The sequence below is a fragment of the Homo sapiens genome, chromosome 6 (assembly GCF_000001405.40).
Source record: "Homo sapiens chromosome 6, GRCh38.p14 Primary Assembly".
Classification (NCBI taxonomy): Eukaryota; Metazoa; Chordata; class Mammalia; order Primates; family Hominidae; genus Homo; species Homo sapiens.
The window spans coordinates 103980789-104052877 of record NC_000006.12 but is presented as its reverse complement, the minus strand read 5'-3'; the positions used below and the strand labels follow the sequence as shown (position 1 = coordinate 104052877).

General features: G+C 35.4%; 2 pseudogenes; both read left to right on the top strand.

Annotated features, from left to right (window-relative positions):
- On the top strand, positions 26019-27951 carry NPM1P10 (nucleophosmin 1 pseudogene 10; annotated as a pseudogene).
- R3HDM2P2 (R3H domain containing 2 pseudogene 2) lies at positions 33171-35448 on the top strand (annotated as a pseudogene).
- The last annotated feature ends 36641 nt before the right edge of the window (positions 35449-72089 follow it).

Below are 72089 nucleotides of genomic sequence, written 5' to 3'. Positions count from 1 at the left end.
AGAGATTTTGGTGCCTACTCTCAAATTTGGGACGAAATATTTCATATGATTGCTTTTTAAATTGAACTTTTCATCTGTTTATTTGTTTAAACATACTTTAGAGGAAATTATGTTAATGAATCTTTTTGGATTTGATAGTCATATTCTCTTTCATTACGTGATTTCAAGTTCCTCAGTACTTTCAGTACTTTTTTGCATGTAACTCAGCTTTTAATCATACTTGAAGTGATTACCAGATTAGGGGAAAGTAAGAGGAAGGGTCACAGTTTGGAATAAGACTCTTATATATATGTAAAGGAAAAAAAGTCACAAATGTAAACAATGATGATGATAATAATCATAATTATAATTTATTGAATATTTACCATGTCCATAATTAAGTGATTATTTATTAATTCATCTAATCTTTCTAGCAACCCTTTGAAAAAGTGTTATCTCTATTTTACATATGAGACAAGTAATGCTTAACTAGTCTAAGGATACAGAGTTAATAAATGCATAGTACAAGATTCAAACTCAAGCAGTCTAACTCCAGAGGCTTCCAGGACCCTTAACCATGCAATACACTGCCTTTCACCAAGGAGAACAAAGTGTTTTCAATATTAGAATGAATGTACTACATCAACTACATAACACTGTTATTAAGTCCAGCAAGTAATGAGGCTCTTGGGCAATTATTTAAGTACAACTATTAATAAGCTCATACTGAGAATGTCTAGCTCGTCCTCCACAAGTCTAAAGGAGCTTCTGATCAAACAGTAAAACATGACATAAATCCCACAGCCTGCAATGTGACTAAGATATACTGCTCCAACAATACATTTTGTTCCAGGGAACTTAAAAAAAATCACATTTCTTTAGCAAATCCTTTTAGTTAGGTAAAATGGTATCTAACTAAGCATTATAGATCTCTATGGGACCCAAGGGTCACATTAGTAATCCAATTAAAACCATTTCCCTCTGTCCACTGGAGAAATCAGCATTGTTCTTCACAACAGAATCCTGTCTTAACAAAGGGCTCTGGTGCTCTCTTATTTTATTTAAATAGCCTCATGGGGCCCTATACTATAGTGATATTTATAGTGCTTAGAGGTTTCAGTTTGTAAAATATTGCACTTATCTGGAAATAGAGGAGAGTGGGGACAGGTAGGGGAGGATGACAGGTATAGATGAGGGCAATAGTAAACATTTAGTCAGAAAATAAGTTCCAGAATATGGTATTGCTATTTTCTCTTATTCTTTCTTTTTTTTTTAACTAGAAGATTGGGATCTACAAATAAAACTATGAAAAATGTGAAATATGAGTTTTGCTCTTATTAAATTTTGAGTCTAGTTTTCTATAACTCATAAAGAGACTGAAGTGGGTGCAATGGAGATCAACAATTATAATTTCAAGTAACACCCTTGAAGAAGTGCTCAGGGAGTGAGAAATTATTTAGTGTGAAACAGAGAAGATTGGGGCATAATTTAAACATTGTTCAAAGATATGAAGAAAAATTATTCATCTCCTTTCCATTGAGAACCTAACAGCAGGAAATGGGCTTTTGCTGCTATCTGAGGAATTCATGTTATTATAGAAAATAGTTTCCTCTGGCAAAAGTTTTTAGGTATTTTTTCAGGGTTACATTGTTGAAAGTGGTTTGCAGATCTCTTTGTCTGAAGGTCTTTAAACACAGAATGTTTCCTCATCAGTTCGTTGTTGTTTATATGTAATTCTACAAAACATGTAGGGATAAAAATGATGGCATTTCCTGAATTCTTATTGCCTTAGAAATAGTCAGGATCATTTTTTTCTATAAACTATTATGAGAATAAATATAGTAAAATATATCATATTTTTAATACTTCATCTTTTGATGCAAATATTTTTTTGCAGACATTTGTGTACACAAAAATGTATATTTTAATATGCACATATAAAACTAAAATGATAAAATCATATAAATAAATACTACTTTAGGAAAACCTTGTAAAATGTTGTGCACTATAACTTGACCTTGCAAACAGAGGAACTCACCCACAAATATAATGAAGGCACTTCCTTGTCAAAATAAACTAAGTAAACATTGATTTATGCTGTTCTGAAATGTTACGCTCAGGGATACTGCCTGCTTACCCCCTCTCCTCTCTCTGCACATGCACTCTGATTTGGGAATCACTGCTCAGGGGCATCCTTAGCAAAAGGCTCTGAGTGTTCTCTGAGCTAGTCTAGGTGTAGTCTGTGACTAGAGTTCTCTGCATTCAGGCTGCTGGACTAAAAACATGACTCACAAATGAGGTGTCTCTGACAGCTTTTAAAAGCTATCATTTGGTTGTGTTGAGAATTTTTTCTTTTATTCCATAGATGAGGATAATACGTTTTAAAATTTGTATACTTCCTTTTTGGTACCATACACCACCCAGGATCAACCACTTTATTTTCCAATTTTAAGGACACTGAGATCTCATTAATTAGAACAGCTAATATAAATTTAAAGTTTATAATAATTTGGAAAAGGGGCTGATTGGAAATTATTTGTACTTAGCAAATCTTTCCCGCAAATTGTTCTAAATTGCAGCTTGAGCTAAATTGCAGGAGGAATGCTTAAAATACTTAAGTGAATGGGTGATTTTGAAGCACTTTTAGAAACGCCCACATACTTACAATATACATGCTAACTTGAAAGCATTTCTATTTTTTTAGACTGAGTTCCTTAGCACCTCTACAAAGAGTTTCTTAGGCTAGTTTGGAATATCTTAGTAAAAACTAATATATTTATATTCATTTTTAAAATTATGCCATTATTTTACTTTCACTCCGCTCTGATTGATTTTTTTCCCTGTTTGGTCAACATTTGTAAAGTTTTTTATTTTTAGTTTTTGTATTTCAATAGGTTTTTGGGGAACAGGTTGTGTTTGGCTACATGAATACATTATTTAGTGGTGAGTTCTGAGATTTTGGTGCACCCATCACCTGAGCAATGTTCACCGTACCCAATGTGTAGTCTCTTATTCCTCCCCACCCCCTACCCTTTCCCCTGAGTCCCCAGAGTCCAATATATCATGGCAAGGTTTTATCATATTTTTGTGTTGCCATAAAATGATTGTCAAGTAGATTGTTAAATTTGACCAGTCTTCAAAGTGTTACAGAGGGAACGCTTTCATATACATTATTTCTTGAAAAATCAACCCCACTTAAATTCTACTCAAGAGACTTTTATTGATATATCTTTCTCTGATCACCTGTATTGAGGACCTACTGTATGTCAGACATTGTGCTTAGTTATAAGAAGTAAAGTATTTAAGACAGACATACTTTCTGACCCCATTGAGCTTAACAGAGGATATAGCTAAGAGAAATGAGATAAAGTTAATCAAAACTGTCATAGAAGTAATAGGTGTGCAGATTCAAAGAAAGACTACTAAGAGGAAGGGATGTCCACAGAAAAACATTAGTGTAATTTAAATAATCTGTGACAAATGAAATGAAGAGTCTACTAGGCAGGAGGTAATAGTCTATGTAGAAGTCCAGGGCCTTTGGACAATTGAAGGTAGATGTGTTTGTCTAGATTGTTGCATGGGAGGGGAAAGTGAATCATGTCAGCCTTTTAAAGAATATCATATTCATCCTGTGGGTAATTGGGGGTCCTTCAAGCATTTTAGAAAGGGTAAGCATGTTCAGATTTATTTATTTTTTAAGATTGTTATATTTGGTATGTGGGAAATGATTGGAGGGAATAAAACCAGATTCAAAACATGAAAATGGAGACTTGTTGAAATCATACAGGCAGTACTTGTATATCTAAATAATGACCTAGAGTAGTATCAGTATGTTGGCAAGAAATAGAAAGGGAAGGAATGAGATGTATTAATTTACAGAGTGTTGGATGGTAAGAGAGAACAGTAAGATAATTTCAGTTTTGAACATATTCGATTGCATGTATGAAAGGGATATTCAGTACACAGTTGAAAATGTGTATATGAATCTCTAGAGAAAAAAATGTACTGGTAACCCAAAACATGGAGTTATCAGCCTGGCAATGATCACTAAAGCTGGAGAGTAGAATATATTCACAGAGAAAGAAGAGCAATAGCCTAGTATAGACCCATAAGAGATGTTTAAGTATGAGGGAGAAGGGACTGCTATGTTTTACACTTTAACATCCCTTGTATTAGTTGTTCCTTAACCCATGGTATCACACCTGTGGCTTGAGAAGTAAATCATTTATAAGAAAGTCTAAACTCTGAATGTAAATGGTTTTTTTTCTTTTTTTCAAGAAATTTGATTATGAAGGAGTTGGAGGGGTTATGAAGTTAAAGAGTATTTTTTTTAACGGGAGAGACTAGAACCACTTTTAATATTGATAAGAAAGTGGGATTATCCTCTCAGTAGTAAGGAGGAAAGATGGCTTTCATCTCAGTAGGAGGGATATAGGAAAGAATAGGACAGATGCTAGTAATATCTCCTTCCTTAAATTCCCTCTCCTGTGGCATATTTAGCATAACATAATTTAGCTTTTCTAAGGCATTCTCTTGTATTACTTTATTATACATGTTAGTCTTGTCTATTAATTGCTTCTAAGTGCCTTGAAAGCAGGAGATCACAGTTTGCACCATTTCCTGCAGTGAGGCTAGAGATGTTGCTCAGCATCATCCCCAAATGAGTCCTACAAAGCAGAAGACAAGATGTTTGTTTTTCTTTCTTATAGAAACTGTTCTAACAGATCATGAAAATGCAATGTGAACCGAAGTCCCTGTCTTTTATTTTTTTAAATACAGGTTTCATGGCTACTCTGAGGAAAAATCAGAAACGCTCTCTAATCTGTGATTCAAATAATCCTGCTCCTTTGTCTTTATATCTATATCTTTACTTATATGTATATCAGTATCTCTATATACCTATGTGTCTATAAAGCTCCAGAGAAAAAAATAAACTGATGATCCAAATCATGGTGTTATCAGCCTGGCAGTGGTCACTCAAGCTGGGAAGTAGAATATATTCACTGAGGATACATAGATACATAGAATCGATAGGTACAAAAATACAAAGAAATATGTAGATATATAGATTAGAAAGAGATTGGTCCACCTTTCCTAAATAAATAAAAGCAAAATTTATTTCATCAGAATTTTATAATTTCTGACTAGCATGAGGGGAGAAAAAAGGTCCCTATGTTCTTCTTCTTCATTGGTGCTTTCCAGTCTAGCCCACAAACACCCAATTGAACAGTTGTGGGACCCCTCCAATGCAAGCAAGGCCAGCCTGGGACTCAGGACATTTCTTATTAAGGGCAATTCTCACCTTAAGGGAGATGAATAAAGCAGGCTGGATATTATTTGGACAATACACTGAATAGTGAACAAAGGATTTGTGAAGCCCCTTGACCCTTGTCTGGCAGTGGTATCCTGATATTCTAATTTTGATACAGTTAAAAGAATCTGAGAACAGTCATGACCAAAGCAAGGAGACAGCCATAAGTTTGGCAGATACTGTTTTAGTGATGCTAATGCAGTGATGAACTTACAAATACTACATCATTTGTGGATTGGTTTCTAAAGTGTTTTAAGATGTGAGACATGTTTTCTGCTAATAGTTAAAAAATGTAGCATTTATAATTGTACATCCAGAGCTAGAAAACACACCAGGTCCCACTGTTGAGATATGCCAGGGTTTTTTATTTGTTTTTGACTTAAGGAACCAATGCAGACAAACGATAAACAGTAACAACGTTCAAAACCTTTTACAACAGAGCGTTTCAATTATTTTTGCTCCCCGCTGTCATTCTATGTAAGCGTCGTGGGCAACAGTATTCTGCATTTCACTTACATCTCTGTGCTTTTGTTTTCTGCCTACTTTTCCAAAAATTTTATCTTTAAGTAAATGCTCCTGAAACGGAGTCCACAGTATTCACTTGCCATTGTCTTCCTTACTGAGCTGCTGCTCCCTCTCTTTCTCCTGACCACCAAAGGAACAAGTAGTTAACATTCACTGTTTCTCTGCTTCAGGTTCCCTCTTCCATAAATAATTGATTGATACCTGAGTTTTCTTTATGACATTTATGAAAGAGAAGAGAGAGGAAAAGAAAGGTAGCTTGAAAAAAAATGTATTTTATTTAGGTGAAACAGATTTGGCTTCCCAAATCCCTTTTTCTACATTGAATTTTAGCTATTGGAAAATATTGTGCTGTGCACATGAATCAGCCTGCACACAGATACATGCTGCTCTGTATGTGGAATCTGGCTCCAAGGTGCTATTTGACAGCTTGTATTTGCTTACTAACCATCCCGCAGCAGGGAGATGTTTGGGCTTGGAATAAAAGTTGTTTATAGACGTGAAAGTTTTCCATTGGCACTGACTGTGTAAACATTTAGAATTGTGCAAGGTCTGGTTACAGGAGACATTATTCAGAAAATTTTTCACCAGAGCATAACTATTTATCTCATTCATCAACAAAGCTATTTTTCTTCTTCCTATTTTCTTCCACACCTAAATGGAGCGAAATTTGGAGTGAGCCCGAATCATAGAAGTATCCTCGTCTATTTGTAGAACTGTATTTCACTCTTCCCATATAATATGTTTTCTTTTTCCTTAAAATCTTCAAAGAGATTGATTGTACAAGTCTTATTATCCCATTCTTATGACTAGCACTTGATTTGTTTGTAGACATTGAGTGACAAATGCAGTGCTTAATTTAACAGAGAAATCTAACGATATATTTTCTTATAAAACTATCCCCTTTTTGTCTGGTTCTTAGTGGAAATTGAACAATTGCTCGAGCCAGCCCTAAAATATGATTTTAAAAACTAATATGTTTGGGGAGAATTGAGTAATGAAGTGTCATATTTTGCTCTTGGTGTTTAAAGCTGCTGTCATACATTGTGATGGTCTGTCCTGGTAAACGAGGCTCCCAGCATTCTTGCAGAACATACCTTCTTACTAAAGCCCTTGCAGTAAATTCACTCTGTATTAATTACCTCCTCTCCTAGTGGCAGACATACTATTTCCTGAATGCTTTCATCAGCGTCTCTGGGTAATTCATTGCCCAGAAAATGCCTCTTACCTGTCTATTATAGACCTCATCACGTGTATTAAGAAGATTACAAATATTATATTTTCTATTATTACTAAAATCTTATTTTAAAAAAATTCTGTGAGGACACATAAGATAATTTATATTTATCATGGTGACTCAATCTTCTAGTGACTCCTTTAAATACTACAACACATAGTATTTTTTAAAGTATCTTATTTCACTTTTAGACTTTTACCTATTTATTTTCAATATCACTTTCTCTTTTTCCCTTGCAAAACTGAGTTTCATTCTTGTTAAAATAAAAGGCTTTGGGAATTGTGTCCTTGTGCCCTGATAAGGTACATAGAATTTCAATTTCAGTCCTTTTGTTTAGGTGTTGAAAATCTACTCAGAGAATGCATAAAACCCGAAATATTCCCATCATCTTTAAGGCACCAGGAAAAAAGGGAAGTGAGCATTGTTGTTTGATTTCTAATTGGATAAATTCAGCTGTTCTATGTTTCAAATTCATCTTTTTGTTGAGTTGCCAGGTATATATCCAGGTTAAGCGACAGGAGATCCCTGGAGCTGCTGTTCTCTCCAACTTCTATCGTGTCCCGCACATTTTCCTGCACACTTCAGTTTGGCTCCAACTACTACTCCTTCACTAAACAGCTCTCCATTCTCTCCATTTGGCTAAACACATTTGTCAAATTTCAGATCTCATCTTGCTTGATTCTTAGCAGCTGTCTCCATTGCCTATGACTACTTTGAAATACAATGTTCCTTGAGTTCTCCTCATCCCTCTCTGATGAGTCCTTCTAAGGGTCCTTAACAGCTTCTTACTGAATTTTAAATCTTGGCTTTTTTTCAAGGTCCTGCCCTAAGCTTTTGCTCTCCTTTTCTATACTTTATCCTTTGGAAATCTGAGCTAGGGCTAATAGCTTTATTTGTCATTTATGGTTGATAATTCTCAAATTGACACCCCTATCCCAGAGCTTCTTAAAATAATCTGCAGCACATACATCCAACTGAATGTATTATACGCACTGAAGGTTCAACATGTCCGGAACTGAGCACATGATTCTCTCTGCCTATCCAGCCCCTACCAAAAAGATTATTCTTCTCCATCATAGTGAATGAACCCCAATTCAACCAGAAACCCAAGTCATTCTTAACTCTTTTCTCTTTATCTCCTTTCTTAGCTAATCATCCATCACTATCTCCATTCTACCTCCAAAATAAATCAAATTCAATCTACCTCTCCTTATTTCCAAAGTCATTACTTTTTCCTGAGCCACCATTATTTCTCACTTGAAATAGTGCCATAGCTTTATAAATGATCTCTAATTTTATTGTTGATCCTCTTTAATTTGTTCTTTATACTGCTGTTAGAGAATTTCCTTTATAAAAGACACATCTATGTAATCATGTTGCTCCTAGGCCTTAAAAGTTGCTCAGTGTCTACGCGGTTGGGAACTTGGCCTACAAGGGCCTGTAAATTCTGACTCTTACCTATGTTTCCAGCTTTGCCTGCCACTACTCTTTATCACATCATTCCTCCAACAATACTGCCCATGCTTTAATTCCTCCAATATGGTATGCTTCTCACTCCAGGGCCTTCTTATATGCTGTTTTCTCTGTCTATATGATTTTTCCGTTCTTGTTTTTTTAATTAATTATTCTTTCAGAGCTCAATTATTTCCTGCTCATAGATGCTTCCCTAATAATACAGATTAAATCAGGTGCCTTGTTAAATACTCTGATTAGATCTTGTTATGCAGTGAATGTCTGTATTCTGCTAAATTTATATGTTGAAGCTTAAACCCCTAGAGTAGCTATATTTGGAGATGGAACCTCTAAGGAAGTACTTAAGGTTAAATGAGGTCATAAGGTTGGAGCCCTAATTAAAAAAGATTAATATCCTATTAAGAAGAGATACCAGAGAACTTGTTCTCCTTCTTTTTCCTTGTACATTCACCAAGGAAAGGTCATATGAAGTAATGGTGAGAAGGCAGATATCTGCAAGCTAGGAAGAGCGCTCCCACCAGAAGTCTACTCTGCCAGACCCCGATGTTAGACATCTAGCCTCCAGACCTTGACGTTAGACATCTAGCCTCCAGAACTATAAGAAAAAAGTATCTAGTGTATGGTGTTTTGTTATGGCAGCCCAAGATGACTAATACAGGACTTGTACTTTCTCTATGTAGCACTCATCATGACTCTAAATAACTAACTTTTTTTCTTATTTTTATAATTTCAACTTTTATTTTAGATACAGGTGGCACATGTGCAGGTTCATTACCCGGGTATATTGCATGATGCCGAGATTTGGTGTATGATTGATCCCATCACCTAGGTAGTGAGCATAGTATCCAGTAGTTTGTTTTTTAACCATTGCTCCCCTCTCTCCTTCCCTCCTCTAATAGTCCCCAGTATCTAATGTTGCCAACTTGTCACTGAGTATCCAAAGTTTAGCCCCCACTTATAAGTGAGAACTTGTTGTATTTGTTTTTCTCTTTTTGCATTAATTCACTTAAGATAATGGCCTCCAACTGCATCCATGTTGCTACAGTGGACATGAGTTCATTCTTTTTTATGGCTGCATAGTATTCCATGGTGTATGTGTACCACAGTTTCTTTATCCAATGCACCATTGATGGGTGCCTAGGTTGATTCCATGTCTTTCTTTGGTGAATAGTGCTGCAGTGAATATACAAGGGTATGCGTCTTTTTTGGTAGAATAATTTATTTTATTTTGGAAGTGTGCCAAGTAATGGGATTGCTGGGTCAAATGGTAGTTCTGTTTTAAGTTCTTTGAGACATTCCAAATTGCTTTACACAGTGGCTGAATAAATTTACATTCCCACCAACCCTTCCCTTTTCTCTGCAGCCTCACCAGCATCTATTATTGTTTTGCTTTTTAATAGCCATACTGACTTGTGTGAGATGGTATCTCAGTGTGGTTATGATTTGTATTTTTCTGATATTTAGTGATGTTTGGCATTTTTTCATATGTTTGTTGGTCTCGTGATGTCTTTATTTGAGAAATGTCATATATGTCCTTTGCCCCTTTTTAAAGAGGTTTTTTTTTGCTTGTTGGATTAAGTTCTTTATATACTCTGGATATGAGGCCTTTGTTGAATGCATGGTTTGTTAATATTTTCTCCCATCCTACAGGTTATCTGTCTACTCTGTTTCTATTGTTGTGCACAAGCTCTTTTGTTGAATTAGGTCTGACTTGTCAAATTTTGTTTTTGTTGCAATTGCTTTTGAGCACTTAATGATAAATTCTTTCTCAAGGCCAATGTCCAGAATGGTGTTTCTTATGTTTTCTTCCAGGAGTTTTGCAGTTTGAGGTCTTACATTTAAATTTTTAATCTATCTTGAGTTAATCTTTGTATATGTTGAAAGAAAGAGGTCCAGTTTTATTATTCTGCATGGGGCTAGCTAGCTGTCCCAGCACTATTTATTGAATATGAAGTCCTTTTCTCATTGCTCATTTTTAATGAGTTTCTCAAAGACCAGTTGGCTGTAACTGTGCAGCTTTATTTCTGGGTCCTCTATTCTGTTCCATTGGCTTATGTATTTATTTTTGTACTAGTACCATGATGTTTTTTTAATGTAGCCTTATAGTGTAGTTTGAAGGTGGGTAAAATGATGCCTTCATTTTGTTCCTTTTGGGTGGGATTGCTTTGGCCATTTGGGCCTTTTTTGGTTCCACATGAATTTGAGAATAGTTTTTTTCTAATTCTGTGAAAAAAGACATTGGCAGTTTGACAGAAATAGCATTGAATCTGTAGATTGCTTTGGGCAGTATGGCCATTTGAACTATATTGATTCTTCCAATACATAAGCATGGAATGTTTTTCCATTTGTTTGTATCATCTATGATTTCTTTCAGCAGTGTTTTGTGGTGCTCTGTATGGGGATCTTTTGCCTTCTGGGTTAGATGTATTCCTAGGTATTTTATTGTTTCTGTGGCTATTGTAGATGGGATCAAGTTCTTGATTTGGCTCTCAGCTTGAATGTTATTGGTGTATAGAAATGCTACTGATTTTTGCACATTGATTTTTGTATCCCAAAATTTTACTGAAGTTGTTTATCAGTTCCAGGAGCCCTTTGGGAGAATCTTTAGGTTTCTTTAGATATAGAATTCTGTTTTCCACCAAAATAGATAATTTGACTTCTTCTTTTTCTATTTGGGTGCCTTTTATTTATTTCATCTGCCTGATTGCTCTGGCTAGAATTCCTAGTACCGTGTTGAACAGTTGTGGTGAGAGTGAGGATTCTTATCTTATTCCAGTTCTCAGGGAGAATGCTTCCAGCTTTTGACCACTCAGTATGATGTTGGCCGGGGGTTTGTCATAGATAGCTCTTATTTTGAGATATATTCTTGATATGGTTTGGCTCTGTGTTCCCACTCAAATCCCATCTTAAATTGTAATCCCCGTGTGTTGAGGTAGAGACCTGGTGGGAGGTGATTGGAATATGGGGGTGGTTTTTAATGGTTTAGCACCATCCTCCTACTGCTATCTCATGACAGAGTTCTCATGAGATCTAATGGTTTAAAGGTGTAGCACTTTTTGCCTTGCTCTCTCTCTCCTGCTACCATGTAAGACATGCCTTTGTTCCCCTTTGCCTTTTGCCATGATTGTAAGTTTTCTGAGGCCTCCTCAGCCATGTAGAACTATGAGTCACTTAGACCTCTTTTGTTTATAAATTACCCAGTCTCAGGTAGTTCTTTGTGGTAGTGTGAGAATGAACTAATACAGTTCCTTCAATGCCTAGTTTGTTGAGAGTTTTTATTATGAAGGGATATTGGGCTTTATTAAACACTTTTTCTGCATCTATTGATATAATCATACAGTTTTCATTTTTGATTCTGTTTATGTGGTGAATCTTATTTATTGATTTGCATTTGTTGCACCAACCTTTTATCTCAGGAATGAGGCCTAATTGACAGTGTTGTACTAAGTTTTTGATGTGCTGCTGGATTTGGTTTGCTTTTTTTTTTTTTGAAGATTTTTGGGTCTATGTTCATCAGGCACAATGACCTGTGGTTTTCTTTTCTTTCTTTTTTTTTTTTTTTTTTTTTGCTCTTTTGCCAGGTTTGAGTATCAGGGTGATGCTGGCTTCACAGATTAGTTAGGCAGGAGTCTCTCCTCCTTGATTTTTTAGAATACTTTAAGTATAATTGGTACTAGCTCTATTTTGTATAACTGGTAGAATTTGGCTGTGAATCCATCTGGTCTGGGGCTTTTTTTTTTTGTGGTTGGTAGATTTTTTTTTTTTAATTGCTGATTCAATTTTGGAACTCAATATTAGTCTGTTCAGGATTTCAATATCTTCCTGATTCAATCTTGGGGGATTGTGTGTTTCTAGGAATTGGGATTGGTTGTAATGTCACCTTTATTGTTTTTGACTGTGCTTATTTGGATCTTCTCTCTCTTTGTTTCTTTCTCTCATTGTATCAACAGAGTCTTGCATTGTCGCTCAGGCTGGAGTAAAACTGTGAGATTTTGGCTCACTGCAACCTCCACCTCCTGGGTTCAAGCGATTCTCCTGCCTCAGCCTCCTGAGTAGCTGGGATTATAGGTGCTTGCCACCACGCCTGGCTAATTTTTTTGTATTTTTAGCAGAGATGAGGTTTCACTATGTTGGCCAGGCTGGTCTCGAACTCCTGACCTTGTGATCCACTCACCTCAGCCTCCTAGGTGCTAGGATAACAGGCGTGAGCCACCATGCCTGTCCTTCTCTCTTTCTATGTTAAGGTAGCTGGTGGTCTATTGAGCGTATTTGTCTTATCAAGAAACCAGCTTTTGGTTTCATTGATCGTTTGTATGAATTTTGGGTCTCAATTTTGTCCTGACACTAATTATTTAATCAGTCCTTTAATGGCTGCATCTTCTTGATGGAAGATAGCCTGCATGAGGGCTAGAATTGGGTTCATCTTGTTCAGCACTTGGCCTCCAGTGGCTGTGTCATGGGTCTTCAATAAGAAAGTATAGTTTTTGAGTGAATGTTCAGGAAGAAAGGACATTCCGATGATTAACTCCTGGGAAATGATTAGTTAGAAAAACAGAACTTCCAAATCATAAGCAGAAATAAGGCACAGAAAGGATTGTAAAATAGCAGACAGTAGGGCAATAAAATAAGTCCATTGCAGGAGGACAGCCTGGAAATTCAAAAGCATTTCTATCCATTGTTAAAATAAATACATAAATACAGTTCAAAATTCAGCATAATTTCATCGTATTTCAACACCTTTTATCCATGCATTTATCCCCATAATTCTCCTACAAAACCTGTTATTTGGAAATAAATAGAAAACTATTGGCAGTGCCCAAATACAGCAACTTAAAATTAAAGCAACTTGAACATATTGCTTATTTACTTTATCCACCTGAAATAATCTCCTCCCTCCTCCCTTTTATCTAGTAGACAAACTCAACTTTTAAGTCAGAGGCTCCCAACTTTGAGACTTCTGGATGAGTTCCAGAGAGTATGTGTGAACCCTCTAAAATTTTATACTCCTTTTGTATGAATGCATGAATACGTGTTTTTGTAAGAAAGGGGTACGGGAAGCTTGGAAGATGGCTTCAGTGATTTGGGAATCCAAAAAATAAACTGGGAAGAGGTAATTTGACTACTGGTAAATGACGATTGCAACCACCAAGGGGAAAGAATGGGGAACCCCCTTTTTCCCTAATGTGTCATGCTCAGAGAACAGTGCCTAGGAATGTTGTCTGGAATGGAAATTGTCACCTTCTGCCTTCTGCTCCCGTTTTCTATTCTATATTTATTGCCTCACCTCTTTTTCCCTTTACTTCCCTTTAGGTTTAAATTAGCCATTCGCTGCCTTGCGGTCTTCAGGGTAGTAAAAGTTCAGTATTAATCAAGTAATTAAAATTTGAACTCTGAAACTAAAAGCTGAATGACAGTTGTACTGCTAACCAGAAATTTCTAGTCAGTGGTAAAATATTGAATGATTCAAGTGGAAAGATATATAACAAAACTATTATTAGAGCTATTAGGCTTAAAATATAGTTATTTGACATGAAAGATTATTCAAATGCATGCATAGCTGAAAAATTTACAATGATTTGACTTCTCTGGCTAAAATAGTTGCTCAAATTTATAAGATTTTTTTAATTTTCCATATTTTGCTGACTTAATAATTTTAGGTTATATAAAGTTGAACTAACATATATTAGTGTAAAATATGGTTAATGCATGTACAGATTTAAAATGAGTTAGCTGAACCAAATATATCTTGTCTAATATCCATTTGAAATACATAATCACTTAGGGTAATGTATGCCTAGAAACAGAAATATATTAGGCCTAGAGTAAAACCAAGCCACTCATATTATCTAAACAAAGACTTTTATTTCCTGTAGTACCTACCAGGTATCATTTACCTGTTTCCTTATTAAGAGAACGATAACATTAATGGTGTTAGGAGAGCACTTAACTAAAATAATACATTTTTCCTTTTTCCTGTAGGCAGTGGTGGCTAATTAGACATAAGTAGGAGTTATTGGGCAGACTTTTGAGAGTACTCTAAAAGGTGGCTAAGCCATCTGAGACAATGCCCCCATTTTACTTTCATTTTTCTCTTCCTATTCAAAACATTAAAGTAATGACTGAACCATCAGCATCTTGTAACATGGAGGCAGTGTTGAGGATGGAACTACACAGTAGTGATAGATATGCAGATAAAGGTGACAAATCTTGGGCGCAATCGTGACAACAAGTAGTAGTCTTCAGTAGCCTTGTTGTCACCATTTTACTGCCTACCTTCAGGTTTTTCCAAGGGCAAAAAATAAACTCCTATCTAATTTAAGCTATTAGTCTGGCTGGCAGCCAAATCAACTTCTAAGTAATACCTTCTCCAGTTAAGAATGTGGCTGAATTATTAAAAAAAAATTAACATTGGTAGCTAAAGTAATGGTGACTGCACAAATTTGAAAGTCTCCACTCATCTTACTAAAAACCCTACAAATCAACCGGAAAAAAAGTTCATACAATTCCATGCCTCCATCATTACTAGAAAACAGAATTTTTTTAACCATAAATGTAAACATCAATTTCCAAACAAGCTCTCTCTTGAGATCTTGCTGGATGCCTTTGCATAGAAAAAAAAAAAAAAAAGAAAAAGTAAAGAAAGACAAAGCTAAAATCATCTCCATTAAGAAAAGTCCACCCCCAAAGTGAAAATTTGAAGCATTAAATCCCATAGCTTAAAATAATATTAGAAAGGGACTTAAAACATGGAACTTGAGGAGGTGTTAAGAGACTGGATGAAGGCAGAGGTGGCATTAAGAGACTGAATGAGAAAAAGGAAAAGAAAAAGGGGAGAAAATTTAGGATTCTGAAAAACAAAAGAATCCAAAGTTTTCCCCTAGCAATCTCCCCCAAAAGCTATTTATTAAGGAAACTGCATTTAACTGCACTCATGTAAGAGGGGACCCAAAACTAGAATTCCTTCCATCAACCCCCAAATTTTAACCCCATTCATGTAATGCATAGACACAAGCAACATTTATCTATTCAAAGCCACTATCAAAAGGAAACAGAAAATTACAACTTTTTACCTGATGAAAAAATCTTCTCTAAAATCAAATATGAAAAAAAGGAGAAATCTCTGCCCTAACACTCTGAACTAAATCAAGTATATCAAAACCACATTTGGGGATATGTTAAAAAACAAAAACAAAACAAAAACAAACATGGAAAAATCATTAGTCTGAAATAAAAAGCCTAAGAATAGAAGTGGACAAAAAAAAAAAAAGAAAAGAAAAGAAAGAAAATGAGAGTTGTTAGAATTCGAGAAAGACATAGATAACAAGGCAAGAAGCTTTTGAGAAATGACAAACTTACAAAATGCTCAAAGTGAATACAGATTGAAATAAATATTTAGTAAGAGGTATTGAAAAAAAGCCAGAAAATAACCAACAGAATGGAAATGGGAGTTAGCCACAAAATGTAAAAGGAACCAGAGAGAAAGTAACTGAAATAGAAGACTAGCAAAAAATAGAGTCTTTGAAAAGGATAAACAAAGCAATGTATCCTAATTAACATTTAACACTATAAGAATACTTTCCAGGAAAAAACACTTGTATCTTTATATTGAAAGGGTCTTATGGCTATCTGGAAAAATTAGAAATTGATCTTGGACTATAAACTCTATTAGTTCCATCAGTCTATTTATCCATCCCTGTATACATACCACAAACTCATATTTACTACTTTGATATAATATATATGGAAATCTGGTATTATGAGTACTTCAACTGTGTAGTTTTTCATTGTCTTTATTCCATTTGTATTTCCATAGAAGTTTTTAAATCAGCCTTTCATTTTCCCTAGTAAATTGTCCTCATTTCATTAGAATCTCATTGAATCTATATATTAATTTGGTAAGAACAAATACATTTACAATAATTGTGTCTTCCATGAATATGGTATGTCCTTATAATTTCTCTTAATAGTGCTTTATAGTTTTCAAATACTAAAAAACAGTATTTATTTTAGTTTGTATGATTTAAAAATAAATATATAAAATAATTTAAATACATTTCTTTTTAAAATTACTTGGTTGATAGACTCTGAGTACATATTGATAAATATGGTAGTGCACTCATTTAAAAAATTGTTTTTTTACTTTATCCCTTTCATCTCTCTATTGTAGTGCACTCATAATCTATTTCTCCCTTGAGTACAAAATCTAAGAATTCTAAACATTAGCATCAAGAATGTAACTTTTTTTTGCCATTTTTGATGCCAAAACACAAAACTATTTCAACCTAAATTTTAATATGCAATTAATATGTATTTTGATATCTAATACAAAACATGATAAAATATCCAATGTTTATCAGCAAATACATACTTTGTTATATAACTAGTGTTTCTTTGAATCATTTGTACCAAAAAATTGCCAAATTTTGTCTTCTTATATGCTCATATTATAAATATTTTAAGAAGCATAATAGTTTAATAAATTTGGTAGTGTAATGGAAATTTATTGTCTCTCAGTCCTGGAGCCTGAAAGTATGAAATCAAGGTATCAACAGGGTTGGTTTATTCTGAGGGCTGTAAAGGACAATCTGTTCCATGCTTATCTCCTAGCCTCTGAAGGTTTCCTGGTAATCTCTGTCATTACTTGGCTTATAGACACATCACTCCAGTCTCTGCCTTCATGTTCATGTGTCATGCTCTCTGTGTGTCTATTTCCAAGTTCTCCCTTTTTATAAGAACACCATTCATATTTACTCCAGTATAAACTAATTTGTTTTGTTTTTCTTTTTTACAGTTTTATTGAGGTATAATTGACAACTAAAAATTGTATATATTTGAGGTTTGCAATGTGATATTTTGATATATGTCTACATTGTGAAATGATTACTATAGTCAAGATAATTAATATAAACATCACCTCACACAGTTACCTCCTTCTTTTGATGGTAAGAATATTTAAGATTTACGCTCTTAGAAAATTTCAAGTATATAATACATTACTATTAAGTATAGTTACCATGCTATATATTAAGTCTCCAGAGCTTATTCATCTTATAACTGCAAGTGTATACATTTGACCAAACCCCATTTTATCTCCCCACTTCCCCTTCCTTCTCCTCTCCTGGTAACCGCCCTTCTACTATGTTTCTATGAGTTCAACTTTTTTAGATTTTAGATATATAAGTGAGATCACGAAGTATTCACTTTTCTCTGTCTGGCTTATTTCACTTAGCAACATATCCTCCAGGACCATCCATTTCTTCACAAATGGTAGTATTTCTTTCTTGTTTATGCTGAGTAATATTCCATTGCATATTCATATCACATTTTCTTTATTTATCTGTTGATAGACACTTAGGTTCATTTCATATCTTGGCTATTGTGAATAACGCTGCTAGTTACATCTTAAATGACTAAGGTCACATCCGGAGACACTGGGGACTAAGGATTCAATATGTGAACTTTGAAGCGGACACCATTAAACACATAAAAACAATTACTTCAGTATTGTAAATACTTGAAACATGCAAGTTTTAAATATTAACTCAAATCCCTACTTTATCATAAGACATACAAAAATTAAGAATAAAACTATAAAATTTCCAGGGAGAAACCAGGAAATTTACACAACTCAATTAATGTTAAGAAATACTGCCTTGTTTGAAAGTGAAGTATCCTTTTTGCATTTGACTGAAAAGCTTATGGTCCCTCAAGGTAGAATATAAACTTACCTACTTTACTACATATCCTATTTTGTTTTACAATGATCCTGAGTAGGTCTATTTTCCTTATTATACTACAAATTTTGTAAGTTAATTATGTAAAATTTTGTTTTCAATTTAATACCAATGTGCTGTAGATAGTAGGAGTTTAATAATTATTTTTTCAAAGAATGAATGAAAAATGGTGATGATACTGAAAAAGAACTGATTATACAGAAATAATTATATAGAAATATACAAGGGAATGCTATCATTGTGTTTTTTAATACAGCATATATTTCATTTGAGTAAACATTCTTTGCATGGTGTCTTTTATTTCAAATGGTTGCACAAAGTTTGTTAAGTAGATATGTCAGAACTGCTGCACCTTCCACTATATTATACTCCAGGGCGAAACGTGGCATCTGCTACAGAATGCACAACACAACACCAGAATGATTCTATTACCCAGGAGCAACATCAAGTCTGACTGAAAGCATAGTGGCTCAGATTTAGTACAGTCAAAAACTATAATTACCCAAAGATAAATTTGACCAGAAAAGTAGAATTTTGCTATTATTTTGCTAAGAAATCCGTTGACTCTTTTGGGACAACAGTAAAATAACCCTTAGGCATTTAAGTAGATTACGATCAAAGTTACATGCCACTTAATTACACAGAAAAATATTTTTGTAGCTGTAGATTTTATGAAAATATTGACGTTGTGGATTTAATTTTTCAAATATACTGGAATATTCTCCAGTCTTTTAAATTGCAGTGAAAGAGAATTGGTAATAAATGCAATATAAATGCAATAAATGCAATAATAATAAATGCAATAATACAAATGCTGTAGATCCCACAGCCACAATAGGAATCAGCCAAGCATGATCATACTTTTGGTTTTTCAAATTTGAAGGTCACGGCTTTTAGTTTTTTAAGTTTAGGATAATTTTGCACTATATACCATAATAGAGAAAGGTTTCAATATCAAAATACAATATATTTTTCCCAATTTTTATTACAATTGTTGAACAGGAAGATGTACCTACTTATTTTGTAGATTCCAGTACTTTAGTGTGTTTTCCATATTTCAGTTTAAGGTAGCAGAATGAGCACAGTTTTAGTCACCTTGACTTTCCTATAAATGTCATATCAGACATATTCCAGAGCTTACAGGCAGAAGCTCTTTGCTCATTGAGGGAGTTCACAGGTAGATTCTCACCCAGAGATTTAATTATATTTCCATTCAAAACTTTTAGCAAGCACTTAGGATTTATCATCAATTAACAAAACTGCATAGAAGCCAATTTGTCTTTTACAGATATCTTTCCTAGCTTGTTTTTTCTTTTCCATGTTGTTTATACAAGTATAGATTTTTTAAATTATTTTATGATTAAATCATTAATTTTTTTTCTTAAACAAAAGCCCTTCCTTGTTCAAGGATTAAACAAATACATATTTTCATAAGTTAAATGGTATTATACATATAGTGAAGACTTTAAAGTATTTAACTATACCGTACATACAATTCTTTTGTTTCCCAAAGATTATAATCTTCACTTATTAATTTTATAAAAGTGAGCTAGTATCACTAAGAAGAAATAGTGTAAATCTGGGGATTGGGGGAATATAACAAATTCCTGGGCTGCTGGATTGCAATTCCTTGGTAAGAGAGCAATTGAAAAGACATAGTGCTGAGCTTCATCATTGATTATTCCAGGGTTTCAGTTAATATGTCAACATGTTTCCCAAGATTCCACATAATGAGTGTTAAAAAGAATATTTGTGAGAGTGTTGACTTCTTGGATAATTGACACAAAATCTCAATGGAACTGGATTCCAAAGCTTTTGTGCCTACTGCATTAAGGCCAATTCTTTCACCTCTCTTAAAAGGCCCTCTGAGCACCAGCCCTTATACACCTGCATAATTTCCCTTATACTCTCAGAAACTTCTATTCAAAACAGATCACTAAGTGCCCCCCACAAAAACTTTACATTTTTTCTCTTTCATTCCATTGGTCATATTGTTCCTTTGCCTGGTATTATTTCTAACCAGCATGCTAGCTCCTTTGCTAGCCTATCTACCTCTTTCCAACTCCACCTATCAAGAATGAAATCTTGTTCAAGGTGGAGTTCAGAATGTTACCGCCTTCACAAACCTTTTCTTGATTCTAGCAACAAAATATGGTCTTTGCCTCCCCTACACAAGTGTTTATAGCTGTCTTACGCAGCTACATTTTCACCTTAATTATAATTCTGTTTGTGTGTGTGCGTGTTTTCCTTTTCAGCATCTTAAGGATAGAGAAAATATTTGTTTTACACACATTTGGAATTCCAGTTTAAAGTGTTTGGATTAGATTCCATTTACATTAAATTCTGGAAAGCATGAATTAATCTACAGTGATGAAAAATAGATGAGTAGTTTCCTGGGGATGGGGATGGTTGAAAGAGAGGAGGTGTGGGCAGAGAGATTGTTACAAAGGATATGAGGGAAATTTTAGAAAGATGAATATGTTCACTCTCTTATGTTTGGTGATGGCCTCATGGAAGTATACATAGGTCAAAACTTACTATTTAAATATGTGTTATTGTTTGCCAGTTATACTTCAATAAAACTGTTTACAAACCGGTGTTGGTGCGTTAAAGAAAATAGAGTGCTTTGCGAAAGAATATCAGGGCAGTGGGTGGAGACTCTTTTTGGAAATAGCAATGAAGTTTACACCTAACGAATGAGAAGGAACTAAGTTCATGGAATGCCAGAAACAGATTTATCCAGACAGAGGGAACAGCTACAAAATAGTAAAGAACTTGGAGTAGTCCTGAAACTAAGAGGAACAAAGAAAGTCAGAAGTGAGACAAGGGATGGGATTAGAATGGTGTCAGGGGCACCTCAAGATCAAGAGTTTGGATTTTATTTGAAATAAAAAAGGAAATTATTAAAGGCTCTAAAGCAGCACTGTGTGTTTACCTAATCAGATTCATGTATTCAAAAGATTACTCTCTCTGTTATTTGAATAATGAATCCATGCGTCTGTGTGTTGGGTGAGGATAAGGGTGTGAAACTAGAGATGGGGATTAAAGTAGAAGCTGGAAGATTAAGTATCCTGGCAAAATGAGAGTGATGAAAGTGGATTGGGTGTGATAGAAGTGCAGATGGAAAAGTGTGAACAGATTCTGGATGTAATTTAAAGATACCAGTCATGACACTTGTAAATGGTTTTAGTAAGTTTGATATCAAACAAAAAAGAATTAAGCATTATGATTAAGTTTATGGCTCTAAGCAACTAGTGAAAGGTTGCTGAGATGGAAAAGACTACAGGAAGAAATGGTTTCAAGTGGGAAAATCAGAATTCTGATTTGAATGTTATGTTTCAAATGGCTGTGAAATGTTCAGGTGGAGATATTGAAACGTCTGGGAATTTGAAAGAAGGCCTAGGTTAAAAATAAATCATAGTTAGATTACAACACACACACACACACACACACACACACACACACACACAAAACACTGGTTTAAATAGTTTGAAGAATTCTCCCCCTTTACCTTACTGAGAATATATGCCAGATAAGTGCAGGCCCATTGAGCTGGTTCCAATGGTTCTTCAATAGCCTCCGTCTCTACTGTCCTCTCATAGTGGCAAGTTTCTCATCTTGCTAGACTTTACCGTAACGAGTCAGCTTGTCTTTGTTATAACATAGATCTGAAATACAAGCCAGATATTTTACTTGGTTATCAAAGAAACAGCAACCTCTGTCAGTGCTGGAGTAATAAAAGGTGGTAGGTTGTTCTCTAAGAAGGTGACTTTTCAAAAGATTCTCAAAGTAATTCTGATCAGCAATAATTTGAGTCTTACTCTTCAACTTTCAAAAAAAAGCTGAAAAGCATATACATGGATTATTACTATATTGATGGTATTTAAGGCCAGGAGAATGAATGGGATCACCTGGGAGAGAGAGAAGAGAATCCTTCAACTGAGGAAGTCATAGGAAATTCCAGCATTCAGAAATCTGGCACAGGGAGAGGGCTTAGCAACAATGACTGATTAGAAGTATACGAAGGGGTAGGAGAAAAATTAAGAATGCATAGTGTCAAAAAACCCAGGAGGAAGGATTTCTGAGAGTCGATCAACTACATTAAATGTTGTTGAAGTTTGATTAAGATGCAATATAGGCTATATATCCAGTGCCCAGTACACAGCCTGGAACTCAGGAGGCATTCAATGTTTTGTTGCTTGATTGCTATAACATCTCATCATATACTCTCTTAGAAAATATGATGAACCTTGTTTTATTATTGTAGGAATTCTTATGTTGTCTGCCCAGCAAAAAGAAACAAAATCATATAGATATCTACAAAAGACTCTATCTGAAACTACTGTGCAGAAAATCACACAGGCTTGGGAAATTTGATTGCAGCATGAATACCAGTCCAAAATAATGCAATCGTTATAATGATCTGCTGAATTTTTATTAGGTTTTGACTAGTCCCTTTACTCTGAGATTTAGAAAGAGCTTTGAAGATACGCATTAAAAAAAGCAGGGCTGGAATTGAGGCAGAAGGGAAATTTTCAGTTCTCCAATCAGTTAGATGAGTGGTGAGGACTGACCTATTTGTTACCTAATTTCAGGGTGGCTGCAAGGACAAGGCAGGTATTCCTCTATGCTCTAGAAATGTTATTTCAAAAAAATTGAAATTCCTGTCACTAAGATCTATTTGTAGAAATATTTCATTTTAAATAATCTGGTAGGATTTTAATGTATTTTAGTTATATTGGAAAAGGAAAAGCAACAGAAATATAGCTTTAGTTATTAAAAACAAAACCAAACAACAAAAAAAATACACACACACAGTAACAGAAAACAAAGCCCAAACTCCCCTTTCGTGGCTAGGATAATTTATCTTTCTATAAGGTAATTCCTTAAGGGTATCTTCCTTGAGTTTTTTTTCTCTTGATTTATGACTTCTTTTCTATTAAACCTTTTTCAAGCATGGCCAATCTGACTGTTGAATGATTGACAGAGTTTAAACCTTTGCTAAGACATCAAGCTCAAAAGGTTCTAAAATTGTGATAGATCACAGAAAGAAGTTGTTACGAAGGAATTTAAAAATATAAGCCAATAAGCCATAGCTAAGTAAAATGTAGGTTCTATCCAGTTATAATTTTCTGGGTTCAAGGCAACATTTCTTCATTCTAACTTCAGAAACCTGGGCTTTAGTCTTCTAATATAAACGACAGTATTCCTAATTTGTATGAAAATGGAAGACATTGAATATTTAATGATATGCTTCATATAGATTGAAAACTAGATTTTAATTTTGTATATTCTTAATTATATTTTAGCTTTATGAAGTTATTCACTATTTTGATTAAGCATTTCCTACATTATGTATAGAGAAAGTGGTTGGCATAGAAGTGAGGGGATTAATTTTGGAAACGGCAATGTTAGATTAGTGAGGCAACTATTTAGTCATTAAACTACATTTAGTCAAACTGCATTAAACTATTTAGTCAGAACTACATTTCCAATGATTTCAATCTGATTATTAAACTATTAATAAGTATTACAAAAGAAAATATGATAACAATACTAGTATCGAAGAATACATTAATATATATTATACATGTCGTATGTACACATAAATATTTACTAAAGATAAATACATTGGCCAATGTGGAAAATTTGTTGTTTTTAAAGTAACAATATATAGATAATGCAATTCTATGAAATATTTTTTATATCATTTTTATGGAATGTGTGTTATGAATCATTCAAACATAGTTCAGTTTTCATTATTCTTTAGAGATGTTGAATTACCAAGAAAATTTGAAAATTCAAAAATAGCTTTTGGAATTCTAAATGTAAGTGTTCCTGACAAATACACACAAGCCTTGTTATCTATACCATATCAACGTTAAATCATTTAAATAGGAGTTTAAGTAAGAGAAGGAATATCTAAAATTATTTAGAACATTGAAAGCTTTCAGAATAAATTAGTTTTTGTTCCCTATTTTACCTGGGCATACCATAAAGACATTAAAAAATGTACATGGAGAAAAAGCTTTTCCAAGTATAAGGTCAACATCTAGTTTTAGGAGAAGGTGGCAGGAATTCAGTAAGTAGGAAAGAGGGTATCAATGCAGATATAATTGTCATAATTCACAAGGATTTAGGTGTAAAACATCTTGGATCTTCACCCATAAACCCAGGGGACGGTAGAAATGTTTTAAGCTCAGTTTAGACCACTAAGTTTAGTGGTGGTCCCCAAGGACAGTGACTAGAAAGCCCAATTAAAATGTCTGAGGAGACCTAGTGCACTTAGGCCCATTTAGGCTGTTGGCTTAAGCAAGGGGGAATAGTGTGTGGGCAGCAGAATGCCCTGGGCAATTGTTTTATTCTGATACTAAGTTTGGTTTATGCAGAGGTTGATATCCGGATTGAAGTGAAACACCAAGCAGTGGTTAGAGATGCCACTATAAGGTTAACTCCTTAGGATATGGGATTGAAAAGGTTTGGGGTGATTTTCCTGGTCCCAATGAAAGTAGGTGGGGTTAGGGAAATGGGACAAGAGTATAATTTTATTAAGTTAGTACAGGTAAAACGAGGGGAGTAGATGAGATATCACTCATTTTACAGGTGTGTTCAGCTTGACTAGACCCACTCAGGACTGGAAGTAGCAAAGGAATTCCAGATTCTGGCTGCTGATGATTTGGGGCCTCAAATATGCTAGACTGGATTAAAATAGCTTACACTTTGAACATCTGTTTTAGCAGCCAGCTAAGAGTGGGAAATGCAAGGACCATTTAACTATTAAGTACATCATATGTATGGATTGCAAAGGGATCTAAACCCACAAGAAGGAATGAAATGGCTCTACTTTCAAAGGATACAAATGTGAAATTTAGTGAACAATGATTCATGTTCCAATTAGCAGACCCAAATCTTCTTTGAAAGAGATAGCATGGTGTTTCCCAGTTTAGAATAGGCAAGGCTGAGGAAAGTTATATTCACTATCTCCTTGCGCTGTGGATTTACAACTAGTTACCACACAAAGTAGAGAAATGGCAGTCCAGTGACTCAGGGTCAGGTTCTCTGACACAATGGTCAGAAGTATTCTCCACTGGGTTTCCACTTAGGTCCTTCATTTTGCAAGGGAGGAAACTGAGGCTGCTTCTGACTCATGCAGTAAATCAGAAATGCCATCAAGGTTATATTCCTGTCCAGTAGACTTTCCGCTGCATGATATTTTTAGAATTAATTACTATATACATGTCTTTTCTATATCACATGCACACCATCATCAAGATTACTTCTTCTGTTTCAGGGACATTCAGATAATGGCTCACTCTTTATTTTTAAAAAGGTTCCCTGCTTGAAGCTTTTACTGTGGATTGGACAATTTATAATATATGAGAAAGTAATGTGAAGTTAGGAAAGTAAATTTCAGGCATTGACAGACAATCCCTGTTAAAAGTATTTTTTTTCCTATATTTTGTGGTGTCTAATAGCACACCCTAATCACACCTAACCGTCTGCTTTAAAAGTTTCACTAAAGCCTACTTTGTAGCAAGTTGCACTAATGGCAAATCTCGTTGTTAGAACAAGTAATATGAAGGCATCGTAGGAGGTGATAATCCTTCCTTTTTATAGTTGATAAAGTTCCTGGGCACACACCCTTGCTTTCATATACTTACAACTTCCTAAGAAATTAGTCTTTGAATGAATATACTTTGTTTTTCCTTAACCAGAGGATTGTTTTTTCTGAAAGTTAAAAGAAACAATTTAAAGTATCTAACCCTGGTGTGATTCCATCCTATGTGGCTATTCTCTGGGGCAGTGGTCATTTACCTTCCCCTGCCTTATCTCCCACCTAAATGCATGCTACCAGTTCATGGAAGATTCAATGGACATGTACATGATCCCCTGAGCACCCAGAACTGTCTTTTTGGTGGTGAACTAAAGACTGACAGACTATCACTTTAACATGAATAATGATGAAAATGAACACCAGTTATCTCTAAGAATGGTCAGTTTACATCTTGGCTAACACAGTGAAACCCCGTCTCTACTTAAAATGCAAAAAATTAGCCGGGCGCGGTGGCAGGTGCCTGTAGTCCCAGCACTTTGGCAGGCCAAGGCGGGTGGATCATGAGGTCAGGAGATTGAGACCATCCTGGCTAACATGGTGAACCCAGTCTCCACTAAAAATACAAAAAAAAATAGCCGGGCGTGGTGGCGGGCGCCTGCAGTCCCAGCTACTCAGGAGGCTGAGGCAAGAGAATGGCGTGAACCCGGGAGGCGGAGCTTGCAGTGAGCCCAGATCATGCCACTGCGCTGCAGCCTGGGCGACAGAGCGAGGGAGACTCCGTCTCAAAAAAAAAAAAAAAAAAAGAATGGTCAGTTTAGGGACCGGTACAAGGAATGAATTTAATGTTATTGAAACAGGGATAATGAATTATGAAGGCAGCTCAATTAAAGCAACACTGGCAATGTTAAAAAAAAATGTCTGTACAGCCAACTGTTTCCCTGAGAGATTTTAAATAGTACTATCCATGGTCTTAGAATTGCAGTGTAGTTCAGACCTTGTGCATATTAGTAGACAGCACTTTTAGGCTGTGGAGGAAGATGCGGAGTCAGAAGATGAAGAGGAGGCGGATGTGAAACTATAAAGTATATCTGAAAAGTGATCTGCCCCTGGGAGTGGTAGCAAGTTTCCACAGAGAAAAGTACAACATACTGCTGATGAAGAAGAAGATGATGACAATAATTTTGATGATAAGGAAACTGAAGAAAACTCCAGTGAAGAAATCTATGTAAGGTACTCCAGCCAAAAATGCACAAAAATCAAACCAGAATGAAAAAGACATAAAATCATTAAAACCAAGATCAAAAGGTAAAGAATCCTTCCAAAAAAAAAGAGGAAAATATTCTTACAATACCAAAAAGACCTAGTCCTATAGAAGACCTTAAAGCAAAAATGTTAGCAATAATAGAAAAAGTAGTTCTCTTCCCAAAATGAAAACCATATTCATAAATTGTATAAAGAATTGCTTCTGTATGACTGATCAGGAGGCTATTCAAGATCTCTGAATAAGGAAATCTCTTTAAGAAAATAGTTTAGGCTGGGCGCGGTGGCTCACGCCTGTAATCCCAGCACTTTGAGAGGCTGAGGCAGGCGGATCACGAAGTCAGGAGATCGAGACCATCGTGGCTAACATGGTGAAACCCCATCTCTACTAAAAATACAAAAAAATTAGCCGGGTGTGGTGGCGGGCACCTGTAGTCCCAGCTACTCGGGAGGCTGAGGCAGGAGAATGACATGAACCTGGGAGGTAGAGCTTGCAGTGAGCCAAGATCGCGCCACTTGCACTCCAGCCTGGGCGACAGAGTGAGACTCCGTCTCAAAAAAAAAAAAAAAAAAGAAAAAGAAAAGAAAAGAAAGAAAATAGTTTAAAGTTTGTTAAAATCTTCCATCTTATTTTATTTTTGTAACAGTTGATATTTGGCTTTCCTTTTTATAATACAGAGTGGGAACTTTCCCTGCCATGTTGGATAAATATTGCCCATGTTGCATTGCCAAAAATATATTGTCCAAAGTGCCTGTTTAGTTGTTAAGGATGGAACTCTACCCTTTTCTTGGTTTTAAGTATGAATGAAATTAGGGAGGACATAGTCGAAGCAGTGGTCACACTTGGAAATGATGGGAAAACAAAAATATACATATGAAACTCAGTGTATGATTTTTAAAAATAAAATATTTGAATGGCAAGGAAAATTATTTACGAGCATAAAATATATATAGATATATTTTAATATCCAAACTTGAGATGTTTATGAAAATCTGTATTTCAATTTGGGAAACAAAAAGGATAAGAATGAAATTTTAAAACGAATTCAGGATGAATAAAAAACAAAACAAAACACACACACACATGGAAACCAAAGGTTAGTGGCCATTACTAGAGATAGTTAGCATAAAACATCTTTTTTATCAAAATTGCTGGATTTTCCTTTTCCTTACTCTTTACCTACAGTCACCATTTTCAATGTTTTTGAAAGTCCTTTAAGGACCCCTTTAAGGACTCAGAAAGTAAAAGTGCCATTTTTATTTGGCATTTTAATTTTAGAACAATTATTTCAAATTAAAAACAATATGTACACATAAGAAATTCAAATGGAAGAAAATGGGCATACAATGCTAATTTTCTCTAAACTATTCTGCAGAGGCAAAGGTCATTAAGAGTTTTTTGTTTAATCTTCCAGGAATTATGGCAACATAAGGCTTTATATATAAAAATTTCTTTGAATAAAACAAGTGTAGATCATAATTCTGATGCAAATATATATATAATTTATATATATACATATACATGGCTACTGTATATACATCTACATATATATGTACATATCAACACTTTAAAAAATGTTTTATTGTTTTATTTGAAACCACTTGTAAAAGTTATCATCTCCTAAGGAAATTAACCCCAACTATAATTTTTAATTATATTGATTTATTCAAAATTTTACTAGGATGATGTGGCAAAGATCTATTTTTTCCTAATATCTATTTTCTCTCCTCTAAACTAATTGCATCCTGATAACTTAGGTGGATTAAAAGACAACCAGAGTAAAGACTTCATTTCCCAGTTTACGAGATGTTTATGTATGGCCTTGTCACTAAGCCCAACCCTTGGCATATTAAAAGAATTGATGCTTAATGACGCCTGGGTCATTTCCTTAATGATTAGCAGCACAGATAGGGTAGGGAGCAATTTTTGAGGCCATGTTGGGGGTGCAGTGTGGTAGGCAGAAGTCTGGGGATGATGGAGTAGTAAGATAGAAGGATCTCGACACTGTGAAGCCACCAGACCAAGGCTGCACTGCTATGCCTGGACTGTTACCTGGTCTGCCCCTCATTAGGAAGAAGCAAACCTGCATATAGTTTACAATATTCTGTTATTATTGATCATAATTTACTAGTTAAGATATTTTTTAAAAAGGAAGCCAGATATAAAAACTTATTTTAACTCTTTAAGGGCTTTAAAAAACAAGGTGAATGGAAAATTGTGCATTTCTTCCTGTTTCTATTTAAAATCTGTGATCCCCTTAGAGAGGCTGTATAAAAGATGCTGGGAGCTTTTACAAAATATTATAGCTGAACAGTGTTATTAAAAGTCCTCTCAGGATAGTTTGTTTTCCCTGGGTGGTCCTTTTACAGTAGATATTAAAACTCAAAGCCAAACCTTCACAATGACCCTCCTCAGTGTGGGGCTTGGGATCAAGGCCTATGTACAACCGTGAAAAAGCTTTATACTTTAATTTCAGCTTCTTAAAAAATCTCCCAAAGTATTGGATTTCACTAAATGATATATTTCTTTTCTTTTTTCTCTACTTATTGTAAATATCCACATTATGTTTAAGTTAGTCTGTAGATCTACATTAGAAGAGATACTATTAATCAAAAAAATGCCTAAGAAGTAATAAGCATGTGAATTTATTTCCAGTCTTACAGGCTAGTGAAGGATTTTGAATTATATTAGATGACACAAATAATGTTTTAGGATGAGAAATTGCAAAACTAACTCATCTCAAAGTACATGTCAGTTTGGATGAATGTTTTTTCATTCTAACAGTCTAACTATTTTTTGTGTATATTATTATTTGTTGCCAGTGTCCAAAAATTAGCATTTCATAAAATGTGAATATTTCTATTTGCATTATTGCTAAGAAGAGATTTGTCCACAAGCTTTTATGATGCAAGTAGATTTAACCTAAATCCAAAATTTAATTACAAATAAGGTTGTGTTGACTCATCCTTATGCATTTCAATTAGATGGGAAACACACCAGCTGGGAGCTCTCCACTTATAGATTAAGAAACATTAATTTCAAGATATCCCAGCATACATAAAAAGGATCCAAATCATCATAGCCTCTCAGTACTTTTATTTTTATATACCTGTTTGGCATAATACATATTTTTCCATATTGTCTAATTGTAAAGATTTAGTGGCAGAAATAAAAGTACCACAATGTATTGGCTTAGAGCATCCCCAAGCAAGTTCATGTTATAAACTTATCATTTCAAAAGCCTTGTAATTCATAATTCTTGAATTTTACTAAACTCATAGAAAGATTTTTTTATTATCTTGTGCTTTGTTTGTGTGTGTTAGTTATCAATACAAAAAAAAGTTTATTTAAAAGACCTCAGATGATTATTTTGATCCTTGGAACTTTCAAGACATTATCCTTCTGTACTATTGGAACAAATTAGACATTCTGTGAGAGATGCAAATACAACTTCCAAAGCTACATTTAATTGCATAATTTGTAATAGAAGCTGGGTGTGGGCACTGCCTGCAGGGTGATAAACAATCCAGAATAATCTAATCAGCATGATCATTGAATTTTTATTAGTCTTTGGTTAGTTATCCATTAATATGTGAAGGATCCCATCTTTGTGCCTTTATCTTTCACTACTGCACCTTTTTAAAGTTACTACAGAGAAATTTAGAGAAAACCAGAAAATGAATATCTCTAATTTACTTTAAAATCTAGCTCTACATACATCTTCTCTTGAAAATTTAACTCTGCATTGAGCAGTCCCCAGATTTTACTAATATGTTGCATTTGCTGTGCATACAGTGTGGGTTAACCTTAGCATGTACCTGATATTACTCAATTTTTATATTTGCCAATCACAAAAATTTAGGGAAAATGAAGGTGAGCAACACTTTCTCTTCCTTTTTCCATCTTCCATATCATCTGGAGATGTCAGAACATCTTAGTCCTAATTCTTTCATTAATAGCTGAGTGCCAAATCACCTCACTTCTTTAGCTCTCAATTTTCTCATCTGTAATATATAAAGTAGTATGACAAGAAATTTTTCTAAGGCCCATTAGTACCTAAAGTATAGGAACAAAATCAGGATCCCTACAAACTTAGTGGCTTAAAACAGCACAGTTCTTTGTCTTATGGTTTTTCGTGTCAGAAATATAAAATGTCTCACAGGGCTAAAATCAAGGTGTTGGTGGGGTTGTGTGTTGTCTTGGCCCGTGGCTCCTTCCTCCATTTGCAAAGCCAGGATTATAACATCTTTAAATCTTCTTTCTCTCTCTGGTTCTCTCTGACACATTAAAAAGACCCTTGTGATTACATCACTCTCACCCGTGTAATCCAGGATGATTTTTTACATCTGCAAAATTCCCATTCCTATATAAAGTAATATATTTTCAGTTTCAAGGGATTAGGATGGAGACCTCTTTGGGGAACTATCATTCTGCCTCCACACCAATGAACCCTGAATATCTTGCTTGCGTTTGCTTTATAAAACTACCATAACTAATTTAATATCTTGGCAAATTTTTCTCCTTTAATATTGACTGGTTTCCCCAATTTCCTGGTTTATTTCTCTTCCTAAGAATAAGCACAAGTAAACAGGTAAGACAAAATAAAAATGACAACCTTAAGAAAGTTCCTAAAATTTAGGAAATGTACAGTTTTCATTCATGGACTCTGGTCTAGATTTCGTGACTATCTAAGTTAGATGCTAGGTGACATTAGATGCCACTCCTCAGAGGTGGTCCTAAAATTACCTCTTAGAGCTCAGAGCTCCATGGAGACTTGGGGAGAGCAGCTCTGCATTTCAGTCCTTCAATGGCATTCTTACCCACATTTGTGGAATGAGGGGAGAGTATCTAGGCAATAGCTTCTTAGTTCTCCTTTAATGAAGACCACGACCACATTCTTTTTTCTGGCACAAGAATCCTTTCATTGGTTCAAATGTCAGAGATAAAATCATTTTTCTTCTTCTATGGTTGCCTTCACTTGCTGGTGCTAAAAGTGGTCACTACAAGACTTGTTTACTTCTTCAGTATAATTTGTCTATTTTCTTTTTCTCTTTTAAAAATTATAAATGTATAAGTTGTACTTAAATTCAATGTCATATTTTTAACTCAAATAGAACCAATGATTTGATTATCTTGAGTACTAAGTGTCTGATGCTCTAATCTGAGTTTCTTTCTCAAACATAGCAACTATCATCAATTGGTAAATACCTTCCAGACTATTTTTCTATGTATTTGCAGATGTATTTAATTATATATATATATATACACACACACATATATATATATATGCATGTATGTATGTATCAATGTATACTTCTCTTTTGTGGAGTTTTAAAATGAGTGATGTCATATCATATACTATATATATTATCTCAAAACATTTTTGTACTTAGTAAAATATCTTGGTAGTCTTTCAATGTCCTCATCTATTGATTTGCTGTATTATTTTTTATTGATGTGTAGCATTCTTTAGTATAGATGTACTATTATCATTTCCCTGTAGGATCAACAAATGATTACCAGTATTAATCCTGTTATAATCACTGGAGAAATTAGCATATTTTTATGTCTCTAGGGTGGAAGATCCTGATCAAAGAAATGACATATAAAAAAATCAAGGTATATCCCATACTGTGGCTTTAAAAGATTGAATTAATTTTTAACTACTCAGCTGTCCATGTGAATATGTTCCTTAAATTTCAACAATACTTGCCCATTTCATAGATGAAACTGTCAACATTAATGACTGTCTCCCCCACAAGACCACAGAGCTCTGTAAGACCAGGGCCATGTGTACTGTGCCCATCACTGTATTGTCTATATCTAGCTCAGCACCTGGCATATAACAGTCCTTTAATATGTTTCTTTGAATGAATGAAGAAAACCCTAAATGGAATGACATTGTACGAAGTTTTCATTTCATTAATCCTTACTCTAAAATTTATACAGTTTTAATATGGGAACTTAGAATGTTTCTACATTTTTTAAAATCTGAAATTAATTACAAATAAAAGTGGTGCTTTAGGAAGGAGAAGCAAGTCAATAGAAGAGAAAGGGGACAAATATCCAAGGGTCTGAGAGAATATTTGCCCCCCAAGAGACTGGCCAGAAAGGATATATAAATGACATCAGGAGGAATTGCAGAAGGTTCAGCTGCACCTCAAGCAGCTGCCAGAACAGAACAGTGAACTCAAATCCCTTGGAGCCATGGCCTTGGAGCAGCACGAACGCTGGTGGCTCTGTCCAGAACATGCGACCCTCTGTAACCAAAGCCAGCAGGTTCAGCAGAATCTCTGTCTTCACCCAAGGTGACTGCATTGGCAGCAGTAAATGTGCCAATGCAGGAAGGATCTCCAGGCCAGGTATGGCACTATATGCCCCAGAAATGTGCAACCAGGTCACCTCATCCCAGTCTATCCCGAACCTTCTCCCTTGTTCAGCAGCAGCAGCAGCAGCAGCAGCAGCAGCAGCAGGAGCAGCAGCAGCAGCAACTTTGTGCTCTCCCACCCACGCCTCAGCAACAGCCACCCTTGAATAATCACATGATCTCACAGACAGATGACCTCAGCAAGTCCTTTAGACAAATGAGCCCTAGCTGCCAAGGTTCTACTAAAGCAACTGACTGATCGGCAGCTCTGTTCCAGCCCCCACTCATCTCCCAGCACCGTCAGTGGACTAACTTCGTCATGGCTTCCATGGGTCAGTCCCTCCCCACCTCTAACTGTTCCACCTCTAGCCATGCACCACCTACTCAGCAAGTGCTGCTACCCCGGGGCTACATGCAGCCTTCTCAACCAACAGTTCCAGGTTTCTTTCTAATCCCCCTGGACAATATCCTAATTCCAACCAGCAATATTGACCTTTCTCTCACCTGGTGGCCTACAGATCCTGATGTGGTCAATAGCTGGCTCGGCCATCCCAGCAGCCCAGTTTATAGCCCATGATGCCTAACCAGCAGCAGGTGGCTTACCAAGGAATGACTGGGGTCCAGCAGCCACAGAACCAGGGCCTGCTCAGCAGTCAGAGAAGCAGCATGGAGGCCCAGATGCAAGGCCTGGTGGTTCAGTACACTTCACTGCCTTCTTACCAAGTCTCAGTGGGTAATTACTCACAAAATGTGGTCCAGCACCCTTTCTAGCAACTCATGCTGGCCCCTGTGAGCCAGTTTGGGTAAGGAGGCCCCCCAACAGGGGGCATACCAGTGTACTACAGCATGATCCCACTGGCTCAGCAGAACGGTACAAGCCCTACTGTTGGGGTTTTGCAACCTCCTGGGTCTCAGCAGTACCAGATGATTCAGTTTCCCTCTCCCTGCCGTCTACCACAGATGCTGCAGTAGCAGTCAAGAGTGTCACCTTCTGGACCAGGTGTGGTGGTCATGAGCTGAATTTCGCTAATGGAGCCTGACCCCACTCAGAACCCATCAAGGGTCCAGTGGAGTCACTGTAAATACTACAACATGGACCATGAGGGGCAGAAGCCTGGAGACCTGTACAGTCCTGACATCAGCCCCCAGGCCAACATACAAATGAGCAGCAGCCCTGACACATCTCCTACCCAGGCTTTGCCACCTTCTCTTGTCACCAGCCTCAGTGGTGGCTGTCTGCACAGGACTCAGTCCCTTGCTTGTCCTCAGATGGTTCCCCTGGCCTGGGGGTCCAGCACAGGGTGATGGGTGCTACTCCCTCTTAGGCCAGCCTTTAGAGTATAATCTGTCCATCTGCCCTCCCTTGCTGCATGACCAGTCAACTTACACAGTACACCAGGGACAGAGTGGACTGAAGCATGAAAACCAGGGCAAGAGACAAGCACTCAAATCTGCCTTCTCTGACATGGGGACAGCAGATGTTGTTTTGGGGCAGGGGCCGGAGGTAACAGATCTCCCTAAGGGCATCACCTGTACCGAGGCAGACAAACTCTTTAAGCAGCTTGCCATGTCCAGTGCCAAGACCCAGCTCAGGGGCTGCCTGGTGGGGGTGGAGGGGACAATGGTGGGACTGCTGAGAATGGCAACTGCTTGGACCTTGCTGCCTTTTACACCATCATGGCTGTGTTCCCTAACCTGCTGGCTGCTCAAAATGCCTCCCTTCATCTCAACAACTCCCTGAATAGCTTCACACTTTGAATGGCCAAAAAGAACTATGACCTGAGGATCCCGGAGTGAGCCAGCACCCACTAAATGGAGAAGAGGAAGGGAGCAGCCCAGAAGGGGCGGGGGCAGGATAGAGGGTGTTGAAGGATCCTGATAGACTGTGGATGGAGACAGAAAGTAAGGAGACTGACGCTAAACTGGAGCCTAAGACAGTAGTGATGAAGACCGAAACAGAGGGACATCCACACTGGCATTGGATTCCTTCAGGCTCTCCTTCTTTGGGTCCCCTTTTTTCCCCTGGTTGGCCCCTCTGCTTCCTTCTTCTTCCCATCCACTTGTATCATTTTAATCTATTTTCTCTTCTATTTTTTGTTCAGGAATAAGTATTCTCCAATTTTTATTTTAAACATCTCAAGCTCCCTTTCCTTTTTTTTTTTTTTTTTTTGAGATGGAGTCTCATTGTCACACATCCTGGAGTGCAGTTGCCTGATATCGGCTCACTGTGACCTTTGCCTCCCAGGCTCAGGTGATCCTCCTGCCTCAGCCTCCTGAGTAGCTGGGACCACAGGTGCATGTCACCAACCCTGACTAATTTTTTGTATTTTTTGGTAGAGATGGAGTTTCACCATATTGCTCAGGCTGGACTCAAACTCCTGACCTCAGGTGATCCACCCGCCCCAGCCTCCCAAAGTGCTGGGATTACAGGCATGAGCCACCACTCCTGGCCCTTTTTTGTCTTTATGAATGTATTTATATGGACAGAAATATGGACAGAATTATGATAAACAAAATTGATTTCCACATTCTCTCACTTCCTCATCTTGCCTTCCCAAACCCCACAGAGTTAACACTGGGAACTCCCCTCACCTCCAAGAACACTTGTATATTGTTTGTTTAATATCTGTGCCACAGTAATAGACAGTGTTTAATTGCACAAATAGATGTTTGCTGGGTATATTCACTGTAAATTTTATTTAATCTGTTTTTTTTTATTTGAGGGCTATTTGGGGGCAAAGTTGATTTTGTTTTTAAATATAAAAAAAATTGTCACTGGAAAAAAATACAACTCAGCATTCCATTGGAAGAATACTCAGTAATCTTTTGCCCATTACAAATTCTTTTCACAATTTTTCCTTAAGCAACACTTTTATTTGCAATTAATTTCAGATTTTAAAAAATGTAGAAATGTTCTAAGTTCCCAAATTAAAATTATATAAATTTTAGAGTGAACATTGATGAAATGAAAGCTTTTGCACAAATGTCATTTTATTTAGGGTTTTCTTCATTTATTCAACCAAACAAATTGAAGGACTGTTAAATGCCAGGTGTTGAGCTAGATATAGACAATACAGTGACAGGCATGGTGCACGTGCCCTGGCCTCACCGAGCTCTATAGTCTTGTGGAGGAGACTGTCATTAATGAAACTGTCATAGGTGCTAGCAAAGCACAGTATGCAACAGGGTAAGGTTGATGGAACATGAGGTGGCAGGGAAAATTTCTCTGAGGCAATATACTGTGAGCTTGGCCCTAAAGGAACAGTGAAATAGATGAAGAGTGTAGTGAGAGAGGGAGAAGAGAGAAAGCAGTTCATGAAGAAGGGCTATCTCATGCAAAGGCTCTGTGCATGAAGGGAATATGGTTGTATTGGAGAGCTAGGCAGAGTGCCTTGAGGTGGAATCAGAAAAAGACAGGGCTAAAGCCTACAGTGCTGTGGTTATGGCCATAGCAGACATTTGAGGAGGGGAATAACATGGTTAGAGTTGCATTTTGAGAAGATCACCCTGCCTATCTTATGGAGACATGGCCCAGAAATGATGCTGAGAGACCAGCTGAGACCATTATATAGTTGTTAAGGACATCAGTATGACTAACATCAGGGTTACATATAAGCGATCATAAAAATATGGCTCAACGAGGGAGTCAAGGTGTTTTGAAGGTATCTTTAAGAACCAAGTGGTTAGTTTTGCTCAGTTTTGTTTGATACAAAGTTGTAATTTAATTCATGAATAGTAACAGCTCTGACATTTTACCAATAGGGAACTTTACAAAACTGTGCACCACACTGAATAAACGGAAACCTTTGGATCTGGCTGAATCTACTAGTTAGTAATGCTGTTCAGAAATTAATATATGATCTGTGGCACTTTTTTTTGGAATGGCCATTTACTCAGAATTTTTAAACAGTATTTTATTATGGAATGTATTATATTTGTACTCTGAGGAAGCTTAAGATAGTTTGGTGATACATATAATTCTTTTGAATTTCAAATAACACATTTGGTTTATTTTTCCCTTCTTAAACTAGAACACATCTTCCTGGAAGAATTGGGTGGGCTTATGTTGTAAAATTGCTTCTGTTTCAACGAATTCTGTCCCAATTAGGAGCCAATACTTTATATAAGGATGAAAATATTTGAAAATAATACCTTATACTTTTATCAAAAAATTGTATATATTTCTTATTTTTAAACCTAAATTTTCTACTGTTACTGTCATTATATTATGTATTTTAGTCACCATACATAAGTCATAGCCATTAAGTGATTATTCATCTTAAAGCTATAGCTCCAAATATTGTCTATCCTGTGTGTATTTTTTATGCTTTGTACAATAGTTGTATTTTGAGAGTAAAAGTTTTAGCCATAAGCAAATCCTAAAACCATCTGCAGTAAACCAATCAAAATGTGATTTCCAAAAAAAATGCTAAGGGGCAAGACACCTCAGATCATTCTCATGTCATAGATTGGCAATGTGCAAGAAAATTCTGTTCCTCACTTCTTTGATTTTATCCCTTATTGTCAGTAGATTCAGAGGCATGAGTTTGTATTTCCTTAGCTTCCTTCTGCTGCTTTCTACCCCTTTATTCTTCCAGTCTTATGTAAGAATACTTTTTCTTCTGTGATTCTTCTCATGTAGCTGAGTTCTGACCTTCTATTAGGCCAGAGGAATCAATATTGTGATAAGATTCTTGCCAAACTTTTGCCCATGAGAAAAATCTTGGGGAGAATGAGGAAGTTAGCTAAGAATTATGATTTTCAGATTGTGAATAATCACGCACACCAAAAAAAAAAAAAAAAAACCCAAACTAAAATATCCCAGATGACTAACAGCTATATTGGGTTGAATGATGATGTAACCTACTTAATTTGCATGTAATTTTCATCTAATCAAATGTAGAAATGTGTCTATTTTTTCTTCACTTCTTTGATTTTATCCCTATTGTCAATAGATTCAGAGGGATGGGTTTGCATTCGCTTAGTTTCCTTCTGCTGCTTTCTAACCCTTTATTCAGCCAGTCTTATGTAAGAATACTTTTTCATCCCTGTGGTTCTTCTCATGTAGCTGCACTAATGTGTGACTTTTTAAATCAATCATCCTGTCAGCTATTCAGACTTTCTCATGTATAGACATTTGCTTCTTTTCCTTCATTCAAAGTCCTGCCATAATCTTAAAGGATTTGAATCCATTTAATAATTTAGTCTTTACATTTTTGGCTCTACTTAATCCAAGGACCTCTGTCTTTCCTGTTCTCTGTGTCTCATTTTGGATTGAATCTTCATTAGCAGCTTCTGTAATGTTAATTCCAGATCATAGTTCACTTTTTTATAACCACCTATGTTTTCAGATTTCACAGATCCTCATTCCACTATACATATCATTCAAGCTGAAAGATGATGATCATGTTAAATCACCTCAAGCTCCCTCAATTTTCTTCCAGATAACCAGCAGCAGCTACTGTTCTAAATCCTTCCCCATCACACCCTCTTTTCCTCATTTTTCTTCTCTTTCACCCTGAAACCCCTTCTACTTCAATTCATTGGTTTTATCTTGCACCTTGTTTTGAACACAACAATCTAGTCACAAATTCCAACTTCTAGTTAAAAAATCTGCATTTTTCTGCTCCTGTATCTGGGCAGCCGAAAAGTTGCACATATTCATGGTCTCAATGTCAACACCACTGTTAGCACATTTGATTAATTCTTTTGTCTTTATTCATTTGCCTCTTTTCTCGTTAAAAGTCAGTCTAACTTTCTCTATTGTAGTTTTCAAACCTACATTTTACCCATGCACCTTTATTCTCAATTGTAGATCTTCCTGCCTGCTTTAAGGAGAAAACTAAGGTCAGCAGGTTATTTTCCTTAGCTTCCCTACTCATAACACCTTAAAATGTATCCAGTCTATAAGACACAGTGCCCTCTGCCTGTTCAGTACTAATCTCTTCCATACACACATTTTATGCCCTCTTAACCTGCCTCTTTCCTGTCTTGTTCTCATCATCAATCCTCTTTCTCTTGTAGCTTCAATATATGTTTTTCCATTGGTTTCTCCTAGATTATAAACATGCTTATGCCTCTCACATCTAATGAAACAATTCAAACTCAAAAGTCTCCCTCTAACACAACTTATTTTTGTCATATTCTTCTCATACCTTCTTTAGAAAGAGAAACCCACATTCACAGTCTCCACTACCAGACTTCTCATACTCTTCATGATCGACTGCAATCAGGTTTCAGCTCCTTCTGATTTCCAAATCTAATGGAGATGTATCAGTTCTTATTTTATCTCCAAATGAAGCTAGCTATTCTCTTATTTCTAAAATATCAATAAGGATTTTTGTTTGTTTGTTTGCAAGAAACATGTACCAATTCGTAAGGGAAAGATATCACAACAAGAATTGGAAGACATGGGAAGTAAACTCAGAAATTTGGGGCAGTCCAACATTTTTTCAGGCTACTGCTTATAGAATGAATAAGTATTGAATTAAAATTTTCTGTTTTTGAATCATAGTGCTAAAATTCAAAGACTTGAGAGAGAAAATCCAACTGATCAATCCTTTGTCACAGGTTGTATCCTTCCCTGGTCAATGATGGATGCCAAGAAACATTGATGGCCCTACAATTTCCATAACATTACATTCCCATGATTTTCTTATCTCTCTCTCTGTCCTTTTATACACTTATTAGTTTCTTGTTTGTCCACTATTTAAATATTAATGTTACCTCATGGCTTTATTCTTTTCATCTTTTGATATCATCGTATGTAGTATCATTCTGCATCATGACTTCATCTAAATTGGCTACTTTTTATCAAGTTTTCTGTGTGGATGGGTATTGTACTAAGTGCTTTATATAGATAAAAACTTATACAATATTTTATGAGATATTAGATTATAATATTCATTTTACAAATAAAAAAAAAAAACTTGGGCTCAGGGAGATTAAATAATGTTTCCGGTTCCTACAGGTCTTTAGTGAAACTGGAGAATCAAGTCTCCAACAACCAAATGCTCTTGCCATCTATGTACTGACAATTTTCCAAATATATTTTCAACCAAGCTTTGTCAATGGCTCATTTGACATCTCCTCTTAGTCTCAGCATTCAGAGGGCTTTATATATTTAAAATGAAATTTATCATCTTTTATGGCTCCTGTTTGGTGACTCTCATGACTACTAAATATTAAAACTTAGTGTTGGTGATTGTAGTGGTGAAGAGAGGGAGTCTTCATCAACTTCACTTTCATATTCTATTAATAAATGTCGCTGTCCTCCATGTCCTTCACAATCGACCCTCATTATTTCATATTCTATTAATAAATGTCACTGTCCTCCATGTCTTTGACAATTGACCCTCATTATTTCAACAAGAATGTGTTAACAGCTTCTAAGCTGAATTCCTAACCAAATAACCATCTCATTCAAATCTATCACCCATATAGATTCCTAAGTGTTTAAAAGCAGCTATGTTATTTCTCCATTTAAAGTTCTCAATTGGCTTCCTGTGTCCTGTAAGATAAAGTCCAAATTCCTTAGCATTGACATACAAGAGTATTTCTGATTTGGTCCTCTTTACTTCTCCAATTTCATCTCTTAGGTCCATCTGATCTAAATCCTGTGCTTCTGGAATACTTGGCTGCATAAATACCCTGAAAGTACCATGACGCTGAAAAGACACTTTGGATTATTTATTCATGTATACTTCCTGTTTTTAAATTTTTTATTTTTCTCCCTTCCTATTTCCTGATCTGGACAACTCTTTTCCTCTTTGACTCATTACATCTTCAAAGAAAGCTATTGAGTTATTTCCCTTCATGGATGTCACCATAATTATCAGTGAAGAACTCTGTTATTTACACATTGTATACTTTCCATTCACAGTTTTTAAGAAATCTAGAAATAGAGTGTTTCCATGGGGGAATAGGGGTGTGTTTCATAGAGCATAATTTAATAATGGGTGGCGGGTGGGTTGGGGGAATTGCTGCTCTCAAGTTCTGCATAAGTAAATAGGGCAGAAAGAATTCTAAAAAATAGATAGCTCCAACTGTAGAAACACCCAGATAACAATAACTGGTAATTCAGAGAAACCTAGAAGTACATTAGACAGTCAGATTTAAGATGTTATATTCTGCTAATCATAGTCATACAGAGTACACTCCAGGTAAAGAGATATAAATTGATATGTTTGGGTGATTTCTAATTTGTTTTTGCAATATAATCATGTAATCTCAGGATTGCAAACAACTTTAAACATTATCTAGAAATCTCTTACAAGCCAGCTCATTGTGATTACCTGAGGACATCAATTATGAAGCAATAGATTAACCAGAATGTAAATGCAATGCAGTTTGCATTGTGATACAAAGCAGATGTATTTAAATTTGTTTTACCTCAATAACTAGCTTGGTGATTAGATCATTGTGGGAAATTTCAAAATATACACAGCTTGATAAGGTCTTTCAGGAACTAGTAGTTAGGTCAAAATTCAATTTACAAATGAGTCCAACTACTGAGAAGAGCAAGTAGCTTTGGATTAGTTTTCTATTGTTGCTATAATAACACAAATTTGGTAACTTAAAAAGCAATACAAATTTATTACCTTAAAGTCTGGAGGTCAGAAGTTTGAAATGAGTGTTACTGGGATAAAACCCAGAGTTCCCTCTAGAGACGCTATGATGAATCTATTACCCTGCTGTTTCCAGCTTCTACAGGCTGCCTTTATTTCTTGGCTTATGGCCCCTTGCACTGCCTGCATTTCTTGGCTTGTGGTTCCTTGCACCACAAAGCCAGCTGTGTAGCATCTTTAAAGCTCTCTCTCTCTGGTCTCTGATTAGGGCTTCACATCTTTTCTGACTTTGACTTTCTTGCCTTCCTTTTTTCCTCATAAGGACTATTATGATGACATTGGGTCCCCCCGGATAATGTGGCTAATCATCCTATTTCAATATTCTTAGTTTAATTACATGCAGTATAGCTCGTTTTGCCATGTAGGGTCACATATGCACGGTTCTGGGGAATAGAATATGGCCATATTTGAGGGCCATTTCTACTAATTACAGACCCAGCAAAAATGTTCTGATATTGTTTTCTTTTGTTGCTGCAAAAATGTGGAGCGCTGGAAGTGTTGTGATATTTCATATGTAAAACAAGGATAGTGTTGAAACTCTACGGCCAAAAATGCAAAAGGTCAGTGTGAAACTTCCCTTAAAGGAAGAAGGAAGACCAAGGGAAAGGGTGTATTACAGGCAGTTGTGTGAGGCAAACCTGTGACAGAGGATTAGCAAAAACAAAAAAAGTAGCAAGAGGAGGAATAAAGAAAGATAATAAACTGAGATAAACTTCACTGTCAGTTAAATGGAAAATTCCATTATTCAGAACATTCCATTTTTAGGACCCACAATTCAACTGAGCTGGTACTGTATTTAGCAATTTCACAAAAGCTTTCCACTTAGAAAGCAGAAATATAGCAACAGAGAATGTCAGAACTGAAAAAGACCTTCAATATTTTCTAGTCTAACCTCACTTTACACGAAGTAAATTGAGGTCCACATTTTTTAAGAATTTAAGAAAAGTTGCAGTTACTTGGTGCCAAAGGCAAGACTTCAACCCAAATGTCCTGATTTAAAGTTCATTACTCTTGCCACATTCTCCTCTAAGAATTCTTTCTCTCCCAGTAGGAAATAATATTTTCTTTCTTCAGGAAATGTAAAATTTTTTTTCCTTTCATAAAAAAATTTTCTGTCACTTTTCTCTCCAGGAGTGGTATGGAATAGTCATCTTTTTTCTTTTACATAGAAGCTAGAGCTAGATTTAGCCTCAACTGCATAACATGATTTTCATGTTACATAATAGCATTTTTTATTTGTCTATTATTGTGTGGGTTTGAAGGTACTTCATATTTTACATATTGTGAAGCCTTTAGATAGAGAAGGTAACTTTATCCCTGTTGTACAAAGATAAGCTCATTAGAGATGAAACCAGGACCAGAGCCTGGGGCTCCTGATTCTCTGCCACCCTATACTTGGGCTGCACTGGGTTTTATGATTTTAGTCAAGTTTCTCATCCTCTTCGTGAATTTGTGTTCTTATTTTTAAAATAATGGAAATAATTTGTTTTACCACATAGGGAAATTATAAGAATAAGATGAGATATTAAATAGGAAAGCCATTTGAGAAAAGATTATATCCTTTATAGCAAATATAATAAACTCATAATTCAAGCACTTATAACATGAGGAGGGTTGGACAATCATTGCTAGGTTATTCTAGATGAGTGAATTAGGCTAATTTACAACTGGGTTAAGTTGTTTTCCACATAAAATTTTTTGCCTTAAGATAAAATGCATAAATTCTTAAGTTGTTTATTCTTCAAGTAAATGTAATGATAACAATAATAAACTCCAGGCCCTGTGCTGTAAAGCTACGATTGCTCTTGGTCACCAGGTACTAAGTGATGCATTCTAGCCTCTGAGGAAACGGGTCTGTGTGATGAAAAACCAACGTGTTAAATCCCTAACTCCCCTAAATCACTCAAAATATTGTGCAAAGATGAAAATGGCAGAGAAAGTGATTGGATGCATGGTATACTTTTTCTACCTTCACAGCCTGCAGCTGATTTTCTTTGCTTGCTCTCTGCTAAAGCTGTTAGGAAGATAAACCAACTACTATTGGCTACATAAATATGGAGTTGTCTAAAGCACTGGCTTCTATTCCAAAATTTAGGTTTATTTTCCCAGACCGGCCTCTGAAAGACCTAACTTTTTTAGATCCTGAGAAGATGAAGGTCTGTTTGAGCACTCCTCTGTGCTAGACCCTGTGCTGTGGGTTTCAAAACATTACCTCCTAAAAACTTTACAACAACTCTTTGACCTAGGTACTATTATTATCCACATTTACTAGAAATAGATAATGAAGCTTAGAAGGATTTAGGAACATACTGAGGGTCACACAGTCAGTAGGGGTTGAACCAAGACAGCCTGACTTTGCAGTCTTCTACATTCTTAGTCACTGAATACCTCTCCTGGTGACACTTGCCCCTGAAATATATTAAGGGAAACAAATACCACTGAAATCACAATTAACTTATTGCCAACTGGGACAGCTATGTTTCAAGATTTGTTCTGGTTTTTAGTTTTTGTAAGCCATTTCTTCGAATGTTATACTCAATGGGTTTCAACTTTATTTAAGGTCTATACAGTACAATAATAATATTTGTATAAACACCATTAGAGGTTTCAAATGAACAAAGCTAAGTTTTATACTTGACTCATGGAGCAGAACAAAATGCTACAAATTGCAGCTACATTGAAGTAGAAAAAAATGATAGAAATATTGCTTTTCAAACTATTTTAATCTCTAGCCAACCTGTTTTTCATCAATAGTACCTATTAATGTCATCACTTTCAGCATTTGATTTTTAATTAGAGTTTTAATATGACACAATGATTGTTCAGCCCCTTCTTTACCACCTTTAACTACATCTTAGTTCTTCCACATTGAGTTAAAACTTTCAAAAACTGATAAATATGGGAAATTAAGACAAATATTCTATAAGATGTAAATGAGGTATGATAATTTGAAAATTATAAAGTTGTTAGATAGCAATGCATGCATCCTATCAGAAAGCATGTCAGTTATCTTCATACACAGCTTGAAATGTAAACGCAGATGATTAAACATCTTTCTCCTGTTAGAAAAATAATTTCCTTCTACTCTGGGGTTTTGAAACTTTGGTTTTTCAGGAATAACAACGAGATGAGAAATAAGAATGCAAAACTTATGGAAAATTTCAACTTAAAGAACCTAGTATGGAAATGGGAAATTTTGCCCTTGAAATTTTAAATCTGAAAGTGTGTTATGATAGACTACTAACACCCTAATATGTTGCCAGACGTTAATAAACTGAGATTAGCTCAAGATTCAGGGCCTTAGGATGAAATCTCTGGGAAAACTAACTTTAAGCCAAGATTCAATCATTCCTAATGGTAAAATTCTAAGGAACTTTAATTCATCAAACATTACTTATTGCATGAAGAAAAAGATGACAGGAGTAAGATTCAGGAAATAAAGTCTAGAAGCATCTCAGCAACAACTGCAGATTCTGAAATTTTAGTCATTAAATAGAAAATAAATATGTTCAAAATATTTAAATAAATGAAACAGTATATTAATAAGTAAAGGCTAAAAGACTATTTAAAAAGGTAGGCTTAAAGAAGTCCAATGTGAATTTTGAAAATTTATTAGAAATTCAATATACTGGATTAACAGTAATGAAATATGTGTATGAAGAGAATTTGTAAACTGGCAGGCACAATTATTAGAATTTAAATCATAGAGTTTTAAAAAAGTGGAAATTATGAAGGATGAGATGAAATGAGAATATTGAGTACATATCTAAGTTTAGAAGGAAGAGTTTTAGAAGGAATCATGTAAGAGGCCAGAATATATATATATATGGATAGATATGAACATACACATACCTATGTATGTAGATACATATGTACATACACAAGTTAGATTTATCACAGAAATGCAAAAATATTTTCTCAATAGAAAACCTTTAAGGTAATTCACCATGGTAACAGATTAAAATAGAAAAAATAAAAAACCCATATGATTATAACAACAGATGCAGATAAATTGCTCTAATAATATTAAAAAGTATATCACATCATTTGAAGTATACTTGGTTGCAAGTAACAACCAACAATGTCATTTAATGGCAGCTCAAACAAATAGGAATTACTGTGGTCATATAAAGTCTAAAAGTTGAAGTTACTGGCTGTGGTTGGATTGTTCAAATATGTTGGGGTGAGCAGCTTTGCAAACTCTTGGACTTTCCCTTATGTTTGAAAGATACAGAGTAGAGAGAGGGACAATCAACAGCTTAAAAAGTACCAGATCCTTTTTTCTAGGTGGCTGCAAGCTTCTTTTTTATATAAAGGCAAGCTGAAAGAGAGAAGAAACCTAGATTTTAAATCAAATTTGGACATTTGTAATCGTACATGACTATATCTTTTAAACTGAAGTGAGACTGTTTCTGTGTCTTAAAGTTCTCAGAGTACCCATTTAATCATAGGATCTTTAAGAATTTTTCTCTTTCTGGTCTTGGAAGTAATAAACCGCACAGAGGATTTCAAGTGACATTAAAAGACAAAGTGAAATGGCTTCATGTTTACTATCACTAGTCATGCATTTTCAACATAGTGGTTAAGCAGTGGAAGTCAGTAACTTACAATTACATGTGTCAACATAAACGAATCCTGTAAACATGGAAATGTCAAGTGAAAAAATAGGAAGAATAAATAATTTGTATAGTATACAGTAGTAATATTTCTAAAATATTTTAAAATATTCCAAACTGTAATATATTTTGCTTTAGTGTTTTCTATACATGGAACAAGTGAGAAACAATAGATAGGAATAATGACCACTAAATTTTGGATAAAGGTTATATGGGTGGATGGGGGTATATTAGAGAAAGGAACATGAAGACTTCCACGTTTCATGTAATACTTTATTTCTTAAACTGAAGAGTGGGTGGGTACATGGGTATTCACAAAGTTATTCCTATTATCTTTTGTATATTTTATAAGTTTTTAGTAGAGCAAGGAACAAGTTTCCATACTGAAAAAAGCTGAGAGATTACTCGTTTTTTAATGAGTTGAAAAAAGATTTGCATTTAAGGAGGAAAATGAATGATAGATGAAAAAACTAGGCAATGGGGAAACTGAAGTAATTAAGAACCCCAGGAAGAACAAAACATCAGACAAGACAGGAAATGTAATTCTAATACTTATCATGGCTCATCTCTGAGTTATGTTAAAATAGTAATAATAATTTAAACACTGAATGCTGGTTTAATCAAAATTATACTTTGAAAGATGGATGGAGGAGAAGTGAGTGAGAACAGAAACATAGGAGAAGTACATCTCCATCTTCCATAATAGAAAGTCAATAGAAAATATAGGAAATGGAAACAAATCTTGATGTAGCAGAATAAACATGTTGCTTTAGAATTATGGGGTAAATACTTGAATCCTGTACCTAGCTCACTAGCTAAGAGATGAAAACCTTTGCTGTTATGAAGTAGGGTGAGGAGCGAGGAAGAGGAGGCTGCTGTTTTTTATTAAAGCCTTATAGAATCATTAGATAGTTTAAATAACATACATATAGCTGAAAAAAGCCCTAAAATTTTAATAGAATTAACCTTGCATATTTTGCTTAAATGAAACAGAAAATATCTCATTTCTCAACTCTTTACTATTGTATAAATATTCTAGGGTGCATTTAAATAATACTTCAGATATGCTGTATATGCCTTCTGGATATCTACCTTGTGAATAATTTACAGTGCTGTTCCCTGGATCAAGAAACAGAATAATTTTATAGAATAAATGTAGGCTGAGAACCAGTGGAATGTTTGATTCTATCCTCTCTGATTCTGCATTATATCATGCTGCCTCAATTCAAGCAGAACACTAAAGCTACAGTGGCAATTTTCAGGAAAATGTATCCACTTAGTACATTTACTGCCAGCTTTGCCAAAGACTGATTAAAATGACTGTAGAGTCTTTCTGCTAGTGATGGCTTCTGATTACAGGAACTTGCCACCAGCTGTACCCAAGAGCATGAGACCCAGTGGCCATCTCAGCAGGAGCCCTGACCCCACTGATGAGTGTTCCACTACAATCTCAGCACCTCTTCTTTTCCTACCTCAGCATCTAGAAGTTGGCAGAATGGGATGCGATATCCAACTGTTAATATACACTACAGTGAAGCATTTACTGAAAATGATTTGGTATCCTAGGGTCTAGGACTCCACTTTCACATCATATTTGAAGAAAAGAAAGAAAATTATTTTGTATTTTAACAATTGTGTGCCACATTTTACAATATTTAATTTTAGTTGAGAAACACCAGATGCCTGAAAACTACAAAGGAAATGTGGGAAATTAAGCAAACAGGTCAACAAATCACTCACCTTTAAGAATTGACCAGTTTCTACAAGGTAAGCAGGTAGAGTCCCAATAGGCGGGTAACCATTCAGGGTTTCTGAGAGTAACATAGCACCCAACCTCAGAATCCTTCTCCCCTCTTCCCAAAGAAGAAAAGAAACATAGAAATATAGGCCACCTGGTGGTGGCGTGATAAAGAGAGAGAGAGAGAAAGACTCTAGAATAGTAGCTGCCAGAAGGAACCAGGTAATGGCTTAATTTCAGAAATCGAATGATGATTTTTCAAAAGAAGTAATGAATCATTACATTATTTATGTCAATATCATGTCTTTGTACCACATATGCATATTCATGAAGGGGACCATACCAACCTATAGTTTGTTAAAATATAAACTAAGCCATACAAATAGGCAGCAGACTACTTTCCCTCCACCTTTTTGAAGGAATAGTTATTAAAGGATTAATGCAATATAATTTAGCATATCTCAGCATTATTTTAAATACATAGAAGGTCTAAACTTCATGATATTCTCCTAGGGAACTGAATAGTTGAATATTGAAGTAAGATAAGACAAGACTATATTCAATCAAGTTTCTAAGAATGATCATCTGAACTCCACATGATTTTGTTTACTGTAATGTATATGCCCCTTTGGTAAGCAGTAGCCTAGAGGAACTATCACTTATTTGGTTAAGTACCAGAAGTACCTGTCAAAATTTCCATTACAATAAATTGTACTAAAAGCTAATATTTAACATATGATTTTCCAACTTAAGAACACTACTTTTGCTTAAAACAGTGTATATAAATTTAAACACACTGCTTAAAAATACAGCCATGCATCACATAACAATTTTTATATATATATATATATATATATATATTTATTATACTTTAAGTTCTAGGGTACATGTGCACAATGTGCAGGTTTGTTACATATGTATACATGTGCCATGTTGGTGTGCTGCACCCATTAACTCATCATTTACATTAGGTATATCTCCCAATGCTATCCCTCCCCCCTCCCCCCACCCCACAATAGGCCCAGGTGTGTGATGTTCCCCTTCCTGTGTCCAAGTGTTCTCATTGTTCAATTCCCACCTATGAGTGAGAACATGCGGTGTTTGGTTTTTTGTCCTTGTGATAGTTTGCTGAGAATGATGGTTTCCAGCTTCATCCATGTCCCTACAAAGGACATGAACTCATCCTTTTTTATGGCTGCATAGTATTCCATGGTGTATATGTGCCACATTTTCTTAAGCCAGTCTATCATTGTTGGACATTTGTATTGGTTCCAAGTCTTTGCTATTGTGAGTAGTGCTGCAATAGACATACGTGTGCATGTCTTTATAGCAGCATGATTTATAATCCTTTGGGTATATACCCAGTAATGGAATGGCTGGGTGAAATGGTATTGCTAGTTCTAGATCCCTGAGGAATCGCCACACTGTCTTCCACATGGTTGAACTAGTTTACGGTCCCACCAACAGTGTAAAAGTGTTCCTATTTCTCTACATCCTCTCCAGCACCTGTTGTTTCCTGACTTTTTAATGATCGCCATTCTAACTGGTGTGAGATGATATCTCATTGTGGTTTTGATTTGCATTTCTCTGATGGCCAGTGATGATGAGCATTTTTTCATGTGTCTTTTGGCTGCATAAATGTCTTCTTTTGAGAAGTGTCTGTTCATATCCTTCACCCACTTGTTGATGGGGTTGTTTGCTTTTTTCTTGTAAATTTGTTTGAGTTCTTTGTAGATTCTGGATGTACAGAATCTTTGTACATCCTCCCTTTGTCAGATGAGTAGATTGCAAAAATTTTCTCCCATTTCTGTAGGTTGCCTGTTCACTCTGATGGTAGTTTCTTTTGCTGTGCAGAAGCTCTTTAGTTTAATTAGATCCCATTTGTCAATTTTGGCTTTTGTTGCCATTCCTTTTGGTGTTTTAGACATGAAGTCCCTGCCCATGCCTATGTCCTGAATGGTATTGCCTAGGTTTTCTTCTAGGGTTTTTATGGTTTTAGGTCTAAAATTTAAGTCTTTAATCCATCTCGAATTAATTTTTGTATGAGGTGTCAGGAAGGGATCCAGTTTCAGCTTTTTACATATGGCTAGCCAGTTTTCCCAGCACCATTTGTTAAATAGGGAATCCTTTCCCCATTTCTTGTTTTTGTCAGGTTTGTCAAAGATCAGATGGTTGTAGATGTGTGGTATTATTTCTGAGGGCTCTGTTCTGTTCCATTTGTCTATATCTCTGTTTTGGTACCAGTACCATGCTGTTTTGGTTACTGTAGCCTTGTAGTATAGTTTGAAGTCAGGTAGCGTGATGCCTCCAGCTTTGTTCTTTTGGCTTAGGATTGACTTGGCAATGTGGGCTCTTTTTTGGTTCCATCTGAACTTTAAAGTAGTTTTTTCCAATTCTGTGAAGAAAGTCATTGGTAGCTTGATGGGGATGGCATTGAATCTATAAATTACCTTGGGCAGTATGGCCATTTTCATGATATTGATTCTTCCTATCCATGAGCTTGGAATGTTCTTCCACTAACAAGACTAATAAAGAAGAAAAGAGAGAAGAATCAAATAGATGCAATAAAAAAAGATAAAGAGGATATCACCACTGATCCCACAGAAATACAAGCTACCATCAGAGAATACTGTAAACACTTCTACGCAAATAAACTAGAAAATCTAGAAGAAATGGATAAATTCCTTGACACATACACCCTCCCAAGACTAAACCAGGAAGAAGTTGAATCTCTGAATAGACCAATAACAGGCTCTGAAATTGAAGCAATAATTAATAGCTTGCCAACCAAAAAAATTCCGGGACCAGACAGATTCACAGCTGAATTCTACCAGAGGTACAAAGAGGAGATGATACCATCCCTTCTGAAACTATTCCAATCAATAGAAAAAGAGGGAATCCTCCCTAACTCATTTTATGAGGCCAGCATCATCCTGACACAAAAGCCTGACAGAGACACAACAAAAAAAGAGAATTTTAGACCAATATCCCTGATGAACATTGACGCAAAAATCCTCAGTAAAATACTGGCAAACTGAATCCAGCAGCACATCAAAAAGCTTATCCACCATGATCAAGTGGGTTTCATCTCTGGGATGCAAGTTTGGTTCAACATATGCAAATCAATAAATGTGAGTCATCACATAAACAGAACCAAAGACAAAAACCACATGATTATCTCAATAGATGCAGAAAAGGCCTTTGACAAAATTCAACAACCCTTCATGCTAAAAACTCTCAATAAATTAGGTATTGATGGGATGTATCTGAAAATAATAAGAGCTGTTTATGACAAACCCACAGCCAATATCATACTGAATGGGCAAAAACTGGAAGCATTCCCTTTGAAAACTGGCACAAGACAGGGATGCCCTCTCTCACCACTCCTATTCAACATAGTGTTGGAAGTTCTGGCCAGGGCAATCAGGCAGGAGAAAGAAATAAAGGGTATTCAATTAGGAAAAGAGGAAGTCAAATTGTTCCTGTTTGCAGATGACATGATTGTATATCTAGAAAACCCCATTGTCTCAGCCCAAAATCTCCTTAAGCTGATAAGCAACTTCAGCAAAGTCTCAGGATACAAAATCAATGTGCAAAAACCACAAGCATTCTTATACATCAATAACAGACAAACAGAGAGCCAAATCATGAGTGAAGTCCCATTCACAATTGCTTCAAAGAGAATAAAATACCTAGGAATCCAACTTACAAGGGATGTGAAGGACCTCTTCAAGGAGAACTACAAACCACTGCTCAACGAAGTAAAAGAGGACACAAACAAATGGAAGAACATTCCATGCTCATGGATAGGAAGAATAACAATGTTAAATGGTTACATGAGATAATTATAACATTATTTTTACTATACCTTTCGTATGTTTAGATACACAAATACTTACCATTGTGCTACAATTGCCTGTTGTATTTATTACAATGACATGCTGTTCATGTTTGTAGCCTAGGAGCAATAGGCTATACCATCTAGCCTGGGTGTGTAGTAGGCTACACCTTCTAGCTTTGTGTCAGTGCACTCTGATGCTATATTGTCCTCACAGTGACAAGATCACCTAAGGATATTCCTCAGACAGTATTCCTGTTAAGTGACATATGACTGTATATTCAAATTCCCTAACAAAATGTAATTTCTAAATATTTGTTTATTTTCACTAAAATTCAGTGTGCTATACTGGTTTAAAAATTATAACATTATCCAAAGAGAAAGTTACCTAATAGAATACTTATTTCAGTTAGTACACTGTCAATATTTTCCTATTTGAATCTTTATTGTAGCCAATTTTGATATAACCTCATTGTGAGACAGCTGCCTAAATCTCCATTCAGCTTTCATCCTAAGATTGGAACTTTTTTTATATTAAAAAAGTAACAGCCAAGTCAACTTATTTTCATAGATTTGCTAATGTGTGTAGATGTATATGGGTGTACATGACATGAGTTGAGTCATAAGACTATCTCCACTGATAACATTCCAATTAAGTAAAAGTAACTATCATTTGATAAACTATTTTACTTATACACAGGTTTTTAATATAACAGGATAATTTATAGTAAAGCAGACTTGTAAGATCCTGCATGGACTCTTTAATTAAATACAATTCTCATTAACAGTTTGACATAATGAAATGTCCTCATGTCTTTCTAGTTAGCTACACACACACACATGCAGGAACACATACACACACAGAGAGAAATTCCTTAATACCCAATTTAGTTAAACATTTGGCAGTTCACTGCAACCTCATACTATGTGGAAGAAATCCATGCATACATTCATTCATTCATTCATTCATTCATTCATTCATTCATCTATTCAGAGACTGTTTACTGAACACTAACACTGTCAGTGCTTTTGCTAGGTGACATAGTATATAAAGATAAATAAATCATAGATTGTGCTTTTATGAGGTACAAGGTCTAGTAGGAATAGGCATTTTAGCATATTTAGTCTAACAGGGATCCCCAGATTTCTCATGAGAAGGACCCACTCACAAGTATGCCTCACTGTTGATATGATATTTATTTGAATGGCTGAAGGCTGTTGCTAGGAAATTCCATGTCATGGTGTAAGGAAGGGGTCCGGTTTTAATTTTCTACGTATGGCTACCCAGTTATCCCTGCACCATTTGTTGAATAGGGAATCCTTTCCCCATTGCTTGTTTTTGTCAGGTTTGTCAAAGATTACGTAGTTGTAGGTGTGCGGTCTTATTTCTGGGTTCTCTATTCTGTTCTATTGGTTTATGTACCACATGTTCTCACTTATAAGTGGGAGCTAAATAATGAGAACACATGGACACATAGAGGGGAACAACACACACTAGGGCCTATCAGAGGGTGGAGGGCAGAAGGAGGGAGAGGATCTGAAAAATAACTAATGGGTACTAGGCTTAATACCTGGGTGATGAAATAATCTGTGCAACAGACCCCCATCGCACAAGTTTACCTATGTAACAAACCTCACACTTAACCCTGAACTTAAAATAAAAATTAAAAAAAAAAGGAAAGCCCATGTCCTGGAGATGTTCGATGATGGCTTTGAACTAAAGTCTCGTTTACGGAGAAAGTCAGATTATTGCTGCTATTCAGCAACCAAATAATTCAAATTCTATTGCAATACAATAGAACAATTTTATACTATTTAAAAATCATTTTCATTTGTACTTTTTGTAGTTGTTTTTTAAGTTCTTCACACAGAGTACTTAAAATTATAGTAGTCTTCCTACAGTGTTATTTTTGTGTCTTTTCTCTCCCGCTAAATGATGTCCTTCTAACACACAGAAGCCATGCTTTGTTCATATGTGTAGCTCAGACATATTGCATGGTACTCAGCACATGTTATGTGTTACCTTGTTATTTTCACATGCACCGGATCTGATTTGGTCACAGGATCTTGATGCATGAACTGGTGTATGTTTTCATATCTATAGGATTATTCAAAGCCTTTTTAAAATGCATCCACGTCAGAGCTTGATACTGACTTTTAACAGAGACCTAAGTCCTATACCAAAAACTTTTTTTCCCCCGTCACAACCCGGACAGTGAAAGCAGTATCCTCTTGCTAGGCAACCGCCTCCATCCTTCCCTAAGAGCACTCTGGACTTGACAATGCTATAGCAGCACTTTGTTCCATTGACTGTAGGCCTTAATGTCTACTTCTCCTGAAATAGAGCTAAACTGGCCAAGCTGGCCTTCTAAAGTCAGGTAAGGTCCTCACTTGGCAGTGTGCCTGGAGTTCAGGCTGACAGCCCCCAGTAATGTCGAGATAGGTCATCAGCAAAGCTGTTTCATCAAAATGAATTCTGGAAAGACTTATGCATTCTGTAAGACTCTTTTTATTAGAATAAAGATTTTACTTAAAGCAGCTTAATTATACCTGAGCTATAGAAAATGTTTATTTAGAGTTAGCCAACTTTTGGAAATTGCACCAAAATATAGACATGAAATACACATGATAAAGATTATTTGCAATAGGAAAATAACAAATGCTACTAAATGAAAATAAAGATGATAGGTACATAATGAGAAAACAACACTATACAGTAGTATGTTGTAATTCATATTATGAACACAATGTAAAAACATGAGAAATCCTTAGTATAGCACTAAATGAATAAAGCCACCAGGATGTCATCTAATAGAACTATACCTCATGTTGTTTCTTAATGCCTCTTCACTTAGGGACTTTCTAAATATCTGATTATGGCCTAGACACTGTCCTGAATACAACATTTGGTATTTTTCAAGGGTATGTTTTTAGGGGCTTCTGGGAAAGAGGGGCTGTAAATTTGAGTTTAAGAACCCATTCTTTAAGATGTATGTAGAGCTTAATTTTATCTACTTACGGATATTTGCATTTTAGAAGTAGATGGCTAGAGTGTAATTACTGTAAATGTCTGGATCATGAGCATAGGCTTCAGATATTAAAATATGAACAGAATAGAGAATATGACGTATCAAATTCTTTTTCAGACAATAAAGATGGTAGCAAATCCCTGGAGAATCACAGAGGGGATTTTTTTCGATAACTAACACAGAAAATAGTAGAATTGCTTCTACTTAATCCTGAGAATTCTGATGACACCTTTAGATTGTTCATATATCCCTGAAAAGTGAATTGAGCTCAATTTTGGATGAAATTATTATTTTAAAAATTTTACATAATATTTGTTTAACTCATGGCAGCATCTCTCAGAAGGGTCTCACTAAACAAAAGTGATTAATAAACCTCGATCCTAACAGGAATCACATGTGGGTAAGCTTTCACTCTGGCAACACTAATTAGTATCAAAACAATCTTTACCTCTGTTGGTATTTGAGCTCTATTTCTTACCAACATATCACATTTGATTTGCAATATATAGATGCCAAAATGCAAATAATAATCTTTTTCTCAACTATCAATCTTAATAAATTAAATTTTGAAGATGTAATGATTCCTCAAGTTGAGTGTGACAAAACATAGTATCCTAAATTCTACTGATAAATGCTAACTGCGGTTGAAAAGGGGCATTCACTCCCAGATCTTTCTAGAATCACAGAACCTCTGGGATAAGATGGGATTATCTAATTAGTTTCCTGCCTCCAGAAAGTTAATTTATTACATTGCAGATAAAGAATATTTGTCTGACTGTAAGGATTAACAGGTAGGAGATTCTCAACTGTGGCTCAATATTAATCCATTTGAGGACTTCAGGTCATTCTTTTTCATTTGTTCCCTGTTTTAAGGCAATTCATGCCCTTATAGGTCATTTTTACCACTTGAAAAGTTTTATAATAGATAGTATCATATATCATCATGCATAGTTGCCCTTTTAAAGTAAAAATAAAGACCATATAATGCAATTCATGGAGAAAGGTTAGTATTTTCTACTCATGTGCTGAAACAACTAAATATTCCCATGTAAAACAATGAACTTGCATCAGTATCTTGTGCTGCATCCAGTAATTTACCAAAAACTGGACCATAGACCTAAATGTGTCACCTAAAACAAACATTTCTAGACTAAAACATAGGAGAGAATCTGTGTCCTTTGGTTAAGCAAAGATTTCTTAGAAACAACATTGAAAGCATGATGCATAAAATAAAATATTGAAATTGGTTCCAGAAAAAGTAAGAACCTCTGTACTTCAAGACACTACTAAGAGGATGAAAAGTCAGGCCACATTTGCAAGTTACATATTTGATAAAAAGACTTGCATATAGAATATATGAAGAACAGACAGCCAAATTAAATATAGGCAAAAATATTTTACAGACACTTCAGAAAGAAGATATGCAGACGGCAAATAAACACATGATAAAACTACTGAACATCATTATTTATTGGGAAACTACAAATTAAACCCACAGTGAAATATCAGTTAGAGTGTTAAAAATTTTAAAAGACTGACCATACTAACTATTGGCAAGGATGTAAACCAACTAGAATTCTCATATACTTATGTTCATAATACAAATGGTATACCTTTATGAAAAGAGTTCGACAGTATTTTTTTAAGGGATAAATATACCTCTACAAAATGAATCAGCCATTTCACTCCTCTAAGTATTTACCCAGGAGAAATGAAAGCATATATTTATATAAAGACTTCTTAAGGAATGTTCATAACAGCTTTGTTTGTAATTAACAACAACTGGAAATAACCCAAATAAATTCAGGTGAAGGGATAGACAAATTGTGGTATATCAATACAATGAAATACTACTCAGCAGTAAAAAATTATTGAAGCACCTAATAATATGGATGAAACTCAGTATAAGTTTTGCTTAAAGGCAAACAGAAATGAGCATATATTGCATGATTCTATTTTTATAAATTTCTGGCAAGTAAAAACAACTTTATAATGGCAGGAAGTATATCACATATTGCTTAGGGACAGAGGGTAGAGGGCATGTGTGTAGGGAAGATCAGAAATAGGAATTTCAAAGAGCATGAAGAAATTTTGAGGGCAATATATATGTTCCTTATCTTAATTGTGGTAATAATTTCATGGTGTATACGTTTGTCAAAACTCATCAAGTTGTCCATTTGGGAATATGTGATGTTTATTCTATATCAGGTGCACCTCAATAAAGCTGTTTAGAAAATCATGTCAGCTTACATATCTGGTATATTTAGTAACTAAGCCCTTTGTGTGGCCTTCTTCCCTGCTAACCATCCCTTGGCTTATTTCTAATGTAATTTGGAAGTGTTAATGATTTAATGAAAATTCAGTATCTTGGGATGCACAGACCCTGAAGCTGGCATAACTGCTGATAATGTCAACGATTTCAACAATAACTAACATCAAAGCTGAAACTGGTGACAGTAGAAGAGGAAAGTGTTCACATATTTTAAGTATAAATTTTTATACCAAAAATGTCATTTAATTCTATTATTTCAACTATGAAATAAGCACAGATTTATGCACATATATTGTGACACTCACAGTCAGTTGTCTGCCAAACTTTTTCACCTAAATGCTATGGGTAAACTCAGCATTCACAACCACTTTCCTTCCCCTAAAAATTTTTCCTTCCTCTTGTTTTACTTAGCTGAGAAAATGGTAGGACAATTTACCTCGTTGTCCATCTCTATAACTTGACCACCTTTCTTAATTTTTTCGTAAACTTATTGTTTCCATAGATATAATCAGCCACCATGACACATTGATTCCATCTCCTGCTTATTTCTAGAATCCCTCTGCAAATGACCATTCCCATGTTATTGGTGTTATGCAGAAGCTCAGTTTTCTATTCTGGATTACAGAAATGGCTTTTCATATTCTTTGTTGAACAAACTAACACATCATTGTTGCAGGAAAAGAAATATGAATGGAAATTATGGTGCATAATTTTTCTTTCATAATTCTACCACCCAATTCCTTTCCTTTACTCCATATGTTTTGTTGAAGTAATATGGAAGTGAACAATGTAATACTATATAAACTAGTAGGTAGAAAATTCCTCTTAAACCACTACCAAGTCCACACTACTGATGTAGGTACTGTATAGTGAACACTCAGACCTTTTGCTTTCCTTTCCTTTGTTTGCCTGTGCCCTTGCCCTTCTTTTCCCTCCTTTTCTCTTGGGTGATATTAATTTTCTTTCAAGCAGACTGCTATGAATAGCTTTGCACATTTATCTCATAAGTGCTTTCCAGTGTACTTCAATAGAATTATCAAAAGTACAATTCCAATGTGCTGCAAACTGTCTTAAACAGAAGTAGCTGTTTACAGATATTGAAACTTTTTGTTAGGAATAATTGGCCACATTTTTCACATGCATTCATGGAACATTTACAAAAGCTGACCATGTGCTAGGCCATAAATAGGGTCACAAAAATGTCAAAGATTTGGTTTAATATAATTTAGGGTTATACTACAATGCAATAAAATTAGGAATCTATTTTAGAAGAAAGTGTAAAATAAATACCTTCTAAATAATATCAAATAAAATGTAACAGAAAAAGGAACATATTTGGGACTCCGTGACAGCGAATAACTGTCACTGATAACAAAACTTTAGAAAAGTATCTAATGTAATAACTAGATAAAAATATATTGCTTTAAACGTTTCCATAAGGAAAGAAGAAAAACTGAAAATTAATGAGCTAAGTTTTCCCCAAAGTTAGAAAAAAGACACAGTAAGCCAAATAAAGTGAAAAGAGAAAATATAACTGTGTGTATGTATATTTATGTAAAATAAACAAATTCAAGAAAATGACAAATATTACATTAATGATAGTGGTTACCTGTGTGTAGAAGAGGATAAAATATATTTGGCAACATATACGGGGGTTTAAACTGAATTGGTCATGTTTTATTCTTAACATGGGTAGTGCATATGTGTAACCTTGCATTATTTTTTGCTTTCTATGTATCTGAATATTTTATAATAAAATTTAAAAAGTTTACCTACCAATTTTCCTAATTAGTAATTTTCTCAATACTTATTTATCTTTAGTGAAAATTTCTTTGGATTTCAAAATATCATTTGTTCAAATTAGTAGTCTAGATATTTTCTCCTTAGTCATTATTGTTTTTCAAAAGACATCAATTTCATTATTTAGCATCATATCTAGAATATCTAAGAGGAATTGCTATAGTTTTAAGAAATAAATATCCAGTATATCCAGTTAAAGCTTTTTTATTAGTAGTTGTATACATTTAAGGGGTGCAAGTGCAGTTTTTATATATGTGTATATCATGTAAAGGTGAAGTTTGGGCTTTTAGCCTAACCATCACACAAATAATGTACATTCTACCATTAAGTAATTCAAGTTCTTAAAGTTAGCTTTACTTATCCTTTTAACCTTTTAACCTTTTTTATCATTATTATATCTGCTCTAGATCACGTTTTCTGTTCTTTATGAAAAAATAATAAAATGTTACTGTTAAAGGGACTGATTTGTAATAACCATAAAGACAAATCAAGCACAATTAAGTGCATATAATTGACACTGATTGTAATAAATGGTTATATAAAATTATTTTAGCATACATATTATATAATGTGACATAAGCTATTCTTTTTTTTCTTTCTCTCTTTTGGACGTTAATTTTCAGTTAGTCATTGGCTTACATCTTATCTCCCACTGTAATGGTAGAAATTAATAGGATAAAAGTACTCTATTCAAAGACAAATTATCTTTTCACTGATATACTTCAGTAAGTGCAAATTCCCTCTGCACTTACTAAAAGGCTTAGAATAGTAGAAAAGTGCTAGTTAACTGAAATTGTGCTTCCTTTCTTAGACCATAAAACTTTCGTTTATTTCATCTGTTAAACCTTTTTGTAAATACAGAAATTTTGAAGCTATTTGGTATTACGTGATACATATTTTGGCATTGTTGCTATTCTGGATTTCTTCCTTGGTACTTTAATTTTGTGGTTCAGTGAGCAAAACTAAGTGTTCTGCAGGAGGACTCGTACTTAAAACAGTCAGGGGCGTACTGCCTGATGAGACATTCAATCTTTTCCCTTGATGAGGGTGTCCAGTCAGAAAAGCCCTTTTGTTTTTAAACCCAGGAAAGGTTTTAGAGAAAATTACCATCCAAACAGTAAAAAGCAACTCAGGATTTTGCAATTACATATAGCGTCACAATCAAATACGTGTTAGGTAAATGTGTTGGGAAACTTGATTGTAATGATAAAATAGAGATTTTTGTTTTCATCATTTAACTTTGCCAATTCAAACAGAATAATGTTATGGAATTCCATGTCAGAGAATAAGTTAACAATGACATATTTTATGCTATTAAGTCCTCAAAACAACTAAATAAAGTAGGTCTTAGTAATTTTCATGTTTAGATGAGAAACTTGAGCATTAGGAAAGTGGGCTAATATCTCCAGTGACACATAGATGTTAAGAGGTGCATTTGGGATTCAAACTCATGTCTTTCTGATCCACAAGTCCTATAATAAAACAAATATTCTAATACAGTAAGACAGAATTTATAATTCAATTAATCAAAAATATTTATTAAGTGAGTAGTATTTGGGAGGTAGCATTCCTGGTAGAGAAGTAGATATAAATAATAAACTCCTAAATAATAAACTACTATTCTTACTACAATTCTTTAGTTTTTGTTACCATAAATTAGTTGTCCCAGATATTTTCTTAGCTATCCCCAGGCCAGCTTTTCATACAGGATTTTTTCTGGACCACGTTAGAGAAATATTTTCTTTACAAATACAAACTGAAATTACATTAACCAATAAAGTTATATTATTAAAACATACAATCAAGACTAAATATACAGCATAACAGAATATACAGTGATATTACAAGTAATATCTTACAAATTGAAAATGTATTAACCAATACATTATAAATATATAAATTATATATCACATAATTATGAACTAATAAATTATACTAACCAGTCTACAAATAGAAATTATATTACCCAATAAAATTGTTATTAAAACATATAATCAAGACTAAATACAGAATATAACAGAGTACACAGTAATATTACAAGTAATAACTTATAATAACTTATTTTTACATTTTGATTTTGACTTTTAGAATTTCAAATGTCTAAACATAGATTCTCACATATTGAATTGGTTGTTTTAATGATATATTTTAAGAGCTTGTCTGGCAATATCTTATTTATTAATTATTTTCAAGTTATTATCTGTGATTTGTTACTTAAAAATGGAGTTTACCGTTACTTACTAATGGAGTTTAGAGAGTGCGTGTGATTTCTGTTGGACTCTTCCTATTCCAGCCCAAACTCAGATGTCCACTTTTTTGGATTAGTTTCTGGATAGCTAGATAAAGAGAAACATTTTGTGTCCCAAACCCACTGACAAATAGACCTAGAAAAATGTGGCTGATTCCATTCCTAATGTCCTAGTTTCTATTATCATCTATTCTGCAGATTCTGGTCAACTGACTTTACTAGCTGTTATTTATTTTCTTTCTTTCAGGTTCTTATAACACAGATTTTGTTTTTTCTTGACTAGCTGAAGCCGGATTTCTGTGGAGCACCACCCTCCCCACTGTGCTCTGCTGCACTTGAGTCCTGACTTTCTCCTAGTTCCTTCCAGTTCCTTTCAATGAGGGGGCTTCTCTTAGTCTATTTTGTACTTCTATAACAGAATACCACAGACTGAGTAATTTATAATAAGCAGAAAGTTATTGGCTCATAGTTTTAGGGGCTAGGAAGTCCATTATCAAGGTGCTGGCCTCTGGCAAGGGCCTTCTTGTCTTGTCATCACATATGGAAGGCTGAAGAGCAAAAAGGGAGAGGGCAAGAGGGGGCAGAACTTGCCTTTTCATAACAGCTTTAATTCCACCCATGAAGGTGGAGCCCTCATGACTTAATCACCTTTTAAAAGTCCACTCTTTTAATATTGTTACAATGGCAATTAAATTTCAACATGACCTTTGGTAGTGGATACATATTCAAACGGTAGTGGGAATTCTCCTCAAAGACTTTAGCTCATCTTGAAAATCTTTCCCTCCTAAAAATTTAGGCAATGCTTACGTCGGGACTGCCACCACCTAGAAGACAGGACTCTCTGTGCCACATGAATACATTTCCTTCTAGATCTACCCTACAAAAATCCTAGCTTGGTTGCATATTATTCCTTTCAATTAGAGGAATAGCCACTTATAAGGAATCGTATCATTTGTTATCAGTTAAAAAATAATGTGTAGATTGGAATTATTTCAAGAAAAATAGCTTAAACATTCCCAAACTAACTTACTGATAGCTGAAGGGAAGGGAGAACTTTGTGACTTATTCTCTTTACCTAATTACACCAAAAGTTTCCTGATTGGCCATGAAAAAAGCAGAGAGAAAATCAGAAAAATAGTTTGTTTAGTGGTAGCTGAAAAGTAAAGAGGAAGCAATTTTCTGTCCCTCTGCCAGATTAGAGAACATTCTAATTTGAGAAAGAAGTCCTAAATACCTAATTAACAGGTCATATCCTAAAAATTGTGCCTATCCTAGGCACAATACAAATGGAAATGCTTAACTGAGCAGAAGCATAGAGAAGCAGACAAAATGTCCCTCAATACTTCTGGGCATCTGTTTTTTAATCTGTAAAATAAATGGATTGAATAAAATATCTGTAAAATAACTTTCCACTTAAATAACTTATAATGAATACCCTGTCCAGGAGACCATCTGAAATCTGGGCTCTCAGAGGCAGATCACTATAAGGCCTTATATTTATTTAAAAGAATGTGTTTATAGGCCAGGCACAGTGGCTCATGCCTGTAATCCCAGCAGTTTGGGAGGCTGAGGCAGGCAGATCGTGAGGTCAGCAGTTCAAGACCAGCCTGGACAACATGGTGAAACTCCATCTCTACTAAAAATACAAAAATTTGCCAGGCGTGGTGGCGGGTGCCTGTAATCCCAGCTACTTGGGAGGCTGAGGCAGGAGAATCGCTTGAACCTGGGAGGCGGAGGTTACAGTGAGCCGAGACCATGCCATTGCACTCCAGCCTGGGCAACAGAGGGAGACTCCATCTCAAAAAAAAAAAAAAAAAAAAGAATGTGTTTATAGAGATTAATATTAGTTACCTGGCAAATTTATGTCTATCTCTACCTCTAATGCCTATATTTCTATGCCTATCTCTAATCTATATCTCTACTTCCATTAAGCAGTAGGTGTTATGCTTATTTTTGAAATTTACCTATTGGAAAACACTGTCTACTCTGAAAGATACTAAGTACATAGAACCATTAATAATCTTTCTTCTAATACATTTATGTGTATGTGGAGTGGTTATTGGGATTATGGAATATTTAATGTTTAATTCGGTGGTACTGTCTGAGGATGTCAGCTATGAAAGGAATAGAACACAGTATAATTGTGTTCAGAAAAGAATAAGATAATTTCTGACAAAAGAGAATGTTACAATCAGAATGCAGCTGAATTTCCACAGGTAAGATGAATGAGATGAGATTACAGAGAAAAATAAGGGTAAGAGCAAAGGCCCAGAGGCTAAAAGGCAAGGGATATATTCAAAGGAGGGTAAATAGTTCCGTTTGACTCAAGTAAAGTATTAAAGCAAAATATGAACCTGAATATCAGAGCAAATTGAAAGAATGATAGATATTAGTTTTATTTGGTTGGCACTGGGAAGCAATTGAAGGATTTTAATGGAGAAAATTTATGTTGTTTATAAAACATGGCTAACAACAATAGATTGGAAAAGGTGCTGAATACAGGAGTGAAAAAAATGTTTAGAAACTATTATTTAGTCAAAAGTCAAATAGTATCAGAAAAGAGAAAGGGAGAATCACTTAGACCTAGTGACTCGTTGCATAATAGAACGTAGGGAAGAAACATGATTCTAAAATGGCTGTAAGAATAGTGCACCTTTGAATAAAATAGCGGGGAAAAAGCGATCCTGCAGCAAAGACAAGCACAGTGTTGAACTTGCAAGACTTGACTTAAAGAGATTTTGCTCAGAAATATTCTAGATTCATTTGCAAAGAGATAAATATTGAATAGGACATTCCTTGTTTGTTGTTGTTGCTTGTTATTTTAGTTTACAACATTTTGGGTGATAAGACTAATTTTATGTTAAATAAGCAAACTGAAGCTCAGGTGGGTCACATGACCTGTTACACAGCCAGTCAGTGACAACACCAAGACACACACCTTGTTTCAAGCATAAGGTGTAATATAGGCTTTCTGAAGCTTTTGTTAGAGAAACAGAAATTGAGAGAATAATACTCTAAGGATTTTGTTGGTTTGCATGTTTGTGTTAACACTAAAAAGGGAGAACATGACACCAAGTGAAAGTAAGTTTTGTCTGCTGATGAGCCAGGGTTTGTGAAGAGACCCAGGGTTTGTGAGGAGACTAATAAGAAATGCAACCAAAGAACAAATTTGCTTAGCTTAGGAAAAGAAAAGAACTATTCTTCCTTTGAGACTGAAAGGAAATCATAGCGATGAAGTCATTGGGGTATAACACAAGAAACTGGGGCGCTTTGGTTATGAGTGGAAGATGTAGAAATTTTATGGAGTAACGGGTTGAACATATAAATTTTTGAGAAAAAGCAGAAGACCAGGTGAGGATAAATAGCATAACTATATAGTGATATCAACCATTGAGTTTCATGACTTTCTAAAGCAACGATTAAAATCCAAGAGGCCATATTTACTTAATGAATATCTCATAAGTAAAGTAGTATTAAGTTACCTATAAATTAAAACTGGTATATTCTGGTGAAAATTAGTTTTACATTGTAAAACGTAACGTGTTATTTGCAGATGGCCAATTAAGACTGTCATTTTTCTCTATACTTTTCCTTAGAAGTTTTTCTTCTTATAGTCTGACTGCAGCTCTGATACTTACTCACTGGAAGGTTGTTCCAAAATGACCTCCCTCAATAATCCATGCACACCTTTACTTCTCTTAGTTAGCAATGTAAAACAATAGAATAAACAGAAACATAATGATGAATATAAACACTTTTAATAAACTACATTTTTAATGAAATTCAGACATTATTTATTCATCATGAAATGGTACTTAGATGTACAAAACAGCACTAGAACAAAGTATGAGGTGTAAGACATCAAATTATAAGTTACAGAAGGGATAAGTCACATTATATGACAGTGGTCAAGAAAAGTTTAAAGGAGAATACCTTTTGGCTTTAGAAATACATAGAATAAGAAATTATTAGCAAATTAGAGGTGGGAGAGATATATCTCTAGAACAATGCATAAACTAATTTGAAAAATGTTTATATAAGTAAAATGAATATTGCTGGAAAAATTGGTTGGCATTAGATTGTAGAGACTAATATTATTCATAAAATGAAGACAATAAATGTTAAGCAATGTTTGATGTATTCCAATTGGGGTGTTTGGATGATTGCTTTGGAATGGGAAGAGAATAGAGAAGAAGAGAACAGATGGAAGATATCATGATTCAGGTTCACATGAAATATCAACTGATCTGATCAGGCCAATGGCCTGACCAGGGAACTGAAAGAAAATGGGGAAAAATCATGTAAAAGAGATTTAAAAGAGAAAAAGAATTTTCTATTCATGAAGAAAATCATAAATAATGGCATGGGGGAATTAAAGTGATTGGTATATTTGAACAAGCATGCTGATATAAATAGAGTGTAGGTGAAGTGGCTGGAAATGAAGTTGGAAGAGGTAGTCAAAGCTAACATGCAAAAAGGTTATGTTAACTAACTTGAAATTTATCTTGCAGAAAATGGAGATTCAGTAAAGTTGTCTTAAGTAGAAGAATAGACAGAAGTAAGATTAAAGGAAAGTTTTGCAGCAGCACCAGCAGAGTACATACACTAAAGCATAAAGTTTGATCTGTATTTGGGAGATCATTCTGGAGGATGAAATCAAGAGCGCAAAAGAATAGAGGTTGTAGGGTAAAGGACTGTGATAAGAAGAGTGAAATATAACTGGTAAATTTTCTAGCGGTAGAAATTAAGATGCAGAATGTGGCCACCTGAGAAGTTAGATAAGTGAAAAGAATTGCTAAAGAATTTAAGAATTTATGATATACAGAATATATGATATGTGGTGAATAGTTTATAAGCATAGCCATTTTTGTTACCTCCCATTGTGGCAAAAATGACTGGGTGTCAGTGGATGGTGAACAAAATGGTTGAAAAATGTGGGATAGATGACCAGAGGAGGATGAGTTATTAAAGGAAGCTTTCAGAAGAATGGGCTGGAAATTGGCAACGGGGATCCAGGAGAATGCTGGATCTGATAAATGGGGTGTGGAGAAAATGAGAATCCTTTTAGAAGGATGTGAGGAAGGCGATATTATCAGAAATATGTCAAGAAGTGGACAGAGAATTTTAGCAGATGGTTACACCTGTAGAGGGATTTCTTGGCAATGCAAAATGAGAAAATCCTGAAGGCAATGAATCCTTTACCCATTTTTAAAAGGCATATTCCAAAACACATTTTGGTTCCAATTTCAGAGCCTAACAGATCCTCCGCCTCATACTTCAGATAACACCAGACACTCTAGAAAGAAGGGTTGGAAGATCAGCAGGTGAAGAGTTGGGCTGATTTGGAGGTAATCTGAGGAAAGTTAAGCAGGAGGGTGGAAGGACACCTGGAGGGTGGAGGGACAAATACAAATTTACAAATAATAGGCTTAATAAGATTTCCACCCCCTCCTTTTTCTCAGAGCATTTACTTTAGAAACGTTGTAAGTACTTTCCTCTCTCTTTGAAAATGTATATAAAACATTTTGAAGATGGCTTTTGTCAGCTTTGTGACCCAGTAGACCTGGGAACCAGCTCTTTGAAATGTAACTCCTGTCTCAGTTTCTGGGGGAGGATAGGATCCCAACTTCTGTGAGTGCATTGCTCTAAGTTGCAAAACTACCCAGGTCATAAAGATATGAGAAGTTTGTTTTTCCTCTGGATAAAGTCAATTAGCTAACATAGATGGTCACCCCAACTACCAGGTAAAGTTAGCATAAACTATGTGTCACAAATGGCACTGTCAGGCCTTCTTACTTGAGCACCAGTTATTATTTATCTTGAACACTTGTATGTAATGGGTTGTATGTACTTGACTATATAAAAAGGTGAATTTCTTTCTTCTTTGTAATCATGTAGTGGATTGCCTGTGATGCATATATCGCATTCTGGCTTAATGCTCATTCAATAACAAAAGTGTTTTTTCTCTCTGCTGCCTTTGTGGAGAGGATTTCTGGGTTGGGAGATTTTGTTTGTAATTATATTTCTCCAATAAGGATTGGGTAGGGATTGTTCATCAAAAGGACCTTAATGTAACTAACATACATCAAATCTCTAATTATTATTTTGGGTAATATTGTTACAGGAATTCTCTGTAACTTTCTTATCTAGGTATCTTGTCAGCAGTTGATAATTGTGACCCATGGAACTTGATTCAAGCATATGCATAGGTGGTAGCTGGACAAGGTTACTTCGAAGTTTCTTTGAGCACAAAGAGTCTATGATTTTCTCACGGTATAAGAAAGCCTGATTCAATCAACTTCTCCTATGCATTCATTAACACATTATGTACAAAATCTATTTATTAATGATTACTTTTGCATCAATAAATATTACTGTTGCTTATAGTAGTTCACTCTTATCTGAGGTTTCTTTTTCCACAGTTTCAGTTACCCATGCTCATTCCTGGTCTAAAATGTTAAAAAGAAAATTCCAGAAATAAACAATTTATAAGCTTGTTTGTTTGTTTTAGACAACATTTTAGAGGGTTTATTTCCTATCTCCCTAGAACTATATCCTTTAATCCACACTTGGGGATAATTGATGGCATTGTTCAGGAAGGTAGCTCAAATGGGTTGAAGCTGTCATTGTTTATCCAGGAAGATAGACAAGACACCAATTTTTTTTTGTTGTTGTTTTTTAATGCTGGGTTCCAGGGAACCAGCTCCTGCTGAATGGGGCCTGATAGAAATTCCAGATAGAACTCTCATGGATTCTGCTGAACCATAAAGTGCCACTTAACAGACAATTTGCACAGTCTGTTAACTGCTCCCATTAACTAAACTTCTTTTTTAGCTGTTGCAACTTTATCTCATCAAACTCTTATCTTCTTACTACACAGAGCAGCATTTTAAATGATACATTTTAGGAAAGAAGGAGGAGAGAAGGCGTTTCATGAATAACTGAAACCGGACAACAGCTAGGAAGATGCCTATCTGTTTCATGGCAATGGAGATCCAAACCCTGAATCTTGACTTATTCTAGGTCTGTCTGATCCTTTTCACCTATTTAGGACCTCTTACCACTGTCATATATTTGCAAAGTGACCCATGGTTCTTTTTCCAGGTGTCACTGTGAATGTCAAAACTTTTAAATTGCATGACCTTCTGAGTAGCGAGATGAAATCTCATGCAATCTTGCGCGGGAAGTGAATCATTCCTTTGTCCAGCCTGCTCACACTGTATGTATGACCTGCCCGCGTTAGTCACTTAGTTGTCATCTCCATCATCAGATAGAAAAAACATAGCATATATAGCGTTTGGTGCTATCTGAGGTTTCAGGGATCCACTGGGGATCTTGGATCCCTGTAGATAAGAGGGGATTATTGCACTAATACTTTAGGCCTAGTTTACATTTAGGATAACACAGGTAACATTTTTCTGTGTGTGCACCAGGTATCAAAAAAGAGATGGGGCAAGTTTTACATTTTGACTTTTGGTTACTGATTAAATCCCCTCCCAAATATTTTCATTGCCTATTTTGTCTCTCCTTGTAGTGTTTCTCTTCTTCCCCCTACCCTCCCCTTTTTTTTTTCTCTTGGAGTCTTTTCATTTCCCAATAATTTGTTACCTATCAAAAGAATGCTGGCATATTTCTTATATATATAGTTCCTTGGAAATTCATGCTAGTGTCTTTGCTTCCTTCTGGTTAGGGCTCCAGTTTCATTCTAATCACTATAACCTCTTTGGCATCATTCATTTTCTTAGAAGTCTCTCTATATGCATGCCAAACTAATGAGAAATACTTTCTCGATCTCTGTTAGCATGCATAAAATTCCTTAGTTCTTCTCCTCTTGTCCTCAAACATAGTTTCTGTTTATCTGGGCCTCCTGAGTTCTGGTAGACTCAGCAGCAATCCCTGACAAGGTAGGTACTGTGGAAAGCCTACTTGTTAAATAAAGAATTCCATGCCTCACGCCATCCTGCCCAGATGAACCACTATTTAATCTTCATTTGTTATTGGGTTGACAGCACTAAACAAAGAGTTCCTGCTTCACGAGATAGCTCTTAAAAATCATCTTAATTGACTGCTTTTGATACTGCACAGTAACTACATCCCCCAGACAAACTACTGGAGATGGAAGGATTACAATGAGAGTAGAACAGGAAATGTTTGCCGCCAGAACAATGAACATAATGAATGAAATATGGGACGGGTGCTGAAAGGCTTTTAGGTTATATCTTTTTGCGCTCAGAAAGATCTCTTGTTCATTTTCCACCTCTGGTTTAAGAAGGCAAAAAACAGTGGCCTCTTAACACTGTTTTTTGAGATGACCTTTCTGTCTTCAGTGTCTGGATAGAAAAATATAGCTCCCTGGAGCTAGAATCAAAAAAAAAAAAAAAAAAAAAAAAAAGCAGTAAAGCCCCCAGGCAGATAAGGCCTTGGACCATTATTTCCAGAAAGAATATAAACGGAAGTTCCAGAAATAACGTAAAGTCAGACATCATGAACTATTCATCACATCTGATTTAATGGGATCATTATAACTGGCATTCAGCATGCGTTAATAGCATCTAAGACACAGACGCTTTTTTTTTTTGACTGTTGAATGAATAATGGTTCATGATTTAGGTTTTCTTAATGACTCCTTAATATCAACTCTTTTGGCAAGAAAAGCTGGTCAGATGTATGACATTTATTTTATATTAGCAGCATGGAAAATGTGCATGTTTGTAATCAAGGTAGATTTTTACATTACATCTCTAATGATTTCTTATGAAAAGTAGATGGTTACAAGGAGTGCATCTCCAGCTTAAGTATCAAATGGCAGCGTATTAGCCAGTGATAGGAGAAAAAAATACAGATACTAAGATGGTATTGCAGATTTATAAAGCAAGCAAAAATCTTATACTTTTCAGAGTTCATCACTTTATAGAAACTTTTACAAGCTACAAATTCATGGGCCAGTATTTTTCTTCTGTTTGCAAGAAATCATGTTGTACAAAAAGAGCAGAGAGAAGCCATTCTTTTGTTCCACTGTCACCTATGACTTTCCCTAAAGGTATATTCTCTGTACTTTCTGGTGTGACATAAGAAGAAGACACACCATTTCCTTTGATATCTAGCCTTAAGGAAATTTCTAGATGAGCAATAATGTTGTGTCCCATCCCCTAAAGTTTTCCTGAGCCTCCTGATCTGGGATCCTATTAATTATAAGCCTCAATTTGTTGCTGACGTCAAAGGGACCTTCATGTACAGAAAGGCTCAGAGTGACATGACAAATAATCGACCAGACCAACAGAAGGGCTGGCTGGCACTTTTGCTGACAAGGTGTATTAGTTCGTTTTTATGCTGCTGATAAAGACATACCCGAGACCAGGCAATTTACAAAAGAAAGATTTAATTGGACTTACAGTTCCACATGGCTGAGGAGGCCTCACAATCATGGTGGAAGGCAAAGAGGAGTAAGTCACATCTTACATGGATGGCAGAAGGCAAAAAAAAAAAAAAAAAAAAAACTTGTTCAGGGAAACTCTGTCTTATAAAGCCATCAGATCTCATGAGAGTTATTCACTATCACGAAAACAGTGCAGGAAAGACCCACCCCCATAATTTGATCACCTCCCACCGGGTCCCTCCCACAACATGTGGGAATTCAAGATGAGATTTGGGTGGGGACACATCCAAACCATATCACATGGTGTGTATTGTTGATATAGGCGAGAGTTACTATGACAATATAGAATAATGAAATCTATGTAATTGGAAAAGGAACTAATTTAAACATTGTGTTCCACTCCCCAGCTCAAATTGTAAAACACAGACACATCTACTTTTGAATGCTTCAATTAAATGTTTTGGACTGCCATATAGCTTCTGTTGAAAATACTCCCTTTTCTTCCCTCTCGTCATTCCTCTTATGATAATCTTGAGTCCTCCAGGGTTTTTACAACTATCTTTTGGATGTATTATACAAATTTGCACTCTTGCTCCCCAGTATTTCCAACTCTGTATTTCAGTGGCTTCTACCAGAGAAAAAGGAACATTACCTTAGTATTTCCGTGTTGGAAGGGATCAGCTCATTTTCCCCGTGTCTCTTTTCTCTCAAAACTTTCTGCGTGTTTCTTGCTGGCTCCTTTTTCCAGCCCACATTTTCACTAGCTGTAACCAAGGTACATATATGCTTTCCAAAAGGAGACCCCTTTCATTACTTTGACCTCACAGTCAAAGTAATCCCATGATTAGCATAGCTTTTACATCCTGTCCCCCTGCAATGACCCTGCTATGGATGTATGGATCTAGGCTGTTGTTCAGTATTGCAGTTATGATCATCAATTTTATATGTAATCTCACTTGATTTCTTTCTATTGACTGTAAAATATTTATTAGTAATTATTCCCTTGAGTACTTTACAGATGAGCAAATGGAGGGAAGAAATATTGGAATGTGCTCAATAGTGCTAAAAACTAGGTGAAGATAATAATTATCTGTGGAGCTTTTTGA